Here is a 72089-nt window from a genome sequence, read left to right on the forward strand (position 1 = left end):
TGTGAGACTGAGAGTAAATGAATATTCTTTTTGTGTCTCTGGCTCCTAGTGGTTTTATAATCTCACACTAGTGTTTGCTTGGCCTTTAGCCATTTGTTTAACATTTTCCCTGAAATTTTTTACCTGAAAATTTGCTTGTATGTTGTTGCCTGCCTATTATTGGTAAATAAGTGCTTGTGCCCGCTCTTGGAGGTGCCAGTCTTTCTTTATATTTTGGGTAGGCTGGTTGCCCTACAACTTCAGCTCTCTCATGTAAAAAGAGATAAAAATTACTGGCCCATAGGACAAAGAAAGACACATTGGGGAAAATTAAAACAGTACAGTTTGATGTGTAGCCTGGGGTCGTTAGTGTGATCACAACGGAGTGGTCTGGTGGGTCAGGTAGAGAGGAATGTAAATCATTTCCCTTCAGAGATGTGATACTAAGCTCTCCAGGCCAGACATAGGGAGGTTAGGAGTAGGAAAAATTGCTCAAGCAACAGTGTGGATAATGGATAGAACAAAGGAAGAATAGAGGCAGAAGGCTTATTTGGGAAACTTTAATTCAGGTGAGGGCTTGACCTATTGTGGTGGCAGTATAGTTGAAGAAAATATGAGAGTTTTGAGAGAGATTTTGATAACAGAATGAAAATAATTTAGCAACCAACTGATTGTAGGAGAAACACATGAAATGAGTTTACAATAACTTACAGTTTCTGGCATATGTGATAGAGTAGATGTTGAAATCAAAGGAGATAAAAGAGAAGATTTTGAGGCAAAAGATCACAAGAGGGTCTGAATGTGGAATATAATAAATTCTCCTTGGATGTAGTATGTTTAAAACAAATATAGGATTCCCAGGTAGAGATATTCAAATGATACATGGTTCTAGAGTTTAAGAGGATTAAAATGAAGATACAGATTATGAAGTCAGCAGTATATTAATGCCTGGAAAAGAGCCAACAGAAGATGCCAGGCATAGGTACGTGCAATATAACAGTGGGAAGAAAGACCAGGTTCCTGCTCTGGAGAAGCTTATGTATTAAATAGCAATAATCAAATAGACAAATGTTAAGTAATGCAATTTCACACTATTATAAATAAGGAAAGAATAAAGGATGCTACGATTTAAGAGTTGGATGAACAACAAAAAAACTATTCGCAAAGAACCAAGGAGAAGTAGATGCAAATTACTGAAGGAAAATCAAGAGCAAGAGGCATCAGAGTGTCAAGGGAAAGTGTTCAAGAGGACCGATGCTAAAGGTAGTGAACAATCAGTAGATTTGCTCATTAATTTTGTTCAAGGGTCTATGGCTCTGCCTTTGCAATCAGAGTTGCCAGAGTGAGCATATGGAATGCTGGCTTTCCCGTTCTGATTGCTGATTTTAAAACAAATCTCATCATATTTCTGATCTCTCATTCTCATAATGTTCCCATGAGTAAAACTGAGTCATCTTTAGAATATTAGAATTTAGAATCCTTTAGAGGATTAAAAATCACATACTCTTTATCCAAGTTAATTATAGGTATCTCAGTTCTTAGGCAAGGAAAGCCTTGCTCCCTCAAGCCATACTGAAGAAAATGGGTACATTCTGATGTTCTCTTTGAATAAAGACAAACATTTTCAGGGCCTGGGTGGCTCAGTTGGTTAAGTGTCTGCCTTCAGCTCAGATCCTGGGATCAAGCCCCATGTCCCTGCTTCTCCTTCTCCCTCTGCAGCTCCTCCTGCTTGTGCTCTCTGTCTCTCTCTGTCAAATAAATAAATAAAATCTTTTAAAAATAAAAAACATTTTCAGTCATAATACTTAAGTATTATTCTCTTTGTAACTATTTTTTTTTTTTCCTGGAAAATAACATTGGTACACTTCCAATGATCTTAAAAGTAAACTAGATTATTTTCCATTCTTAGAATAAGTGCAGAAGTTCACAGTACCAAATTATTTTTATCTACAATGCAGTTTTTTGTCTTGGATGTTGAATATGAAACCTTGAAGATTCTTTGAGATACGTGGTTTTGTCCCTCAAATTCATTATTCATTATTCGGTTGCTTTTCTATGTTGCTTAGAATAGAATCTGTGAGAAGTTTTCAACTTGAATGTATTTCAGATATAATTATATTTTAAATTCTGTCAGGTTTTACTAGTACTGCTAATGCATTTAAGTGTGCATTAAAACCCAATCCTTTTTATCCATTTCATTTTCACAGGCAAGAATTGTAGTGTCAGGATAGTTATTTTCTGAATTAGCTGTAAGCCAGGCAGAAGCTTTTCTGTGGCATGCATTTTTTAGAAATGGCAGGAGAACAAATTTCACAGTGGGCAGCATCACTTTGAAAACAGGATTATTAATCTTTTTCTGAGCAAAAGTGCAAGAGATAAAGAAATTAGTTCAGCAGGAGGAGAGCCTAAATATTTTTGTATTTGTTGCAGGGTGTGAGATGGAAAATAAAATAGACGAAGTTACAGCCAAAATCCATTCTCCCGAAAAAGTTTTGAATGTAAACAATGGCAAATATATAATCATCTTTTCTGTTTTGTTTTTGAACTTGAGAGGGCACCAGTTCTTTGCCTTTGTCAAGTACAAGGAAAATGGCCTTTTGATGGGCTTGTATTGTACCAGGTTGAACTAGAGCATGGCCTCATCATTATTAACAAGTCTATTGTGATAAAACAATGAGTGAGTAGAAGAACTTTGTTATATCACTTTAAAGTCCTTTTTTTTTTTAAGATTTATTTATTTATTTTAGAGAGAGAGAGAGCATGAGCGGGGGGGTGGGGTGGGGTGGGGTGGGGAGTAGAGGGAGAGAATCCTCAAGCAGACTCCTTGCTGTGCATGGAGCCCAATGCAGGGCTCTATCCCAGGACTCAGATCATGACCTGAGCCGAAATCAAGAGTCAGATGCTTAACTGACTGAACCATCCAGGTGCCCCTTACTTCAAGTTTTCTACCCCCCCAAAGATTTATTTATTTATGAGAGAGAGAAAGAGAGAGAGCACAAGCATGCAAGTGGGGGGAGGGGCAGAGGGAGAGAGAATCCTCACGCAGACTCCATACTGAGCATGGAGCCCGAAGCAGGCTCTATCCCAGGACCCTGAAATCATGACCTGAGCCAAAATCAAGAGCCGACACTCAACTGACTGAGCCAACCAGGCACTCCTCAAAATCTTTCTAAAATCAAGATCTCACTGACACAGTAACTGCTATCTAGCAAAACTACAGCCCAAGAAAGGGCACAGACCATTCATACTTGCTCACTCTCATCATATTGGTTGTTAAGAATTATTTTTCCTTTTCTTCAAAACTGTCATTTCATGAAAGAGAAGACTTCATGACTTATAAGAAATAAAATGATAGTGTTTTAGTATTTTGCCAGGGGACATAGCAATATTTAGATCATATGAAGACATGAGAAACTACCATATCCAAAAGCCCTGAGGATCTATAAGGAACTTTCTATAATAAGGCAAAGTAACACTATTTTCTGCTGAGGCTTTGGCCCTAATCTTCAAAACCAGTCCCTACTGAGATTCTCAAACTCCACAGAGAGATTACCTACAAGGGGAAGTGTGGGTTACTGGAGTTTAAGTTTTGTCCTGGATACTTCCAGCACAAAGCCTACAACTGAATTTTAGATTGTTCCTCCACAATGTGAGAAAAGGGCACTGGTGCCAGGACAATCTGTCAGCAGTGTATGGTGGGAACTAGCCTGAGACCTCTGCTTTAGGCTCTTCTAGGTCAGGGGGATAGCTCCTGGCATCAGATGCCAGCTGAGAGGGAGAGAATGAAGTGAGTGAGAGAGAGAGAGAAAGAGAGAGAGAGAGTGTGTGTGTGTTAGAGAGACAGAGACACGAAGAGGGAGAGAGAGAGACAGAAAGAGTGAGAGAGAGTGAGAGAGCACCAGTGCACATGTGGGCTTACAATATTTTACTTTCATGTCATCAATTCTCTCACCATTAACCCCATAAACAATGTAATCTTCTTGGACCTAGTCAATCTACTGCACCCACCCTTCCTCCCCTCCTTCCTTCCTTTCCCTACACTTAGGGAAGAAAAGAGGGCCGTTCAGTAAAGAAGTTAGGTATGGAAAAAGCTTTGAGCTTTCCCAAGAGGATATTTTTCAACATACAGTTTTTCATAAGAATCTTTTGGTTGGGTTTGTCTTGGTTTCATTAGATAGGTGATTTAAGAGTTGATAAAATTCCACATATGACACATAACAGAATACAGTAAAATTTTTTTCATGAAATGGCCTTACTTATATTTACAGTCATCTTTTTTTTCATATTTGAAAACCAAGCTCCCATTTCTTTTCTGTTAAAAAAAATAGATCATTCTTCACTGTGAAATCCATGCCCTAGGCTTTGGGAAAAGACAAGATTTTATTCCTTTTGAATGTAATAGACCTGTTATTTCAATAATTTCTTTTTAACTGCACACTTGGATTCTATTATTTAATCCTTTGAAATTTTCCATCAGCTTTTACTCCATTTTTGTTCCACTACATATAGTTATACTTTTCTTTTCCTTCTTTCCACACTAGGGAAAAAAACAAAAAACAAAAACATCAGATTGTTCTATTGTAGACAGATCTCTGGTGCTGAGATTGCAGGATTAGCAATTTTAGCATTCTAAGCAAGTGTTCTTTTACTCTCTAAATTTCAATTGTTGCCAGAGTGGCAAAAATTCTTTTTCAAAACATACGCCAGAATTTGGGACAATAGTGGGCCCCTGTTGTAAAACAGAACAGAATCTGCAAGTTGATGCCAATTTGCCTTGGAGAGACTGGAGAAAGTCAAAGCTTTCTCTAAAACAATACCCAATTTCACTCTATTTTAATATAGCACCTAATGAGATATAATTTTAAAAACTTCTTAAAACACAACCACGTACAATAACTGTAATTGGTTGTGGTTGTATTTAATGTTTATGTATTTAATTACTACAAAAACATTAATAAAATGGCCTTAAGGATTGCATTCATTTCTGAATATACAGAAGTTTAATTATGGTCAGTAATAAAATATAAAAGGGAAGCTTTTGTGCTAGATGTAGGATCTCAACTTCTCCTAAGCCTTTGTTGGGAGGGGAGTGATCTTTAAAGAACAAAAGACTATTTCAGTTTTAAGGGATATCATGAGCTAACTGATTTAATGATTTTGTGACCCACTCACCTTGAAGGAAAAAAGTTACTTTTCATTGTAATCCCCTACCAAGATATCCTCAACCTTTGTCAGATATTTCCAGGCCTGTGTTGTCGTATTTTAAAGTAATGCCCTGGAAATTAACTTAACAAATCTATAATTCATACCCAGTGTGTCTCTTTTCTCCAAATTTCAAAGTTCAATAGTGAGAAAATGGGTCACAATACCCAAAAGTACAAAATACTATACATGGAAAAGCAATCCCCCAAACCTTGACTATGTTATGGGCCATACTAAGGAAATGGCCAGAGTTGTGATGACCATTTCCTACATGGGAGACTTTTTGTGCAATTATTTCCTTGATCTTGCAATGGGTTGGGGTCTGAGCAGGAAGCTGATGGCATATAGGAACTGAGTTCTTTGAAAAGTGTTTTAAAACAATCTATTTGAAAAGTTATGTGCAGGTAATAGAGAATGACAAGGGATCATAGAGCACCCTGTGAGCTAGTAAGGGAAAGATGACACTTCCCCTAAATAGGAGCAACAGGTGTATTTGCCAGAGCCTGGAAACAGAGAGATGTGTGTAGAGAGAGGGTGGCCTGATAGGAACAGACACCTTTGGTGATGAGACACAGCCAGGCCATGCCCTACCCCAAGAGAGCTCAGGATTGAATATGATGGCCTCACTCCTCTCCCCTCCTCTATTCTCCTGCTTGTGTTCTCCATTGGCTGGACCCAACCCAAAGTCCTGGCACAGTAGAGTGGAGAACTGATATGGAGGTACATGAAGAAGATACTCAGCACATATCCCAATCTAAAAATGCCACCATTCCTGTGATCTAGATTTTGACCAGAGATACGAAGTAAATGTGACTGAAGAATAATTAAGATTTAGGAATTCTTAGTTATGTCCTGTAATGCAAGATGAGCATAATGATTTTTAAGTCTCTTACCCTTCTCCTCTCACTCAGTCTGACACCCCCTTTATTCTTACCATTCTAGCTTTCAAATCAACTTTTCTAAAACTGCCTCATTCAGTGACATGGACTGAGCACACTCTATGATTGAGGGACTGTTAGGTCTGTGGCTGAGGAGCTGACTTGATCCAACCCTTGCCACTGCACAGTCGTGTAGATAAGATGAATACATAGAAGAAATTCCTGTTATGAGATAACAAGAAAGATATGGACAAAGATTCATAGGCCTATGTCTGCCGAGTGTCCACTTGGCACCCATATTTCATAGAATACAAAAATATTTGAGTCTGCCTGTAAGGCAATTTGTTTCTCCTCATTTCAATGAATAGAATGGCAAAGTGATTATGATGACACTTCTCCTGTGAGTCTGCATGCTAGAAATATAGACTGGCTATGGAGATTCAATTGTTTAAACTCCAGAAAATTTATTTTTCTTTTGATTTTGATTAACATGAGCCCATACTGGAAAGACAGACCTAAAGTTAATACGATATTTTGAGACTTCAAGACTGGGTAGGATCCTGGAACAGGGTGATTTCCCTAAGATATTTTAGGTCATTTTTAGGGGCCTCTTAGGAAAAAGTGTGCAAATGCTTTCCATGTAAGTGTTCATACTGTCCAACATTGCATTGTATTAATTTCTTATTCAGATTATTATACTATCAGCATAACATGAAAGCAGCATGGGAGAGTTATGAAATTATAAAGTGTGTGACTATGTGTATGTGAAAGAGAGAGAGAGAGAGAGACAGGGAGAGAGAGATATTAAGTACTAGCAATGTGATAGAATTGCCCAATTTTTTGAAATTATATCAATTGTGAATGTAAATCTATCAGTCAGAATTCAGTCTTTTTTGTAGCAATATGAAATTAAAATTATTCACAGAACAAAATTTTAAATAAAACAAAGAACGCTGTGAGCAACGGAAGGATTTAAGTGGGAAACACTAAATCCTAGGAGTTAAAAGAATGACCCCGCCAATGAAGACCATCAGACCCTGAAGGGTAACACGCATACCGTTAACTATCTCAGCTGTCTGTGTGACGTAGGATCAGGTTCTGTTTCTGATCCTATTTCTAATAATTTAATAGGCCTGTGCAAACTCTTTCCTCCAGAACCAAAAGGTTTCATCTGTAAGATAACAAAAATGGATTTTCAAACGTTTTCAGCCTGAACATTTTTTCTTTATTATCTTGTACAGAAGCCCACTATTGGGGTGATTGTTCTTGTTTGAATGATGGTGCAGGGAACTTATCTATTCTAACTACCTCCACTTCCCTGTTCCTGCCTCCAGGGCCTCTGACACACATCTGAAGAATACAGTTTGAAAATCACTGAACCAATCATCTAAGAGATTTTTTTCAGTTGTGTATCTTTGGGATTAAAGCATGAATAGCTTGATTGAATACTAAGTTTGCTTCCAGTCCTGATTAAAGGCACCCACCATCCTTTTTTGTGAAAAACAGTGTTGTAGTTTTGTAAATTACTACTCATATTTATAGGGAATATCTGAACCTACTACTTACAGAGAGCCAACCGTACTTAATTTGCTAAAGGATCATATGTGACTTACTCTGAGCTGGTTTGCTTCTGGGTCGGGTAGTTACTCTTGCAAAACACAAAGGATGGATTGTTTTTAACTTATCTGACTATACATATTTTTAACAGCTTGTAAATTTCTACCACTCCTTTTATACATTTCATTGCCATACACATAGCACATCAATTACTTGAATTAAAGTACCAGAGGCATAGGTCATATTTAAATTTTCTATTTAAAACAGATACTGCCCACCTTACCATTCCTTTTAGGTAGAACTTTTTTTTTTTTTTTTTCTGTCCCTTGAATGGACCTTATTTGAATGCTTTAAAACTAACACCAGTTTTCCACAAAGCAATGCCTTAACATAGGAATATGTCCAAAGTGCACATAGTATTTATATAGGACATTAATCTTTAAAGTACACATTTTCAAGGATGTGGCACAGAGCTGCAGCTCTTCCTGGAACATAGCTGATAGCCAAGACAGATGTGAATTCACACCAAATCATGACTATCTACAGGCACTCGTAAAAACAGTTTCAGTTAGTTATGCTTCCAAATTCTCCAAATTTTCTAAATTTTAATGTTTCAAAAGTTTACTCTTTAAGCAGCTATGAATTCGTTTTGATACGGTAGAGGATGGTAGGTGTTTTATTTTCCTTTAATGATTTTAGGTGGCAGTGGTTATCCTTTGAAAAACTACTTAATTACTTCTTTGTCTCATCCCCAGACTCCCTCTGAAAATAGAATCAATATAAGTTATAATGGAACTCAATGAGTGACTGGAATGATAATGAAGAATGCATTAGGAATCCTTATAAATGGGACATGAATGTTCTTTTCAATCTAGTGGAGACTTACCATGCTGTCCTTCAGATGTTTGAAGGCTTTATAATATTTAACATGGCCATTAAATATGGTTTATCTTTTAAAAGATGCTGCAGAAATTAATGCAGCCCACCAAATGGCTGAAGTAAATGACTATGATGATGTGCACTTTCACAAAATTGGTTCCAAACAGTAAAGGGGAGCTAAAAATATTGGGGCACGATGTGGATTTTCATTTTGAAAGGAAGGGATAATCCTTCTAACTACCATATTTGGGTAATTATTTTTATTACAGAAGTAAATTATATACCACAGTTCTATTTCACCAGCGTGTAGGTGCTCTGGTAGTAAATAATAGGGGGAAAAAAACCAGTTTTGGGCTGAGGCATTTCTTTTCTCCAAGTAGAGGCCAGAGATGTGGTAACTGAACTTGAGGATATATCTAGTGGTTGAGGTTGGGAGGGGCCCCCAAATAAGTCTGTCCAAAATGTGGTGGCTCATCACCTGATTTTAGAGACTGGCATAAACCTTGGGTCTCAATGGAAGGCACTTTTGCCCTTCTCAGCTGCCCACTCATGTCTTTGGGGTCATGATGAGAGTATGTATTATTTTTAATTTCCTCCTTATATTTCTGGTAAAATATTTTTAATGTTATCAACTAGCAAGACCAATAAAGTCAAGAAGAAATATGTTGAAACACTCTGATAATTTTAGCTGCCCCTTTGGAGTAAGTTCAGAGTTTTCAAAATGTTCCACACAGGATAGAGGAAAGCTTTCTGAAGTGTGAGGTTTTATTCACACTATCATTTTGTTACCAGAGTACCTAGACATTGTTCAGTGGAAAATGGCTACGATATTTTGGATTGTGGAAGGAAAAAAACATGTATTACTCATTATACATTTTTCCCACAATCTATGTACGACATGTATATACTATCTATATTTGAGATACATATTATGTAACTAGAATGCAAGCTAAGTAGTGATAAAGATAAAAAGAATAAAGTAACTTCTTTAATTTAGATAGAAGAATCTTGATATCCTTGCCCATTGAATCAAATTTCAGTGCTCATTCTCCCACTGATAATCTAAATTTTTGACCTTAGGAAAATCACTCAGTTTTCCATAGATTTTTAAAAATGTGGTTGTGAGAAAAAACAGTGTTTACTAACTTGTGAGCCATGTGTTCCTGAGGGTTGGAGAGTTATTTTTACAAGGTCTGAATTCCAAATAGGCACTAAGTTTTACTTATAGGTAGTCTAATGATTTACTCATCTAAGCATAATAAAGTGTATTTGATATAATAAAAATGTTCAAAAAGGCACTTATTTTATAGTAGCTATATGTAACAATGTAATTTCCCAATCAATTGAAACTATCAGCCCCTGCATATCCATAGGGGTTTTTGTTTGTTTTGATCTTAGAAAGGGGTCCTCGTATTTGAATAAATTTGGCAATCTCATGAAGATGTGACCTTTCAAGTCACTTCCAACATAGTATTCTATGATCTCAGGATACTTTCATCATGTTTATCATGGCTGGATTCAAATGAAAAGTAAATGGCAAAATGAGCTTCATTTTATGGAACAGTTTTGTAATACGTATTCTTTTTTTTTTTTTTTTAGATTTTTATTTATTTATTTGACAGAGAGACACAGCGAGAGAGGGAACACAGCAGGGGGAGTGGGAGAGGGAGAAGCAGGCTTCCCACTGAGCAGGGAGCCCGATGCGGGGCTCGATCCCAGAACCCTGGGATCATGACCTGAGCCGAAGGCAGACGCCCAATGACTGAGCCACCCAGGCGCCCCGTAATACGTATTCTTGAAACTTAAAATGTGAACCTTTTCTTGCCACTACTGGAATGGCCATGGTAGACAACCCCTTGATCTATTATATTTATAAGTTTGACATAAAAAAGACGGTGAAGCTTGTATCTAAAGTATAGGAGGGCTGGTCAAATGTATATAGAGTAGGCCTTTGTGAGTGACTTGGATACAAGTGGACCATGGCATGATTTCTTAGCTTGAATCTGATAGTCATTTCCTTCTTTAACCTTTTAATATCTGAATAATAGACTTTTCCAAAACTGGTATCAAATTTCTTTTTTGACTCATTATACTAAAAAGGAAAAATTTTAATGATCTTTCTACCTCTAGTGGGCCTTATATGTGGCACATATTTCTGAGGCACTGTCATTCTAGAACACACAAGAATGTCATGTTAATTAGTTTCAGTCTCAGACAACTTCAACAGAATGGCAAAACCTCCAATCCCTCCTCTCCTCCATAATTTTCTCCAAGCTGGTACTGGAAGAAACCAGTATAGGAAATATCTGTATGGTGGATATTCGTTGGAGTACCTGCACTCACAGTTAGATTTCCCCTCACAGGAATTTTTATTTGGGGGACTAGGATGCTGGTGCCTTAAGGCTCTGGAACTAAAAACTGATGTGAAACAGCAAGGTGGTAGTCATTTTCCACAATATTCTTGGTGAACTAGAAATGGGCAGTTTACAGAAAGAATGAAAAAGTATAGTATAAAACAGAGGAAAACTGCCTTCTGAAGTCTTTGATTTCCTTGATCTAGTAAATTAATGTTGGTGGCGCTTCCTCCAAGTTTCACGAGTTACCCTTACAGCTGCCAGTGCATCCCTCTTCTCCATTATGCTTGTCTGAATGGGTGTCTGCTGCTTGCAATGGAAAAAGACTCGATTGACCAACTCAGTCTCTCATGGGCTAGAGGAAAAGGCCATCCCAGCACACTGGTGGTATCCCCAGTACTGCTGTTTTGTTTCTGATTTTGGCATGTGGCTCATTCCTTCCAAGCTCCTTAGGTAACATTTCTACCTGTATACACAAGATCTTCTGCCTCTCTTCTATTCCAAAGAAGGATGTACTTTTAAATCTCTTATTGCTTACATTCTCTCACACTGAAGTGGAGAAAACCATCTCCCTTTTCATTTGATTAACAAGGTCACAAAACTCTGCTGCTCTTGTACTCCCAGTTTCCTGTAGATATTTTTGTGTGCTGGACCTTTCATTCTAGAATTCTCTCTCTCTCTCTTTCATTTCTTGTAACAGTCTCTTCTCAAAACTCTGAGTAATGAGTCACTGGAACTACCCTGAGGGCCAGCTTGAGTTGAGTGTATCATCAGTTTCAAAATTGGCCCTCTGCTTCAATCAGAAACCAATGAGAGTGAGTCAAATGTGTGTTTTGTACTCTCTTCCCTTTGGATAACTTATTTCCCGTAAGGTCCCTTGATTGTTTATGTCCACAGAGCTTTGGTGGGCCCACTTAAATAATTATTTAAAGCATGTTCAGACAAGTCTGAATCCACAGAGTCTACAGAATTTGAGCTCTCAGGTCATGATTCCCATTAAACCATTTGGATATCAACTCTTGATGACACAACAAGTTAGGCATTGTGTCTCTGAGCAGCCAGAATAGCTGTCACATCAACCAAAGTTGTCTATCTCCATTTCTGAATATTATTTCTTTGTTCCTAAGCTCTATATTCTGTCAACTTATTCTGACCACCCCGTGTTGGAACTCAGAGATACCAACCTCTGCCTTTAACTACCAATTGTCCTCTACTGGTTTCACCTGTGGCTACTTTGTTTTGACAGTTATACTAGAGGTCTAGTGCTTTCTGCTCTAGGTCAACTTCTAATTCTAAAAGCATGCCATGCTCTACTCATCTGGATCATTGAAAAAAAAATCTAATAATCCTTTGGACACAAATTAATAAACTTCAAAACTTGTCATGATTAGACTAATCATTGTCAACCTTTCTTAAGTTACAAAACAATTGGATAGGGGCGCCTGGGTGGCTCAGTCGTTAAGCGTTTGCCTTCGGCTCAGGTCATAATCCCGGGGTCCTGGGATCGAGCCCCGCATTGGGCTCCCTGCTCAGCGGGAAGCCTGCTTCTCCATCTCCCACTCCCCTTGCTTGTGTTCCCTCTCTCGCTGTGTCTCTCTCTGTCAAATAAATAAAATCTTAAAAACAAAAAACAAAAACAACTGGATAAATACATCAAAACATTGTTTACACACAAAACATGACTCATTTTGAAGTTGTCTGAAGATACACTAAGTCTACCAGAATCTGAAGAGACAGTTTATAAAAACTATGAATATTATATAATAATTGATCTTAGAAGAAATCAAGATCTGAAAATATGGAGAAAGTTTTTATTCCATTGTAAATCCACAGCAGTATGTGATAAGGTTCAGAATGGCTTGAGATTCACTTAGGGTCTCATCAGAACTGTTATGAAAATTCTTTAAATTATTTTTATTGCCATAAATCCTAAATTTATGATCTGTATGTCTAGGAACATCATTTATACGGTCTTTAAGAAAATCTAGGCAAATACTCCTAGCCTGCCATGTCTGGAAATTTAACTTCAGAAGTTTAGGTATCAGAATTATTCCCCCATCTCTTTCCCACTCCCACTATAGAATTGCCAATACTGCTGGGACCAAAAATTATTTGGTTTTATTTACAAAAGGGCTGTGGGACAGAGATTGAACTTCTTCCCTCTCCTTCCAGTTAAATCAATGCTGCCTGAAAGTCTTATGGTACAAGTGCAGTTTACATGTGGTAATAGGAACAGAACCCACTCAATTTAGATTCAAATGTCTTAGGCCTTTCTTGTGGGCTGGGTACTGTGTAAGCACTTCTGTGTTAAATGCCACTTCCAACCCTCCCAGGAACCTGGTAAGTTAGAACCCTCATGCTCTTTTCCAGATGAGGTCAGCAGCTAGTAAGTGGCAGATGCAGGTAAAACCCAGTGTCCTTGACATTTTATACAGTTCCTATTCAAGGGATCTTGGACAATAGGGGATAAACTGTATGAGGAACTAACCAAGGACTGTAGGAGACCTTAAAAGATCACTTTATAACCCTAGAACATTAGGCAGTTTCTTTCTGGCCACCTCCATCACACATTTTTGGGTTTCTTTCTTCAGGTACTTGCTGTGTTACTACCTCATCCTTTAAAAGACAGCAGGAATTCTATTCCTAAAATTGTGCTGCTTCAGGAATAAGCATGAAGATGAAATATAAACTTCTCTAGAAAATAATTTTTATAGCATAAAACAATTGTCCCCCTGGTGAGTGAGGGTTTATAGAACAGCTTGGAGGAAACAGTAGCAATAATCTGGTCAATTTAGAGATCTGGTAGGATAGCCTTTTCATTTTTCCCATGAGAAAACCAATGTCCAGAGAATAATAAACTTCCTGAAGGCTCTAGTTGGATATGGTAGTGCAAGGACTCAAACCCAGGTCTCTTGACTGCCCACTGAAACTTTGTCCTATATTTGTTACCCACACTGCTCTTATAAGTATGTCCCTAGGAGTGTGTTGGCTCTCCTATTTAAAACTGCATCTGTATTTTCAGACAATTATTTCTCAAAGCCTTTATGGAGACAAAAATATAGATTTGATAATAAAGCACTGGACATTTGGAGGAAAAATTAAACAGTAGCTTAAAAAATGGGTTAAAGGAAATCAAACAGGATTGTACAATTCTTGGTATAGGACAAATTTAGGATTAGATGTTTTGGCATAATCTTCAGCATTAATAAGTCGAAATTCTAAGTTTACTTTTTATATCAGCCACAGAATGATAGCTTTGAGTTTGTTTTCCGGATGACACTATCTTTTCCAACCTACCTCATTCTCAAGCTGAAAGCTGGAGTCCCTTTGAACAATAAAAGTCAATCGCACGTTATATTATATCAGCATTGTAGGCACATTGAACTCATTCTCCATCATCAAAGGGATAGTCCAGCAGAGGGCTTTGGGCAGCCTTGGCAAATACTTAAGCTTATGTGAGGCCAAGGATAATGTAATTCTGTTCCTGTGCAAGAAGAGATTTGTACTTCCCTCAGCAAATTAGCTTGAAAGGAACCACTGTGGTGTCCTCTAATAGGGCACATGATTTCTTCAGCAGCAATTCTGCATCTGTTGCTGTGCTTTCTGAATAGAAGCTTCTTCTAAATCTTGGTGAAGCAAATTCTTATAAAACTGCCCTTGGGAAACACTTGGAGAGCCATCTTTCCCTTTTCTGGTTCTCAATGTGGTGCCACTCTAGGATGCCTTTCATGGGGGTACAAATTAGTCCACTTTATCCGAAGAATGTTGTGAAGCAGTACAGTCCTTACTTTATTAATCTAATCTATTCAACAAATACTTATCAAGCCCAAACTATGTGTTAGGTGTCTCAGATATGACAGTAAATACGGCATGCTTGTTGACATCAGGAAACTCTCGACAGAAAATAAAATAAAAATACTAGTTTCCTTTGTCCAAGTACACACTGCCTATACCCAAATGATCTGAGGTCTGAGTTCAAGTGGAGTCTGATTCTGGAGTCCAAATGCGACCTACTGTGCTCTACTTCTTTTGTGACAGGTTAGTACTTTACCTTGCTCTCAAAGTCTTCCTAGCTCTTTTGTGAATTTGCCTATGGGTTGCTTTCTGGCATCTAAAGAATTTGCTTGGCCTGCTGAGCAGGAATTATTCAACACTGTAAATATAACAATTATTTGAAAGAAAAAAATGCTAATTGAAAACATACTTGCTCTTGTTTTATTTTATGTTAATGGAAAAATCAAAATAAATATTCTATATTTGTCTAGAAGCAATTAAATGACAAGAAGGATAATATTTTAAATTTCAGTGAGACTCCGTATACCATCTGCTTGGAAGGACAGGAGTTGTGAAATGGTCTATGGGGGAGGATGCTATCAAAGGCATGGTTTTATCCTAGGCTACTCTGGATATGAGCTTTCAGTGTGGCCACTCATAATTTGCTGTTTCAGACATCCCACAACTGATTTTTTAGAACTTACAACAACAGGTGATTAGGTCAAAACTGAAATTTGATATGTTTGAAGTTAATTTTCACCTAAGTGGAAAATTGTATAACATCTGATAGAAGCTAAAAGGAAACACTTATCACTTCACCCTTTCAAAGGGCTTAAAGCTATTATTTAATTCCCACCAAATCACTTTGAGGCTCAGAATTTTCATCTCCATTTCACAGATAAGTAGGAAAAGAAACCATGGGAGGTTCAACATCTGGCCACAGGCCATGTAAAAAATCAATATCAGAGTGGAGATCAGAACTCTGCAAACTTGGGTCCTTTTGACTTCTCTGCTTTGAGGACAATGAATCTTGCAAATTGACCCAGTCTTTGAAAAGTCAGACTCCTTGGTAAAGTCCCCGTGTCCTTTGCAAGTCAAAACTTTCTGACTTGTATTTCAGACTCTTTGGAAACTCCCTACTCTTCAAAAGACACAGGGGAAGAAAGGTATCAAATAAGCACGGTAGAAACTGAAGTGACACAAAGCACCATATATTTGATTCATCCATTAACTATGCCTGTGTAGCATCTTCAAAATCAACTTACTGCTTTATTTGGCCAAGTATGATACATCTTAAATTACCCCAGTAGTATTCTTGTGTACTTCTATTTGACCTTTGAGAAGACCCTATCCAGATTTAACTTTTCTTTGTCAGTCCCTTCCTCCGGAGAAGAGAAATCAGCAAATTAACTTTTCAGAGAAGGAGTAGTTTCTTAGATTTTTCTAACATAGCAATTCCAAAGCAGGAGTAAGCAAAAGTGAACTAACAAAACTAACAGAACTTTCATCATGGACATCTAAATGGTGACCTAATTCCCTTTTTTCCCTTTGGAGAGATATTCACGCTCCTCTCAACCTCATTTGGACCAAATTACAGATGATGTGTATACAACTCCATCATTTGACCCATATTCACATTTAGAGTTCCTGGAAAACAAAAAATCAAAGGACTAATTAGTTCAGAAAAGACTGCTTAGAACCACCAGGGGTTCAAAAGATAGGGGAAATGGATAGAAGGCAAGATAATAGAGAAGGCAGGAGTGGAAAGGCAAATAGCACTAATAGAGTATCAACTGGTACCTAGTGAATACCTGTGGAAAAGGAAATCTTTATAGCCATTTCTGTTCCTGTACACACTGCCCATTATGTTCCACTCCATACCTTCACCACAATTATACCTGCTTCCTTGAATTGTATATATTGTTATAAAATATTTCTTGAATTCCTCTTTATGACTATGTAACCATGTTTGCAATTTTTCTATAGAATACTGTTGTCTTTTTTCCCCCTGAAAAAAAAGTCAAACATCATACTATTTATATATACTATTTATCTGTTGCTGTGAATCAATTTACCCCCAAATGTATCAGCTTAAAAAGCACCCCTTTAGGGCGCCTGGGTGGCTCAGTTGGTTAAGCAACTGCCTTCAGCTCAGGTCATGATCCTGGAGTCCCGGGATCGAGTCCCACATCGGGCTCCCTGCTCAGCGGGGAGTCTGCTTCTCCCTCTGATCCTCCCCCTCTCATGCTCTCTGTCTCCCATTCTCTCTCTCAGATAAATAAATAAAATCTTTAAAAAAAAAAAAATAAAAAAATAAAAAGCACCCCTTTTTTATCTCATGATTTCGTGGGTCAAGAATATAAGCATAGCTTAGCGAACTCCTGTGCTTTAGGGTTTCTCACAGGTTGCAATCAAAGTGGGGCTATGGTCTCTTATCTGAATGCTCAGCTGGAGAAAGATCAGCTTCAAAGCCCACTCATTTGGGTCCCTGAGAGCTAGTGGACTGGTTCCTCACTGGCTGTTTCTTCCCTAAGTTTCTTGCCATGTAAGCTTCATCAGCGCAAACATATGAAAGAACCAGGGAGGGTGGTGGGAGGAGCAAAAGTTTACCATTGTTTGTAATCTGATCATGCAGGTGATACGTCATAACCTTTGCAGTACTCTGTTCATTAAAAAAAGAAAGCCACTAGGTCCAGCTCACACTCAAGGAAAGGGATTACACAGAGGTCTGAATGCCAGGAGGTAGGGAATCATTGGAGCTAGGAGAGAAGCTGCCTACCACAGTTTGAGTCTTAGATAGCAAGTATATTTTTCCATAAGATGTATTCTAAATCTGAGAGAAAAGTGTATTAGACAACTCAATTGTGTCAGAGGTTTTAAATTCTATAATTAGTCAAATTCTATCTTACAAAGTAATTTAAGACAGATGAATAGGAAATATACCCCTCCCTGACTCCTCTGACAGGGTCTTAGAGTGAAATATGTCTGCAAGAGGTGAGCCCTCATCTCTGATGAGGAAAGATCAGTAAGAGTGCAATCAGTCTTTGATGTTCAGGAATGTACATGTGTGGGGTGGAGTTGGGAGTGGTAGATGGTGGGAGACTGCTACTGAAGACCATGGTCCTCCTACTCTGCTATGAAATAAAATCCACCCTTTCACAATACGGCTCCTATAGACGCACAAAGCAATTAAATGGGGTCTAAGAGTGTTGGCTGTCATTGCACATAAAGCTGACCATACTCAGCCTGAGAAAAAAAGGACCCTTTTGAGCCTCCTACTTTATGATCAAGGGTGAAAGAAAAAAGGAATTGATGATATTATACTTTTACCTACTACATCTGATAAATAAGTTCTTAATCCCTTTTTGAAGTGTATGATATTAATACTTATTTCATTTTAACCACATAAGAAGATTAAGAAGGATTTAGATAAGCTAGTTCTTCATTTCTCAAACTACACTGTAAGTCATTTTGTAACAGCAGAAAACATATATTTATAACGATTTTCAACAAAGAGGAATAGCAGAGCAAAGAAATGGAGTGAACTTTGAAAATTAGGCCTTTATGTTATTGCCTAAGCAACTTCAATGAGATATCCTTATGTCACTTCATTAATTAGTATGTGTTTTTATGTGAATGGCACTATATGTACCCTTGGATTGCTGAATAATAAATAGACCAGTTCCTATTCTTTAGGAGCATATGCGGAACAAAAATAAATGTTAATTCATTAGTTAAATACATAGTTCTTGGAAGCTTATTTTATGAAAGCTATTTGTACTAATCACTGAGGATAAAATAGTGAAATATACTGACAAGTTTCTTCCCTTGTAGAGCATGTATTAAGGTCAGGAAAATGGATATAAACAAGTGGCAAATATATACTTAAGACACCTGCAGAGTGTAACAAAGAAAAATAAACTGTGTGGTACGATAGAGAATAACTAATTGTTAATTGGTTATGGAAGATCCCTCTGAAGAGGTGACTTTTAGGTGGAGCCATGGAGGATGACAAGCTATGTATGAACTACGGGAATGGTATTTTATGGACATGGGGCACTAAAGGTAAAGGCTTTGCATAGGCGACACTTGTTTTAGAAACTGAAAAGAAGGCCCATGTGGCCTTTGGATCCATAATTAGCAGGAAACTAGTGTTAGAGACAACTCTTCTGGTATCTTCCAGGTCACTGTAAAGATTGTGACTTTTACTCCAAATACAATGGGAAACCATAGAAGAGTTTTCAAATGAGGAGGGATATCTGACATATATTTTTAAAAGCTCGCTCCACTGTTTGTGTAGAGGATGAATTAAAAAGGGAACAAAAGCATGAGCATTATGAGGCAGGCCATTGAAGATATCTAGGCAAAAGATGGTAGTGGTTTAGAATAGGTGGTGATGTTGGCCATGGAAACAAGAGAAGAGACAGTTCCAAAACATATTTGGAAGTAGAGCTAATAGGACTTGCTGGTGTTTTGGATGAGGTAAAGGGAAGAGCCAGAAAAATGGTCCCCAGGTTTTATGCTTTAGTACCTGGGTATATGATGGCATCATTCATTAAGATGGAGGTATGTATATGGTAGAGGCATTTTAGGAGTTGAAATATGTCAATGATTTTACAATATAAGTATCACACACTGAATAAAATTATAAAAACACAATAATCATAGAAATATTTTGAGTTACATAGTGGTGATACATTTTAGATAACTGGCAAAGTTGAATTTGGTATGGTTTCTAAAGGAGGTAGTACTTAGCCATAGTCTAAAGAAGGAGATGGATGTAACATTTCTTGTATGAGACAATCTATTATTTGTATTTAAATTAGGTCAGTTCATTGGACAAGAAAGCATTTGCTCAGGAAGTAAACTGGTCCATTCTGGGATATGTGAATCTTCTCTCAGAGATGGTTCTAAGGAGAACATTGCTTGGCACTAAACCACTATTTGCCATAACTTGTACAAATACTTTGCATGCATTAAATGATAGGGCTTATATTGCGATACCTGGATAATATGAATTCCATTGTGGTGCTCCATGGAGAGCCAGGAGACTAGGAGGGGAAAAAAAAAAAAAAGTATGAGGCTGGATGGTAGGGCCATGCATTGTGAAGTTCTATCCTATTTGTGGGGCTGTCAGTCAATGATCAGCTGAGAAGGACCTAAGTCTTCCCAAAGCTAAAGCCCTTCTCTGAAATACATTAGAGATGCAGGGGAGCACATTCACTCTTCAGACCAGGAGAAGGCTCTTTAGTGAATAAAGAACTCAGGATGACTTAATGAAGTGTATGTTTCACTGAGGCTGTGAGGGCACTCGTGTGGATGACTGTTATTGAGCTTCCAGGTGTATTAGGCTCTGTGGAATTGAATCCCCAAGGATTAGGCCTTTGCATTACAGTTCCAATCTTCCCTAGGAAACAGACCAAAAACATACAAACACAGTATTTTCTTTTGTAATGAAAATGATAGTGTAAGTAGCATTAAAAATAGGCACTCTCTTTTCCTCCCATGAAAGGAACAGTCAAGTACTGAGCCACGACACACATAAAAGATGATATGGCCGAGAGATAAGACTCTCCAGTCCACTGATCCCAGAGCTGGGAATGTATCCCAGGGAGAAAATGTACCCCAATCCCTCATTTCTCTCTAAAACTCCACTTTTCTCTTTCTCCATTCCTTCTCTATGTATTTCCTCTCCCTCTTCATGCCAAGCAGCATGTTGTTGGTGGATATCATAAGTATGATGTTAGAATACATATAGCAATATGCAAAGAAGTCATGTGTACTTTTTCACTTAACACTTTTGCAGCAAGGTAATTTTAGCTTTTAATGGAATCTTACAGTACATAATAAACCAAATGTTATGGGGCCAACCTGGGGTCCCCGAAATGCACGGATAAAATATCTTTATACGGAAGTTTCTTTAGCTATAAGGCTTATTTCTTTAAAGTAATAAGACTTAGGGGCGCCTGGGTGGCTTAGTCGTTAAGCGTCTGCCTTCGGCTCAGGTCATGATCCCAGGGTCCTGGGATCGAGTCCCACATCGGGCTCCCTGCTCTGCGGGAAGCCTGCTTCTCCCTCTCCCACTCCCCCTGCTTGTGTTCCTGCTCTCGCTATGTCTCTCTCTGTCAAGAAAATAAATAAAATCTTAAAAAAAAAAAAAAAAAGTAATAAGACTTAGATTAAATTTAATGGTTAATTTAAATAATTATTTTCTCAGTAAAAATTAATGGTTTATCCCAGAGCATGTTTGCATACAATGATCAGGGTGGGGGGGTGATGTGAGCATAGTTCTCAAATGTTGGCACACATGACCTAGAGAGTCTGTTAAAACATTGCTAGGCCAAAACTCTAAAACATTTAGAGTTTCTGATTCAGTAGATTTGGGGTGAAGTCTGAGAATTTGTATTTTCTGACAAAACTCACAGGTAATTCTAATGCTCCTGGTTAGGGAACATAGAGAACCCTGGTCTAGGGATTTCTTTCTCTAAGCATGATCCCCAGAAAAATCAGGCCCCACTCCAGACTTACTGAATCAGAATGCACATTTTAACAAGATCCTTAAGTAATAATAATAATTATTGTTTTTTAGGAATAGCTTTACTGAGGTGTAATTCACATGCCATACAACCCACCCATTCAAAACATACAATTCTGTGGTTTTAGTATATTTACAAAAAAGTGCATGACCATCACCACTATCTAATTATAGGATACTTTTATCACACTCAAAAGAAACTTCATACCCATTAACAGTCACACACCATTCCCCCTCCCTTGTTCTTAGACCTTGGCAACCACAGATTTACTTTATTTCTATGAATTTGCCTATTCTAGGCATTTAGTATAAATCAAGTAAGACAATAGGGTATTTTGTGTCTGGTTTCTGTCTCTTGGTATCATGTTTTAAAGATTTATCCATGTTGTATCATGTATCAGTACTTCATTCTTTTTATTGCTACATAATATTCTATTGTATGGATATACCACATTTGTTTATTCATTCATCAGTTGATGGACATTAAGATTGTTTCCACCTTTTGGTTACTGTGAATAATGCTGTTATGAACATCGGTGTATAGTATTTTTGTCTGGACGTGTTTTCAATTTTCTTGGATATACACCTAGGAGTGGGATTGCTGGGTCATATGAAACCTCTATATTTAACATTTTGAGGACATCCAAAATAGTTTTTCAAAGTGGCTACACGAGCTAACAATCTCATCAGCAATTTATAAGTGTTTCAATTGCTCTACATCCTTGCCAACACTTATAATTTATGTCTGTCCTTTAATTTTAGCTATTCTAGAGCATGTGAAGTGGCATCTCATTTTGGTTTTAATTTGCATTTCCCTAGTTATTGATGACATTTTTTTCCATGTATTTTCTGGCCATTTGTATGTATTCTTTGGAGAAATGTCCATCCCAAACTCCAAGTAATTTTTTTAAGATTTTTAATTTTTTTAAGCAATATTTACAACTAATGTGGGGCTCCCTACAACCGAGGGAGTCCTAACTAGTGGATAGAAGCCAGAAATACTGGGGCGCCTGAGTGGCTCAGTTGGTTAAGCACCTGCCTTCAGCTCAGGTCACGATCCCGGAGTCCCAGGATCGAGTCCTGCATTGGGCTCCCAGCTCAGCAGGGAGTCTGCTTCTCCCTCTGACCCTCTCCCCTCTCATGCACGCTCTCCCTCTCAAATAAATAAAATCTTTAAAAAAAAAAAAAAAGCCAGAGATCCTACTCACCATCCTATAACACAGAGGACAGACTCTTACAACAAAGAACTATCCAGACCAAAATGTCAGTTGTGCTGACATTAAAAAACTGTGCTCTAGGGTAGCCAACCAGGCTTTTCCCTAGGGACTGAGGTGTTTGTTTGCCAGGATGTGGGATTTTCAGTGCTAAAAATGGGACTGTCCCTGGCAAACCAAGACGGCTGATCACCATTCGTCACTGGGCTGTGTGGATCCTACCCTTTCAGATTTTAACACTGCTGGATGAAAGAGGGCCCATAGTGTGAAAATAAAGGCTGAAGAGCCAGCAAGACAACTTCTCAGGGACTCACCTGCATTCGTCCCTGTGAGTTTCAGGGTGCTTCCTGCCAGTCTGGACCCCGCAGGAAATCCAAGCTTCCCAGCACACTTCAGCCTTTGCACCTCCATGCACGGTGAGACGGGGCCAGCTGCTAGAGGTTACTGACTTTGCATGAGCCGCATGACTGCTGCCCAGCATTTGAGGCTTGCTGATGCCTTTACTCCTCTCATTCCTTCTTTAAAAAGGGGTATAACAATAGGAACAATACAGCATGGGGTGGGCTTTGTGGAGTCTAGGGATAAAGGCACAAAAATCATCACAGCCTCTCTAGTTGGAAAGTGGTAGGATCACAGGCTATCAGAGGCAGAAATGAACCTGAAGTGTGCTTTCAGCCTCTCATTTTATGGAGCCTGTGAGGCTCAGTGCTTAAACAAAGAGTAGCACGCTGGATTCATGACCGTTTGGGGGTCATGTGAGAATAATGCCCTTTTAATTGTCAGGTGGAGAAAGAGAACCAAAACCTTCCCTTTGTAAACCCCACATGGCCCACTGGGAAGGTTTCGTCATGTTTAGAGGATGAAGTGTTGGTGACCCAGCTCGGCCAGGTTAAACAGTGACAGATGGTTATGTAATAGAACAGAGCAGAGCTTCTCAAACTTGGGCATGCAGCAGAAAGAGGCTTGTTCAAACACAGTGCTGCCCCCAAGGCTTTCTGATTTGGTAGGTCTAGGGTGAAAGCTGAGAATTGCATTTCTAGCAAATTTTCACCCCAGTAGAGTGAGAGACTATAGCCTTCCCTATCCTTGCTACTCAATGTGTTGTGCATGGGCCAACAGACTGGGTGTGACCTGGGAGCTGTGAGAAATGAAGAATCTCAGGCCCACTCAGGGCTGGCTGAATCAGAATCTGCTTGTTAATATCCCCAGCTGAGCTGTATGCACATGAACATTTGAGGAGTGCTAGCCAAGATTATGTAATGAAGGTGCCCATAATCTTGCTGATCCTCTAAACCAGAGCTTGATACACATTGAAATCATCTGAAAATCTTGCTGCCGAGGACATAACTCCAGTCAATTAAATCAGAACCTCTGCAAACAGGACTCAGTGTTTTTAAAGTCTCCAAGTGATCTCAATGTGGCCACATTTTGAATCCCTGTTTTCAATACAATCAGCCTCCCCAACACATTTAACGTAAGAGACCCTAGCAACACCAACGTGCTTTGACAGGAAAGCCTGCTCACCTGATCAACTTACTGTCTTACGATTGCCTCCAAATCTCCAACCACCTGCTTTGAACTTTAAGTTATATTTTCTGCCCTCCTCCTATTCCATGATCTGCTCTGGTTTCCCTACCTTGTCTACAAATTCTACACTTTTGGTTTTAAAGCAGGTGGAAAGTATCATCACCTTTAATATCCAAAATCAGTATTAATCCATCTGGAGGCTAGACTGTTTACTTCAGAATGACTTGTGATACCTGTTAAAAATGCACAATCCTGGTGCCACCCCAGGCTGACTGAAGAGAAACTTTTTGTTTTCAGGGATCCTCATTGTTTCACAAACAAAGCTGTTGGTTCTGATGCACATAAAAGTTAGGGCGCTGCTGATCTATACTTTCTGGTATCCCTTCATCACCTCCCCCAGCTTAGTTCAGTTCACTATCTAGAAAGTGTCCTGCTCAAGCACATATATCAAGAACTGCACATTAGTGAGTGTGTTCTCAGCTCACTTGGGAGAGGCTAGAACAGAGTTATCTGTGCCACCCAGACAAAAGCCATGGCCTGCCTCCAATATCCCATCTTCTTCTCTGCTGTTCAGCTTCTCCAGCAGATTTGCTGGACTCCATGTCCCTGCTGAATTTGTAGTTACCCATGGAAGTCAGGTTCACAGGGTTAAAACATTCACATTCTGTTTCTTCTTACAGTTCTGTTTTCCTTTTGATGGTTATCTTGTTTCTCCAGTAATACTGTAAGTTTTCTGGTTACAAATGTTTGGTGTTCTGGCACCAATGTATGTTCTCTTCTCAGGACAAGAGATTTTTTCCTTCTGAGTAAACTCATCTTTGGCAAATAATTTTCCAGCATGAAGGAATGAAACAGGCTATAAAAATACAAAATTTCTTTCATTGGGCTCGAACATCATCATAGGAGAGACTTTTTACCCTAGGCTTGGAGGCTGTAAATAGTTTCAAAACAAGCAAAGCAGCAAACAATAGCATCCAACTAATTTGCTCTATTAGATACAAGGGTGGCCAGCAGGAGTAACCTCACAGGCAGTCCTGCACGTTTTATCTGAGAGCTGGTCTGCTGTAGCTAAAATCTGGACTCTACTCTCATGAAAGAACCCTCCATGTGGGACTCAGGGGTAGTTTGTTCATGACTTGTCCCTGTTCTTCTAAATGTAAACAGAAGTATTTAGGTTTACTAAGGACACATTTCTTTTTCAAACAGAAACAATGATTTGAGAGTGTTTCTAGATTTGAAAATACTATGGAAGTGAGAAGCAAGTGTAAAGTCCTATGAAAACATCAGGCTGGTGCTAAGGAGAGTGAGCTGTGAACTGGGAGATGGAATCCAGCCATTGCAACGATCTCGTGAAAGCTGGCTCCATTTCCCTCATGCCACATGCTGGCATCAGCTTCCCTGTAAGCTGCAGCTTGAAGCATTTACTCTAGTTACTGTTTGAAAACAACCTTGCTGACAAACAGGAACAGTCCAGGTTGTCTTCATCCAACTTTGCCAATTGTTTCCCATAGACCAATTAGGTTTGGCTAGAGGCCCACTTAACTAGTGATACAATTTTCTGTTGAAGATTAAATTGTTCAAAAGAGAGTAGATGAAAGTGCAAAAAAACCTTTGAGTGAGTATCAGAGCTGGCCCCTGATAAAACTGTGACAGAGGATCAGTTTCTCTTTGATGCCTTCCTGGCAACACCACCGCCATCCTAAGTGAAAATAAACCCGCAGATCTCCAGAGTTGGCACTAACATGGGAACGTATGGGTGGGGAGAAGTAGCTGTTCTTTGAGTCTGAAACCTTCCCAGCCTTACCCTTGTGAACTCTTACTGATTGGCGCTTCTAATCCCCTCCCACTGGGGAGGATGTGGTACTTTCTTTAATGCTCTGACACAAAACGAAGTAAGGGAAGAAAATGGAAGTTCCATGAAGGTACAACTCAGGTAAGGCCAAAGCATTCAAACAACACATCACCAAAAACTAGAAGAAAAAAAAAAAAAAAAAAGGAATGAGGACCCTCTAGAGGACTCCCGGAAACTTCTTTTTTTTTAACTACTGATATTTCTCTGTGTAGTTGAAGCATTATGTAGGGGAATGGACATAGATTTTGGTCAGGCAGATTTGTCTAACCTTGAATGAGGTAGTTAATGTCATTGAACTGCTGTTCTCAGCCATTAAATTGTCATAATAACAACGTGTGCTATATTTTAGTTGTGGTTGATCACAGTCCTATTTGCCAAATATTCCACTTGGCATCCCATTTCATATCCAGTGCCATGAGCCATTTTTAAAGTCTGAAACTATGTATTTATTACCAGAGCAAAAAATATCCTATGGGACTAATAGAGAAATTTGTATGAGAACTTGGGGCCTGTTGTTAACAAAAATAAAAATGTTAAAATATAGATTCAGGACCTAATCAAGAACATTCCTCATCTTTAGATTAAGGCTCCCTCATAATATCTTCCCAGGGCAATTTTAAGCTTGCTGTGGGCCAGTTACTTTGACATGCATTATATTTTTCACCTTTTCCTATGGGAGGTGTTATCGCAGTTATTCTCTTTCTGTTCCACAACTGCATATTGAGTATATGAGGAAAGATAATATTGTTTTGTTCACAAGAGAAGCAACACTTAGGTCTATGGTGAGAAAGTTGTGCCCCACCTGGACACCCTGTATTTCAGCAAGAAGTGGTGACTGAATGGGATTTTCAGGTTGTCTCCTTAGGGAGAGAGGTGTGCTCTTCACGTAGGAGGGGAACAGAGTATTTAGTAGCCAGAGTGCATTATAGATTGTATTTCAGTTGGCTCTGTATTCCATGTTTCCTTTCTGTCCCTCTCTGCAGGAGGATTATGCTTTCCTTGTTTATAGAATTTAGGAGTGACTATCTGACTTATTTGTTCAGTGAAAATGGGCAGAAGCAGTGCGCACTGTGTCAGAGCAGAAGTTTAAGGGCCAACACATGATTTTCCATGTTTCTTTCTCCTCTGCAACTCTTCAGTGTTAGGATGAAGTGGCGGGTATAACTTTTAGCCCGCCATGAGGAAGTGTACGCCACATCATCCAGACTTCAAAGTCCAGCCCCAAAGAGGCTCAGTCCATTCTCCTACCTGCATGAGGCTCTCCTCATAATTCTAATGTCCTGTCTGAGGATATGTTGTGTCCTTGGCCATTAGTACTAGGAAAAATTTCAGTCTTCCAGCAATGCTTGGCTTCCTTTCCACAGTGGTACAAACATAGAAACCTCCACAGAAATGATAAAAATATAATAAGGCAGAATGACTATGTTAATTTACCATTTTAATACATCAGAGTCATGTATAAAATATCATATACAGTATAATGGAGTTAATATGTAATGATTTCTTTATACCTTTCCTGCCTGAAATATGCTTGTTTTTCTTTGAACCTTGGGAAGTATTGTGGGAATAATTAAGAAATTAGCTAAGAAAAAAATAATACCTTTCCACCAGCAACACAATTTTAAGGGATTTTGTGACCTTGGGCAAACCAAATAACCTCTCCAAGCCTCATTTTCTCCATCTATAAAACGGAAATAGGGGCGCCTGGGTGGCTCAGTCATTAAGCATCTGCCTTTGGCTCAGGTCATGATCCCAGAGTCCTGGGATCGAGCCCCGCATCGGGCTCCCTGTTCTGTGGGAAGCCTGCTTCCCCCTCTCCCACTCCCCCTACTTGTGTTCCCTCTCTCGCTGTGTCTCTCTCTGTCAAATAAATAAAAAAAAATCTTAAAAAAAACCCACAGAAATAAAAATATTTTCTTCAGAGAAATGTGAGGGTTAAGGGAAGTAATATATGCAAAAGGGCTAGGAGAGCATTTGGCATATAGTTGGTACTCAGTATAATCACAAATATTAAAAACCTAACTAAGTGAACTTCTAATAGTTAAATTGTAGGTGGTGGTGTTGCTTTGATTGGTTGTTGAACAGTTTTTGTTTGGTTTTCGAAGGTGCTGTTCTATACTCAACCATTAACCATTTTTGCCTGCTCTCTTTTAGGTATAATAACAAATTTTCCCTTATGACAGAATGTCCTGGATTTTTCCAACTAAAATTACCAACTCTAGAAAAATGAGAGCTAGTAAATGATTGGACAATGATCTGAAGCCCTGATGTGTATCTCAATTTCAGAAAAATTATTTCTCCTTTGTCCCCTGGGCTTTTGAAGCAAGAGCATTTGGACAACCTCCCTGAATTATAGCCCTTTTGGTGTAGTTTAAATCATCATCACTCAGAGAGGCAGAGACCATGACTTATAGGAGTAAGACATGGGCTAATAATATCCCAGCCTTGGAGCTTGAGATTTTTGCCTTTCTCAAGCTCTGTGACCCTGCATGTGTCACCTGACCTCCCTCTACTTGTATTTCCTTTGTTGAAAAATTATATTTTTCTCTTCTTGTATTTGTTGTTGTGGAAAACAGGGAAAATTGTGTAAAGTTTTTAGTAAATAATAACACTCTTAAGTATATTAAATAGTATGTTTTAGAAATAAAGATGACTTGGCTTTCTAAATAGACATTAGGTATAATCTTAAGGCACACAGACATGGTTGTAAGATGTTCATTTTACTGTCACCTTTATTGAACTTCATATACTCAATTTTCTTTTTACTGGTCCAGTTTTATTATTGGATTATCATTTAATTATTTTTTTAGGTCCTCCTCTGGGATAAAACCACATTTGCCCTTGAGTTTTACTTGAAGAATCTTGTTCAATTTAAATCTGCATATTACCTACTACACAAAATCTACCTTCATAGTTTCCTAATATCCTTGAGTTTTACAAGGATAGTTTCATCCATAGCAAATATTTTATTATTCTGATTAATTTGAAGTCCTTGTGTCATTGCAGAGTGAATTATGATTTCTAGGAATTCACTGAGAAAGACCAAGAATGTCTAGTTTAAATTAAATAAACTTTGTAAAAGTGATACAGTATATTGATGATGATGGTGATGATGCTCATGATAGCTAATATTTATTGACTACAAACTCAATTGACTACATATCAACACTGAGCTGGCTCTAAGTTTAAACATATATTATTTGTTTTCAATAAGAGGCTTCTAAGTTAGATACTGTTGCTATCCCAATTTTACAGATAAGGAAACTGAGGTTTAGAGCATTGTTCGCAGATCAAAAAAGTGGAGAAATCAGGCTCTTCAACAAATTAATAGATTAAAAATGTCCATGAGCCTACATTGTTCTTTGCCTAAAAGGTCCAAAACCAAATATCCATTAAAAACAAAACAAAACAAAAAACTTTGCTTTGATTCTATAGAGGATGAAGCATTCTTTGAAGTCTTACAAGAGTCAATTTGAAGAATGGGCCGATAGTCTATTGTGGATAGGAATAGTAAACAAGGAGACCTAGAGTCAATTGAATGAAAAAAAGCCTGGAACAATTAGGCTCTTCAGGCTGGAAGGAAAGTCAGGGGGAATTGTGTTTACCAAAGCTGACTCTTGCCCAGCCCAAGCCCCTCCCCAGCTATTTAATGGGTTGCCTTCTGCAACCAGCCCTATTCCTCCCTGAGATCCATGAGAGAGGCTGGCTCTCTTATTAACTCACTCTCCACTAACTAGTAGGTTTGGAGATTACATTTGTCCCAACATACTCAAAAGTCAGTATTGTGTTTATTGGAGATTCTTGGATATGCTGATAGTCCCTGGAGAAGTGTAGTTATTTACTATCCCACTTGTGGACAGGTCGATCAGGTACAGTTTGTTTCAGTACTGCTCATAATGTGAGGAGCACATGGCTGTGATGTGTAGGGGGATACCAGTTGTATATCATGCTGAGATTTGCTTTCCACAGTTCCTTTAAACCCCATTTGCCCAAGGTTTGACCCATTTTCTGCATGTTGCTCTCTTATCATAGATTGTTTTTTGAATGTACCTACCATTTCTACCTATGCTTTCTGATCCGTGGCCCCAGGGCAGAATTTACTTGATCTGACCTTGATCTTTTAGTGTCTTTTTCCCTCTGGCAAGCAGGATATCCAGCATGTGTTCCCAGGGATTGCCAGATATTCCAACTTACTTTCTGCTCATCTCCTGTATTTTCATCTTTGTTCCCAGTCTGAAACACTAGAAAAAAAGACCACAGAAGTGTCTGGAGCAGAGGTGTCTAGAGCAAAGAAGCATTACAGGGCATGTAGTAGAAAGAAAACATTTCTATCTAAAATAATGAAAACAACTTTTTCCATTTTCATATTCTAAGGAAGCTATAGAATTCACATCAGGAAGGCAATTACTCTTTTACTGAGGAAAATATTAATCTTTCTGGTCAAGAAACATAAAGGGAGCTAAACTGCTCTGCATAATAAAATAGTAACTGACCTAATAGGAAATGCCCTTGGAATTCTGAGGGCAGACCAAGAAGACCTGCCTTAAGGAAAAACTTAAGTCTAATAAGAAGCAAAGGTATTAAGGAGTTTTCGTAAGTTTTGAGGAAGGGAGCCTTAGCAAAACAGGGTCTTACAAAAGTGATAAAGTGAAGCTGATGGAATTTAGGACTAATGATGTCAGACATGCAACTATGCTACTATGTAATTTCCCTTCATTTTCCTCTGAACTGTCCAGCAATGATTTATTAATCATAAATAGTATCAGCTTTGGATTAGTACTTCCTTTAGGAATAAAAATAGTACTTTACTTTGGGGAAAACAGAGCAATAAGTCCTAGGAACCCTTTGGAGACATGGTACAAAGATGAAGAGAAGTGCATGAAGAGACACCAGGAGCTGGAGAAGACATGAGTGGCTGGAGCTCAGAGTATGAGTGCACAAACAGCCAGGACACATAGGGCCCCTTAGGAATTAGGAGACTAACTAGGAGGAAACTCAGTTTCCTGAGTAGGCCAGTTATTCGGGGACTGTGTCCATTTATTTCCTTTAAATATTAAAGAAAATCATGTTCTCAAGAGGCTGGAGGACTTGAGGTCACTTGCTTTTCATAGATTACAGAATCTGCTACAAAACAGAAAGAAAAATGGATTCAGATAGAGTTTAGATAAATACATGGATAAAGTAGATTCATTCAAAGAATGCCAATCAGAAGTTAGAAAAGGTTATTAAAAGTTACTGAAATGTATTAAAGGAAATTAATGAGCTTTTAGTAATATATCCTGAGTCTTCAAGACAGAGAACAAGAAATCCCCACAACTTCCCATTGATACTGTTGCTGAGAACAAATTGCCCATAGGATGATATCTACAGAGCAAGGCGTAGGAATTCTACATTCATGCCCATGCCCAATTATACACAGAACTAGGAGTGGTTAGCATCTAGCATTATTCTCTTTAATGACATATGTTTATTTCTTCTATTGTACTTTTCATGACATCCGGTTGCTGTGTTCATTTGCCTATTGCCTGAATCCCACCACTAATATTTAATATTCTTGAGGGCAAGATCTTGTCTAAATAGTTCACTGCTATATCTCTGGCAGATAGCACGTGCTCTATACAAATTCATTGACTTGAATGAATGAAGTTAAAAAGTTACAGAGGATACAGACCTTATGACATTTGTTATTTAAAGGAACAAAACAAAGTAATGTTACAAGTAACAAAGTGGAAACAACTGTACCACACAAAAGCATGATACAGATATCCGTAACCTGCCACCACCACTGTAATACAATGATTTATTCATTGAGCATAGAGACTATTTTCTTCAATGTATGGCTAATGCACTGTTGGTCCCTAAGGTCTGTGCCATCTGGCAAACAATTTTTCTTTTTTGAAATAGACATGTGTAACTTGGGCTTTAGAAATTGTGAGCCTGGAATATATTAAGAAACTGCACAAAAACAATTACAATTTTTGGAAAATTCAGAATGTATCCATGTAAATTGTTAGTCCATCAAAGCAGGCCACATTCAAATGATGTTACCATTTTTGAACATTTCTCTTTTGAACTGTTATAGTCACATAGAAAAATGCTCTTCAGTGTCTGTACCCTAGGTTTTTTTCCCCCAAGCATCACAACTTGAGTTGATAACCATTGTATTTACTCAAATATGCTTCAGAGGCTTTTGGCTACTTCCAAAGACTTGCTGTATTTGAGAATATTCAGAACAGTCTACAATATTTTATGAATATATCTCATATAATGTTTCAGGACATAGTAGCCTCACTATATACACTTGATTACACTGAAAGCCTCAACAGCCACTTAAAGCTTTTAGTTTTAATATGTTTGCCAAATGATCGATCTTAAAACTTTCCCACATGTAAGTTATAATCGTTCCATATGATCAGTAAGACCATTCATAAGTTTGCCTGTGTTAATGTTCCTGCTGTCAATCCACTGGTGGATTCATTTAATGGAGACCTAGGGTCTCCTTGGCTACAAACATTATAATAAAGGCTACTGAGAAAGGGAAACATCTTCATTCTTAATTTTTTTTAGCAATATTAGAGTATCAGGTTTTTAGAACATGATAGCCTGTAGATGAACTAAGATTTCGTGAAGACAATTATGCAAGTAAATCCCTAAGTGTATGAGCATATTCATTCATGATGGTAGAATATACAATTTTTTTGTATTGCTAGTAGACATCAACAGTTAATGTACATCACACATGTACACCAAGGAACTGGCCTTCTGTGCTTTCCTGCTGCTTAAAAACCCTTTGGGGCCTTTTAAATAATTGCAAATCATCCACTCTTAGCCAGGCTAGCTTAGAGTTTCATTTAAAATGTTTATTCTGTCTTTGGCCTAGGAGGGAAAGTAGTGGCAACAGAATTTCTTACTGCATTTATATTATTATAATATATAATATTATATATAATATATATATTCTCTCTCTATAATATATATATATGAAGAATAAATGTGATTTTCTTTTCCCCCCTCTGCTTAACAGATGTAAATTTAGCAGGAGAAATAAGATATCATTTTACTACCATCTGCGCACTCCATGAAGGCAAGAGGTTCTCATTCTGTCTGGATGCTGATTTGCTTGAGTTTATAAAGAACACATTCCACTAAACCTGACCTATTCACTCTTCCACTTCTTTTTCTACAAAATTAAGCCTATGTTAAACAAAAACTTGCTTGTCACTAGACATGGCTACTTAAGCCAGCCGTGAATGCTAATTCTATTTTTGTTCATTCCTTTTACATCTTTTGACTCACATGAAAATCATGGAGCAGAAGTGTCGAGAGGACTACTTTCCTGCTTAAATATTAGATCTATTTCTCAAAAGTGAGTGTCTAGGATTCTTGAATATGGTGCATTTTCCCCCACAATGGCCTCCAAAACACTCCTCAGAACGAAGTCCTTACTTTCTCGGATATCTTTTCAGATTTCTGCATATCTGTTGGGGAAAAATATAACCAAGAGTGAAAGGCATAGTGTAACTTTCCTTTATCATTGGTTAAGAGTGTGTTTATTAAATAAAAAGCCCATCTTACACTGCATTAAATGATGTATTGTGGCCAAGAAAGTGGAGACTGATAATGTTCTGTTGTGTAGTGGCAGGTTCAGTTTGAGCCTCACACTTGAAAACTGAAGTGATAATAGGAATATTATGGGACATAACGAATAATTCAAGGACTGAGAATGTTTTGCCTAGAGAGAGAAAACTCAAGGAGATTATAATTCTGAATACCTCATGGGAGGAAGAGAGAATAAACTTGTTCTGTAACATTTTTAGTGGATAAACTTAGGATATGTTACAGGTATGGGGTTATTGCGAGGGACAGGCTGAAGCAGGAAAGAGCTATTATCCCCAGTGACCTCACAGCTCTAGCTCTCTGGCTGCCCCAGTCCTTCACCTCCCATACTCTGGCACTGGTGCTCTCTCCTGACTTTCTGGAATACAATCAATTTCCCCATCGCACAAGCTAGAAAACACTGCCTTCTTTGAACAAGTCACAAGCACTGGAAAGTATGAAAAGACAGGTTTTGTTTGCTTGTTTTGTCATTTTTTGGTCAAAATCAAAGGTAAATCAAGCTCTAGCAAAGTTTATAGGTGGAAACAAAAAACAATACTAAAGAATATCTTTGCAATTAATAATTTTCCCAATTCATCTGCATATGAGACAAAGAATTCTAACCCTAAATTGATTTAAGCTGGCAGTGTTTCCCATACTTGGTGGGAACTTAATTCTGTTTTTCAGTCTTTTTCCCTAGGTTAAAACTATTCCCATTGTCACGCTATAATTCCGTATAAAAAAGCCACGCTATAATTCTGTAATCTATAGCTCACTTCAATTAAAATAAACAATCTATAAAGTGGAATGTTTACCTGCTGTTTTATTTCTCAGTACAAGGATTTCTCATGGTCAGATACAGTCCACTCAATTTTCATATTTATCTATATCAATACCTAAAGAGGAGTTCCTTAATGTGCTATTTTATAAACATAACAAAAATATTTCTCTGTTTATCTCTTGTTACATAACAGATACCTCAAAACCTAATGGCTTAAGACAACAAATATTTTAATATATCTCAAAATTTTGTAGATCAGGAATTTAGGCAGAGCTCAGCTGGGCAACTCTTTCCACATAGTGTCTACAGAGCTGCCTCCATGGTACCAACTGACAGATGGTTTGGTCTGAGGGATCCAAGATGGCTTTATTCACCTCTGCCACATTGGTGCAGAGGAATGGAAGATTGGGCTCCTCTGAGGCTATTGACCAGAGTACCTAAATGTGGCTTTTTCAGCGTGGCCATCTCAGGGTAAATTAGAATTTGCTTATGGCTCTTCTGGGATCTCAAAAGGTGTGTTCCAAGATATAGGAAGTAGATCTCTTCCAATCTCTTAAGGCCTGGGCCCAGAAATTGTATTCCATTGGTCAAGCAATCACAAAGCCCTCCACATTTCAAGTGGAAGTAACATGGAGCCCACTTTTTAATGGAAGGAAAGCCCAAGAATTTGCAACTATTTTTAATCTTCCATAGTACTAATTGTGGAAGTCTATGGGAATGTACACATAATATATGTACAATAAACTCTGCATTTACTCTCAGTTCTCTTCTCATAAAGAATTAACATTGGTCTGGCTGTTCTTGTGTCCTCGTCTTGCATTGTTAAATTATGCAAATTTTTCTGCCCCATGTGGTACTTGTTTCACACTTATTTGTTATGGGATGTCATTTTTGTATCACAGTGTCTTTGTTTCTTGCAGAAAATTATAATTATCTTTTACATGTGTTCAAGTTCACTTTACTTGCCACCTTCATTACTATAAACCGTAACTTTATTTCTTTCCAATATATTCTGTGAAGTTCTGGCTTCCAGCTTCAAATTCCTGGGAATGATGCCCTTACCTCTTTTTATTTGAGCTCTTTACTCTAAGTTATGTGCTTCCTACTTTGTTTTTTGTTTTTGTTTTAAGACTGTTTTTTAGAGCAGTTTTAGGTTTACAATAAAATTGAGAGCAAACTATAGAGATTTCCCATATACCTCCTGCTCCCACGCATGCATAGGCTCTCATATTATCAACATAACTCACCAGAATAGTACCTTTTTTTTTTTTTTTTATCAAGGATGAACCTACACTGACACATCGTAACCATTCAAAGTCCATAGTTTATCTTAGGATTCACTCTTGGTGTTGTGCATTCTGTGTGTTTGGACAAGTGCATAATGACATATATCCATCATTATAATATCATACAGAGTATTTTCACTGCCCTAAAAATCCTCTGTGCTCTGCCTATTCATCTCTCCCCTGCCAACCTCAGGTAATCACTGATCTTTTTATTGTCTCCATAGTTTTGTCTTTTCCAGAAAGTCACATCCCATTTTATTTTGTTGGTGCTTTGCCAGATACATCTGTGGAGATGAGACACACTAAATGCTTCTCACTCTACCAAAGGCTTTCTCAGTCTGGACATTATTGACATTTTGGGACAGATAAGATTTTTGTGGAGTACTGTCCAGTGTATTATAAGTGTTTAGCTGCATTCCTGGCCTCTACCCACTACATGTGAATGGCACTCCCCTCTCCCATTATGCCAGTTGTGTCTAGACATTGCCAAATGTGCCCAGGGAGCACAATTTCCCCTGGTTTAGAACCATTGCTTTAACAGGGATAGTAACTCCTTGAATAGAACTCAAGTTGAAAAAAAAGTAATTCCACCAACTGAATGGAAATATAGAACTCATGTAACCCCAGACACAGGAAAGCAAAAGCTTCACTGTTTAACTTATCAAGACTGGAGTCCTGTGGGCTTTGTACCCAACCTCATTCCCAGAGTCCTCTTCCTGGCCCATGGTCCTAGAATAAGATTATATATAATCTCTCATTCATAGCTGTTCTTTTTAGTGTCCTCTTAATGCCTCAGAGACTGGGTAATGACTCTTAGATCCTGATTGCATCCCATTTATCCCCATTTCCATCAAATTGTCATTCCAGAGATGGAAGATACCAATCTTTAGTTAGGCATGAATTAACACAGATGGCTGGAATTCCATGAATCAAATGAATTTTCTCCTCCTCCTCTTTCTCCTCCTCTAATGATCAATCACAAAGGTTTTTAGATAAAGATCTCCATTTAATTCTCAACAATTCACAGGCAGAGAGATGACTGATTTATTAAAATATTATCATAAAATTTGGTTTTGGAATACCACTGGTCTCCAGTTCTGACAAAGCTTGACTTAGGCCATAAGTGCACTTCCCTTGCTGATTACAACTAAAATTCTATAGAAAAGAAAAACAATTACCTGAGTACACTAAAGAAGAGATAGAACAGGGAGATTGTACATCAGAGCCAAGACCTGGGGAAATGACCTGTTTTTGGTGAGTTTTCCATTGTATTATCTCTTTGGGCTTGAACTTAATGGAAAGCCCCAGTCATGGATCGGTATGGAAACAAAAACTCTGGTAGAAATCCTACCTTTCTGTTCAGATGAACTGGGCAAAAGGACTGCTATAGTCCAAAGAGTTGGAAAGAAACCATGATTATTTTTTTTCCCTCCTTTTTTCCTCCTAGCTCTACACTGTAGACAGGACCCAGTCGTAAAGCTTCATGGAAGTGGCAGCCTGGGAAGCTAAAGCTCTGAGTGAAACTCTGTCTGGTCAAAAGAACTAGGTAGATGGATATCTGCAGGCCAGAGAATATTGGGAGAATTCTAATAAGGAGTAAGGTTGAAAAAAAAGAACAACTAATTCTGTACGTGAACCTGTACAGGTCCTGGGCTCACCACCTAAGTATATATGCACAAGACAGTCCAAAATTAGCATTGCACAGACTCTAAGATTTAAGTTACCATCCAAGTTTCAGATTGGGCCCTGAGTGGAATATAAGTGGTAAGATCAAGACAACAGAGCAAAGGATTTAAAAACTGAACTGAGATTAGAATGACTGCCCCTAAAGGATGAGGTATAACTTGCTGTTTGAACCTAAAATAAAACAACAACAACACAAAAAATAAAAAACAAAAACAAAATGCATTCTTTGGAAGATTTTAGCAGGACTTATAATCTATATAACATTATATTTAAAATTACCAAAATGTAATCCAAAATCATTTGGCATACTGAAATAACAGGAAAATGTGACTTAATTTCAAGGAACAAACATTTATTAGATGTCAACTCTGTAATGAGCCATGTATTAGAATCACCACACAAAAACTTTGAAGTGCCTATTACAAATATGCTCAGTAAGGGGAAGATAAACACACTTAAAGTGAATAGAAAGACAGTTTTCAGCAGATAAATTAAAACTACAAAAAGAACTGAATAAGAATTTTAAAACTGAAAAATATAATAGAAATTTTAAAAATTCATCTGATTAGCTCAATAGAGAATGGAAATAAAAATAAGTTAACCTGCAGATCAATATAAATTATGCACCCTGAAAAACAGAGAAAAAAGGCTGAGTAAAAATGAACAGACTCAGAGACCTATAAAACAATAACAAAAGGTCTAATAATCAGGCAATTGGAGTTCCAGAGGGAGAGGGGAAAGAAATGGGTGCAGAAATTTTTTTGATGAAATAATAGCTGAAGATTGCTCAAATTGGATGAAAGACACAAATTTACAGATTCAAGAAGCTCAGTGAACTCCAAATAGGTGAAAATTAAAGAAAACCATGCTCAGAAATGTTATAATCAGTATTTAAAAACCAAAACTAAGGAGAAAAGAAAAACCTTGAAAGCAGGCAAACAAAAATGACACATTATCTGTAGGGGAAGAACAATTCTGATTACTGTAAATTTCTTATCAAATAACATGAAGGCCCGAAGACAGTGAAACAATATTTTTGTAGTGCTGAAAGGAAAGAACCATTAATCCAGAATTAGATATGCAGAAGAAATATCATTCAGGAATGAAGGTGAAATACATATTACCAATAACTTTAAACTTTCATGAACATCAATTTCTATAAGGGGAAAAGAGCTTCTCACAATAGGTAGGGAAAAGGAGAAATGAAAGATCACCTAAGATAAATTTTCCCAATTATGGTTTATGCTGTTCTTAAATCTGTGGCCTCTGATCTTTAGACTTTAAACCCCCCTCTAATGCCAACTTCTATTTTCTTTTCCTCTCAGAAGTTGTAACAGTGGAGGGTTTGGTTTTAGTTAATGAGATAATCATAAGGTGAAAGATGTATGGACTTAATATCATAACATCTTAAATTTCCTAGTTACATTTGATATTGACTGGCCTTTTCCTGGATGGTTAATACAGTAAAATTCATAATAAGTTAGTTAAAGTTTCATAACAAAGTATTTTTTCTCTAAGAAAAACTTAAGCAACCTGGAATTGTCTATAAGAGTATGGATGACTTGGACTGTGAGAGATCTGGAAATGTCACATAAGTAATGGATGGAAGGACTGGAGCAGTTTGGAGAACAACAGCAAAAACAAAAGTGCTTCTTTTCAAATCAGTTAAATTGATCTCCTATTCTCCTTGGACATCTTATTTTACTTGGTATTGCCTCTGGAATAACAATATATGGAGTGAATATATAGTCAAATGCAGTATCCTTAAGGCCTCTTGAAATGTTTTCAGTGTGAGTCTGAGTTTTGCTATTTGATGTTTGTGTACTTTGAGGATTTCTGCCCTGGAAGCACCCTGCTCTATTTAAGATAGATAGCAGGGTGATTTGTTGCTGAATGATTAGTCTGGATGTCACATTAGGAAATTTAACAGAAAATTAGATGAGTGTGAGCTGATTGGGAAAGGAGAATATTGATGATTTCACCCAAGGCAAACCTTAGGTTCTAGTGGAGACACCAAAGTGAGACACATACGAATACAATGTTTGATCCTGCAGCATATGGCGTGAAAACAATGTCTATAGTATCACAAGCCATCATGGTATTAGCCACATGTCTGAGGAAAAAAAGAAAAAAAAAAAAAAAAAGAAACTAAAACCCTCATGGTTAATTGTCCTAAAAGCTCACCAGCCCTATTACACTTGGGGCTCAAGTCATTATCATAGAATATCAAGGTTGTTTTCTTTTTTTTTTTTTTTTATAATCCTTTGTCTTTTTAAAAGAATTTTCTTTTCACAGCCTATCCCAAAATTTCCTTGAATCTCTGCACTTCCATAACAATTTGGCCTTCACTTCCCTCCAATGTTCCTACCATTTGTAACTCCCATCAATTGTGGAAAAAAGTTGGCTTATTTTTGCCCATGATATTTAGCCATATCTCCTTCTTTGCTTTCTGACACTGCATCTAGGAACACTTTATATCTGACAAGTACTCAGTAGCTTTTAAGAAACTATTGCCTCTCAAATTCTTCTACACAGGTATTCCTGGAGGTAAAAGAGAGCAAATCTATCCTCTTTACGGAAATTGATGGAGTAGAGGAGGGATGGCATAGCTTTAAAGGATGCTGACTGGTAAAAATCCCATTGATATCTCATTTCATTTTAAGATTAATTTAATATTTACATGAATCTGTCCCAAAGATATTTATGTTTATGTGATATAAAATGCTACTCTAAGTTACTAGTTCGAATGTGTAAGGACACCACAACATCCCCAAATCCTTATTTATACTGACATCTTATGGGGCACATGTGACATTTGACCTGAATATGACCCTTGAGTGGCAGTCAACAGAATATTATTATCTTTGTTAAATAGATGAGAGGTCTGAGGCTCAGAGAGGGTGAAAAGCCTTTCAAGATCAAACTTGTTAACCAAAATTATGTTGACATGATTTGAATGCTTATTATATCTCAAAGGCTTTACTTCATTAGCATATTTAATGCTAGGTACTATTATGTCCCCATTTTACTTATGAGAAAACAGACTGGGAGAGGTTAAGCAACTTCTCCAAGCTTAGTATGTAATCATTGTTAGAATCAGGACATAAACTTCTGTTTGAACTCAAAGCTATACCTTTAACTTGTTAACTGTGTGATAGAGTCTAGAATGCAGATATTTTCTCTCTGTTCAGGCAGTTCAGTATGCTTTTAGTCTATATGATGATTTCATGTTTTATTAAGTGTCTGATGTTATTCTGGTCTTTCCCACAGACTTTTCCTAAGAATTTTACATACTTACAATTGAGTAAGTTGGTTGACCAACTGTTTTCAGGTTCAGCTACATTTGGTTCATACTTTGAGTCCCTGGTCCATGATAGTTTGATTGAGCAAGGAAAAATACAGGTGACTATGAAAGCAGGGCAGGAAGTAAATTTACTAGAATCATGCTCTTTACATTTCTTTGAATTCTTGGCTCTTGCTGTCTCTTGTCTGTCTTTTGAGGCATTGACTTAGCAGTTTTCCAGGACCTTGAGTCACACTTTAGGCTGGGCACTAGGCCAGCAAGGAATTGGAAACTGAGAAGTGTTCTTGGGATGCCAATGCCAAGAGCATAAACCAAGGTAAGGGCAATTTCAGCACCAGGCTGGGGAGCATCCATAAATATGAAGAAAGCTAAAAAGCCAAGTCAGAGTTCATGATTGAAGCTACAATATGCTGGAGATATAAAGGCCAAGAGGGAAAGGAATAATAATAATAATAGTAAGAAAAACTTATCCAAAATTTAAAAATAATGCAAAAGACATGGGCATGTCCTTCTAGTATCATACTGGGGCACTATGTAATAGGCTACCCAAGATTACTTATTTATTAGAGAATATAACTGTGTTTAGCTTGGCTAGTTACTATATGATCAAAGTCCTCACTGAAAAGTTATATGTTAACGTTGATTTTTGTCTGCTAGAGATGCAAATGATTTAATTTTTGCTAGAATAAATAACCCCAAGGCTATGAATTTATTGTCCTATAGAACATTAACAAGTTTTATAACTAACTTTACATTCTTATTTAAACTTTATTCTCTGCCTTCCCCCACCCCACTTTCCCCAATTATTAACATTTTACATTAATGTGGTACATTTGTTATAGTTGCTGAGTTACTACTGATACATTATTATTAACTAACCTCATTATTTTTAATGACTATATACAACCAATCTTCAAATGCTTTTTTGAACTAACATTGCCATCTTACTGATACACTCATTTATGAGCTAAATAATTTTTCTATTGGTATGATATGCTTCTTAAATATCATTCTTTGAAATAGGAAACTGACTTTTTGATAGATAATATAGATTACTGAAGGTCACACAGCTGGTAGGTAACATAAGCAGGCAGAAATCAAAGAACAAAAGGATGAAAGTGAGTCTGGGTCTAGAGAAGAATTGGTAAAGAGAGTGCTTCTCTCATGGCATGGAGCTCCTTAAACATAAGTACCAGTCTGCCTCTGTATGCCTTCCTATTCCTTAAAGGAGTGAGGGCTGAAGCTTATTCAGAGAATGGTGTCTAAGTCTCTTGCCCAGGGTAATATGCCTAATTGTACTAATTGTGCCATCAATGACTTGTGGCTTAATAAAAACTCTAAGGTACATAAGTATATATACATATATATATATTAAAGATTTTATTTATTTATTTTAGAGAGAGAGAGAGAAGTGGGGGGAGGGGCAGAGGGAGAGGGAGAGAGAATCTCAAGCAGAATCCCTGCTGAGTGTGGAGCGCAGCATGGGGCTTGATCCCAGGACCCTGAGATCATGACCCGAGCCGAAATCAAGAGTCAGCCGCTTAACTGACTAAACCACCCAGGCACCCCTAAATCTCTTACATATATTAATATTATTAATTGGTCAGTATAACCTGTTCAGTATGAATGCATACTTTATACATACTGTATAGGTCCAGGGAACAATAAGATCCATCCATTATTACTTCAGGCAGTAACTTCTGGGTACCAACATGCTAGCAAAACCTCACATCATAGATTTATTTATAGCTCATTAAGCAATGTCATTCATGGCTTTTACACCAAAATCAAAGGCAATATGCCTTATTTAGTCCTCACAACATGTTAAAGAGGGCAGAGAGCAGGTCTTCTGTTCCTATTTATGGGGAAAGGCACTGAAGCTGAGAGCCTAAGTGGCTGGTCCAAAGTCAAATATTTGTTTGATCTGTCAATGATGTCTTTCTTTCTTTTTCCTTTTCTTTCATTTTTTTGATCTATTTGATGCCTTGGTCAGGGCACACTTCACAACACAATGTATCTGGTAGGTAGAATTCAATATGCATGCATACATACAACATCCAGTTCCTGCCAAAAGGAGCTTTCATTCTCAGAGATAAGACCCACAGTTATGAAACAATTCAGAGTAGAAATCACTAAACTGGTGTTTAATAAGTGTAGTGTATAAGTTGAAGGGAGAGGGACATTAAGCTGGGCTGGAGTATTCAGAGAAGACTTCATTCTGATGATGGAGCTCAAACTGAACTTTGAAAGACAGACAGCATTTCAATAGGGAGAGGAAAGAGAATAGAGAATTCTAGGAAACAAATTTTCAGTGAATCTTTAAGCGTGTCCCAATAAACTCTTTGAACCATTTGCTAATTCGGTCCACTACTAAACACTTAGCACTTGTGCTAGGGCATTTTACAACCCTTTCTTATATTGTTTTAACTGCTTTAATCAACTACGCAAAGCTCCAACCTTTTGAAGAAGAAACTGTATTTCCCTTTTACTTCCTTATTTATAATCTGACAAAGGCTTTGCTTCCAGTTGTGGTGATGTTTTTATTCATAGTCTGGACTGAGATAAGAACTTCTGTCTTTAGCATGAAATCCAAATCCTAAGCTTATTTAGAAATTTAGTACCAAGATTTACTTTAATTTTCCCCAAACACCAAGCTGCAGTTGAAAATATTTTTAAAACTACAAGTTAATATCCCTCAAGTTCCCTTCCAGTTTCTTATGCTGTCCAACATAGTGAAAATATTTTATAATTTTGAGTATAAAGATCCTAGAATATTTGCAGCATAAGCTTTGTAGTGATGGAAAGAAAATATGTGTAGAAAAATGTGATTTTGGCCAGAGTTCCATACCGGGGCATCATCAAAGGCTCCTATCAGAACTAGTTTACCTGTATGCCATGAGATCATTTAGTGTGTTGTTTTAGAGATATGGGGAGAAAATCCTATAAGAATTCATATTTTCAGGATAAACTAGTTCAGTTTTTTAAGTGATCTGTGAATAAAGGGCTGAGGTGAGGTGAAGGGGAATAGAATTGCTTAAAAAATTTCCCTGGGAATGAGGTATGAGATTGTCTCTATTCTGTAAACTTCTCCCCATCTCTTATTTCTATAAAGCTGTGCTCTCACAGGACTATGAAATGTATCTTCAACTATTAATCCAGGTGGTTGCAGACAAGGATTAATCCCCTCCAGACCTAAGTGAATTTTTATATTAAGCTTAAAGAACGCAAAAACCTGTGTTTTGAATGAATGAGTATATAATGATTGAAATTACATGTGGTGGGGTTGACATTTTGGAGAACGTGGTTTTGTTCAGTGCCCCATCAAATCAAATGATTTACATGGACACATACCTTGTTGATATCTACAGTCAATCATGCTGCAGCAACATTAACATGTTAAAGTCACAATAAACAGTTGCCTTATGTTTGGAAAAGATTAAAACTTTAGAGCAAGACTTTGAAATAGCTTAGAATTTAGATTTGGAAAAGGATGCTAAATCACTGTTTAGGAAAGGAAATGCTCCTAACTTGGAAACATTCTCTCCTATTGGTCGAAAAGAAAAAAATAAATAAATAAAGGAAAGAAGAAAAGAGGCAGACCAGGAGATACATATCCTTGCTCTTGATGTGAAGGAAAATGACTAAGAAACTAGAGGACAGGGAATGTCAATGTATAGAAGAACGTATCTTAATGAAATACAAACTAGTCCCGGGAAGAGTGCTAAAAGAATTCAGGAGAGTTGCTTATTGAAGAGTCTCATTAGTAGCTGCCTGTAGCTTTTAGTGATTTACTTGCAATATTTATCTAATTTCAGTGATGAGACACTTATAATTCTTGCAGATAAAATAAGATTGAGGTTTGAGAACATTTACAAAAGACAGGCAAGCAAATCTTATTTCAACATGTATTTCCAAGGAATGATAAATATAACTCCCCAATTATAATAGTGATAAATCATATTTACTTGAAGATATGGAGATTTTACCTGCAAAAGGGAAGAATGGATAGACCTATGAAGTTACTGATGGTGAGGACTGTATTTGATTCTCCCCTGGAAACAGAAAATCTTTTAGCATAGTTCTTCCCGATACTAGGCTTATGTTCAAACATAACAGAATCACAAGACAATCTCCTGAGAACCATTTCTTCAATAAGGAGCCAACTAGTTAGTTGGCTTCTACTTTCCTAAATAGTATCCCTTAAGATGCTAATTAAATTTAAGTGACATAAGGATGAAATTTTCCATCTCCTTATTCCCAAAAGTATGTTCCTGAACATGTTAATTAGGTGTTTAATGAAATAAGTATTTCAAGGTCAAATCAGTTTGCCAAATGAGGATTGAAACTAAGTTGCATGACTTATCTACTGTTGTGTAACAAACTTCCCCAAAATTTAGTGGCATTAAACAACAGATTTTTATTTGCTCACAATAAAAATGAGCCAATAATTAGGGCTGGATCAGCCAGGCAGTTCTTCTGCTGGTCTTGTCTATTTTTTTTTTTTTTAAAGATTTTATTTATTTATTTGAGAGAGAGAGAATGAGAGACAGAGAGCATGAGAGGGAGGAGGGTCAGAGGGAGAAGCAGACTCCCTGCCGAGCACGGAGCCCGATGCGGGACTCGATCCAGGGACTCCAGGATCATGACCTGAGCCGAAGGCAGTCGCTTAACCAACTGAGCCACCCAGGCGCCCTGGTCTTGTCTATTGTCACTAATGTGGTACAGTCATCTGTAGCTTGACTGAGGTTGGATGACCTCATTCACATGTCTGGTGGTTGGTGCTGGCTAGCAGCCGAGCCACTCTCCACACCATCTCTCACCTTCAGGGGGACTATCCCAGCTTCTTCACCTGGTGCCAAGAGGGCCCAAGAGGGGAAGCTAAAGATCTCATGGGTTCTGGCTCAAATGTTGCACAAAATCATTTCCATTATATCTTATTGTCAAAAGCAAGTTATAAGGTCTGCCAAGATTCAGGGTCCTACTCTTGATGGGAGAATCTGTAGAGAATTTGTGACCATTTTTAGGCCACTATATATTTAAAACAATTTTCTATATTATATAATCTCACAGAATTATAAAGAATCATTATATCCATGTGGAATATAGTATATACTGCTGTGAATGTGTATATGTGCATGTGATAATTCATTGACATAGTGTCCCCAACAATACATTGGGGAAACTCTACTTTGGTCCATTAATCTTTCTCTTTTGATTCTCAGGCTCACTTTTCATAATTCTTAAGTATAAGAAATTTCTGAGGTTCATTCTCAATTCCCCTACCATTTCCTAGAAGCTGGGGCTCATTAATAGTCATGATTATAGTCTCAGATTATAACTCATGGATGGAAGAAACCTAGTCAATTGACTTCACTTTTATTATATGCTAAACGGAGGGTTGAGAGAGGGAATAATTTTTCAAGAATATCTCCAAATGCAGCAAACCACATGTATTAACCATATTAGCTGTTTTTCTAAATTTTACTTAATTAAAATTTAGTTGTATTCATTGTCAATTTTATGGGCTCTTGAAAGACACAGGCCTGAGTTCAAATATTGGCTCTGACACTTTTTAGTTGAGACAAATTAACAGCTTTTATCCCTAGGTTCCTCATGTGTAAAATGTAATTAATAAAACCTATTCCAAAGTGTTAATGATTCAATGACATATGCTCAAAGAATGATTGGCCTCAAGTGACCACTCATAAATGGAAGCTACTACCATTACAACTAATGCTCATTTGACCCTGTAAGTGTGACCTTAATCTTTTCCGTCCTTTTCATGCCATTCTTCTGGAGTAGGTGACCCATACCCACTTCCTCTAATCCCTTTAACCATTCAACTCCCCTTCTCAGCTCACTCTTTGTGTTCTCAACCTCATTATGAAAATCACTTCAAGTTCACGGGATATGTCAAAGACCCATGCTGTAATGCTGAACTTGGAGTATAGAGGGAAAAAAATGCAAATTTCAGAATTTCAAGTCATGTATACTGTAACCTTAATGGAAGAAGATAGGAGGGATTCTCTGAGCCAGGCAGAGATGCCAGGTTAGGGAGTAGGAATAATCCACTGACAGCACACAGAATTGATTAGTCCTGTGTCAGAGAAGCTGATCACTTGTGATGACAGTCTATAAGATCAAGATCAAAACACCCAAAACATGAGGCCAGGAGTTAGTGCAGAAAGAAAAAAGATGGAGCAGAGTGCTGGTAGATCAAAATAGGTTCCTGAATACTACATTTTGTAAACAAAGCTCTTCACACACACAGTTTGGCAAATTCCTATTAGGCTGGGAATATTTCCTTAAGGCAGAAAAACTGAGATGGACACAGCCCTTTGACTCTTCTGTTGGGTGAGGTAATGCTATAGCTTTTTGATTTAGCTTAGAGGAGAGCTGTCTCTTAATCTGGGATGAGCCTAGAGAGGTCTTTGCCTGGTTTATGCCTTAGACCCAGAATCTTCCTATCTCATGATGGGCTGAGTTGAGAAATGTCTGTTCTGCTCTTGTTATTATTTTGGAGGAAGTTACCATGTGGAGGGTGACATCATGACAGGTTACTTTAGGATAGACAAGTGAAATATTGTGTTATGTGTGTTGGAGCATATGAGAATGTGCATGTAGTATGTACATTTTTGTGTGTGAAGTTGTGTATAGTGAAAGAAAAATTACCAGAGAAGATCAATGACTTCTTACCTTAGTTCTTGGGATTAACCAAAAACCTACCCTCCAGAATGTGGTTAGTGGGCAGACTCATTTTGCCACCTACCAGAATCATCTCCCACAAGTGTGTCACTTATAATCTCTGGCTGTAAAATGGGATCAAATTAAAATAATCATGTAGCTTTTTAATGAAAAATTTGAGCACTTAGAGTATTGAGTTGTTTTTCAAAGTTGGCATTTTTATCTCCAGTAATATAATTTCTTGTATAGGGCCATGTTTTCAATGTGGCTGTACATCAGGGTTCCTACTAGTTTTACCCTCTTGATTATCCTCTGGAGCTGAAGACTGGGACAGAATAAATAGATGAGTGCAGGATTGAACTGAAGACACTGACTACTCTAAGTGCAGGATATATGAGATGGTATAATACAAAAGAAGGTCCTGGAAAGAAATGTAAGACTTTGCAGATCATAGTATCTATCCAGCTGAAACTATGGTGGTAAGGGGAGGTCAGAGAGATGGAGCATGAGGCTGGTGATATATAAACAACAATGGAAAAATGTACTGGGGTATGGGTAGAGTACAGATTCTAGAGAAAGCATTCAGGCACTAAGTTATGACAACGAGTGTCTCCTCTGTTTGGAATGGCAGAAAGGCTGGTATGTGACATTTCCTCCAGGCTGAGGATTTTCCCTCAATCATATCTTTTCTGCAACATTAACTCAAAGATTTCACAGGAATATAACAGATTTAAAATAAATGAGAACATAATCAAGGTTATTATGCAATGGCACCTTTACCTCATTGTCAGCATGGTTTAGTGAGTAATCAGCAACTGGTATTGATGATATCCAGCTGCCCTAGAGACTATGTGGTAATAGGATGCCTTTGAGGAAAGTATATGACTAGCATGGTAGAAAAGCTGGAAAGACCCAAGAATTTACATCTTCCTAGAATAAGGCAATCCACAGCTATTTCAGCCTTTTCTCTCATGCCCATGTCCTGAGCGTGGGAGGATTTTTAGACATTGGAAATTGTACTTTTGAGTCATGTTGAGTTGCTCATACTTTGTTCATTATGGTCTGACGTGTGATTTCCTAAAACGAAGTAAGTTGGCTCGAGGCGTAGCCTTCTTTTGTCTTGTGAGTTTGATTGTTATTCTGTACTCCAAGCCACTGTTGGCATGATTCTTTTTGACTAGAAATTGTAACTAAAGCCTTGGGCCTCTGTGCAATATCAATGACCTTGCAATACCCTTGTCAGCTCTAGTTTGCATTCATCTTGATATCTCTGTGGCGTTTTGATCTTGACCGCCCTTCTTCTTTTGGTCTCTTTCCTCCTTAAAATCTATGACTTTGTCCTTGATCTTCTTTTACAAAGATGACACCAACTGTGATGAGTATGCCTCCTCTTTTAAACGTGAGTATTCTTCTGAGGTGTAGTCTTCTGTTCCTGTCTTCCTGCCTACTGGCCCCCTCAGGTAGGTGACCCATCCATGATGCTTGTATTAGTTTTCTATTGCTGTGTAATAAATTACCACAAACTTAGCAGCTTAAAACAACCCCCATTTATTATCATGGTTTCCACTGATCAAGATTTTGGGCACAGCACAGATGGGTCATCTGCCTAGGGTCTCACAAAGTTAAGATCAAATTGTCAGCCAGGGCTGTGTTCTCATCTGACTCATGGCATTCTCTTCCAGGTGCCATTCTCTCTCAGTTTGTTGACAGGATCCATTTTCTTGGGGCTACAGGACTCATGGCACTTTGGAGCCAGCAGGAAATCTTCTAAGATTAGAGAGTCTCTAATCTATAGACTTTTTTTATAAAAGGGCTCAACTGATTAAGGCAGGCCCACATAGGATAATCAAGGGGATAATCTTAGAATTCTGTATACCACAATACTGAAAGTACTCTCTCTGTGATGATTCCAAAATTGGCATCTCTAGTAAGGTCAAGGACTACTTTTTCTAATACAGATTCTAGTTGATTCTCTCAACTTTCTGTAGAAGTGCATATACATAAAATGCATAATTTTTTTTTTAAAAAGCTGACAATAACATATCTCAAATCTTAAAATAATAGTAATGAAAGAATTCAAGAACTTCCTGAAAGTTCAAGACTGTTAAAGTTGGTTTGCTGAATATAAATGCCAATATTCACTTGACCTGGGGGGACAGAAAAAGAGTATATTTGCTGGCCTGGAAAAAGCTAGAAGATACTTTGATCATCGCCCTATCCATATATCCATATCTTCGCTATGGATCCAAAATTATAACAAAGTACTTGGTGACTATCCTTAAACATCTGAGTTCTGCTTTTGATGTTGCCAATACACATTGATATACTTTTCCTAAATTTATTCAGAAAAACAGAACAAGAGACTTTTGATGGCACATTATATCCTGAAAGCAACTGTGCGTAAATAGAATTCTTCAGAAAGAGGAGGAAAGAGCAAGAATCCTAGTAGCAGTGCAGAGTGGCGGTGGTGGCTCCGATTTAGTATCAGCAAACCAGGAATGTGGTAGAAGAAGATCCCACCTTAATCTGGTAAGATAAATGCATGCTGGACATTGGGAAATGGGCTTAAATAATGTCTATAGCCTTGTCTTAATGTTGTAGATCTCAGAAGAGGCTGTACATAGCCAAAGTCTAGCCCTGTATTTCTCCCTAAATGTGAGGAGCAAAGGGACAACCCTAAGAGTACATTGTATCACAGGCTAAAAGATCCATCATCCTAGAGACTTTAAGAAACAATTTACCTAGAAAACATTGTTGCATAGGAACCATAATATTTAGAAGGTTGTTTTGTTTCATCACATGGAATTGAGAAGACATGTTATATGTATATATGTAACACATATAATGTATATATGACTTACTTTGGAAGCTATATAGTTTCACATTCCTGGTTTAATATCCTTTAACTATTGGGTATCTCACTCAGCTTTCTTTTCATCTGTACTCCTACTTTTGCTTTTTATCTAGAAGTCATTTTATTTTATTTTATTTTTTTTAAATATTTATTTATTTATTTATTTTTAAAGATTTTATTTATTTATTTGACAGAGAGAGAGACAGCGAGAGAGGGAACACAAACAGGGGGAGTGGGAGAGGGAGAAGCAGGCTTCCCGTGGAGCAGGGAGCCCGATGCGGGGCTCGATCCCAGGACCCTGAGATCATGACCTGAGCCGAAGGCAGTCGCTTAACCAACTGAGCCACCCAGGCGCCCCGAAGTCATTTTATTTTAGTTCATTTTCTTTTTATAGTCATCTTTATCAACAGAACAACAAATTCAACAATCTAAAGTTTATGAAGTTCTCCATTTGCCTAGTTTCAAAAGTATGCTTTTAAAAATACATATTGTGTTTTTATTTCCTTCAAGGTGTTGTACCAGTACCCCAAATGCAGTATGTATAAAACAAAATGATCTTTTTCACTCAAATCATCTCAGCAAGCCAATTTCTCTATCATTGTAAAGAGTGCCAACTCTTTCCCCAGTTACTTTAAAACTCACAAGATTAGAACCTCAGAATTTTCTTTGATTAAGCCTTATATCATTCACTTGATTTATTTCCTAATTATTATTAAGTCACTATAAAAATAATTATTTCTACGCCCATATCTTTTGGATACTTCATGAATAAGCAGCTGAGTCTTTCATACTCCTCATGGTATCACGTCATTAGAATCATAGTGTAAGTTCTCTTTTTTGAAATTTTTTCTTTTTCTTTTTCATCTCTACACCATACTCTGGTTTTCCTACTCTACTTACTCCAAATGGTTTGATATATGTTTTTTTAATATGCATGTATCCTTATAAAATATGCAGTGCTCTCTATATATGTTTAATGTATGTAAATTCTATAAGCTATGTAACTTGTTTTGCTTTCTTTTTTGATTCAATACTATTTTTAAGACTTATGGATGAACACTAAGGATAGTTTTTCTGCTTCCGACTGCAGCAAAGAGGATATATTATAGATCTACCTCATTGTCCTTATTCCCTAGGAATAGGCACTGATACTGCTTCTACCACCTTGAAAGAAAACAAGTATCTTTCCATAGAGCTCCATACAGACCTAGTTCATTATAAGGAGTCACATACACACACAGCACCATGCAGTGCAGATATAATATGAAGTTCATCTGGCAACCCTTATAAGTATAGAACTAGAAAGTACACAATCCCTTGGGCTCTCAATGCCCCACAACTTGGTCTTGCACAGGTAGTCTTTATGTAACATGGCCACTGTTCCAGAGAGAGGTCCACCTCTGTAATGTTCTATATATTTATGGAGTAGAGGATAAGTAACATCTAAGAGTAATGTCTTGTAGGAGAGGCAGAACTTCTAGAGTCCAGCATTTGAATTTCACTCTTTATTATAGTACTCAGAGCTGCTGAACCAGTTAAGGGATGGAGCATCCAGGACCATGACTATTTGAATTCAAGATTCAATGTCTGCAGGTTAACCTCTCCATCTCATTGTATTAGTTTTTTTTTCCTGGGACCATGACTATTTATATCTCATCAGCCTGCATAAGAATTTCTCTAGTATCTACAACCAGGTATATGAGTGCCGGGACACAGATATTCTTAATTTCACTTAGCGTTGCTAACTGCTTTTGGCAAAAGTTGGGCTAGTTTACACTTTCACCAACACTGCATGAAGGTCTTTACTTCTTCACATTTCCACCCAAATTTGCCGTTATCCCACTTTAAAATTTCTATTAATCTGTTGGCTCTAAACTGATATCTTGTTTTAATTTTCTTCTCCCCCCAATTTCCACTGAGATTGAGCATATATTCAAATCCTGCTAGCTAGGTAGAATCCTCCATCTATGAACTGCTTGTTTTGAGTTTCTAGCCTCTTACTGATTTGCAGGAGTTTTTGGTATATTCTAGATTATTCTGTTCAACAGAACTTTCTATGATAATGGATATGTTCTACCACTGTACTGTTAAATACAGTAGCCACTAGGCTCATGTGGCTAGGGAGCACTTAAAATGTGGTTAGTGCAACTAAGGAAATGTAATGCTATTTAATTGATTTAAATCCAAATTTTTAAATAGCCATATATGGCTAGTGACTATGTATTAGACAGTATGGTTCTAGATAACACTCTTTTGTCAGTTTTAGAAACTGTAAATATCTTCTTCCAGTCTGCATATTTCTATTAATTTTGTCTATAGTTGTAATATGTTAGTAGAAGCATAAAATTTTACCTTCTAGTTTTGTTCTTGTTATGAAGACATTTCTCACCCCTACATCCAATATTTTTTCTATTAATTTTACTTTTACATTTAGATATTTTATGTATGTTATGTTCTGTGAGGTGGTTTTCTAAACCCATCTACTAAATAATCTGCCTATTCTCTATGGATTTGTGATGCCAACATTATCATATTCCATTTCTAAATTCACCCAGGTCAATTTCTGGATTCTTTATTCTCTTCTATTGTTCTGTTTGCCTGTTCTTGGATAAATAGCATTTGGTCACTGTTATTATAACTTTATAATATGTCTTAATATGGGGCGCCTGGGTGGCTCAGTCGGTTAAGCGGCTGCCTTCGGCTCAGGTCATGATCCCGGCGTCCTGGGATCGAGCCCCACATCGGACTTCCTGCTCAGCGGGGAGCCTGCTTCTCCCTCTCCCTCTGCCTGCCACTCTGCCTACTTGTGCTCTCTATCTCTCTGTCAAATAAAAATAAAATAAAATCTTTAAAAAAAAATAATATGTCTTAATATGCAGCAGCATTAGTTTTTTTCCTTTGCTATTTTTAAATCTTATATTTTTCCATATAAATTTTAGAATAAAAATTTCAAATTTCTCACAATATCCAGCTAGAATATTAATTACAATTGCATTTGAGTTATAATTTGATTGAGGGGTAAACTGAGAACTTTAGAAGATTGTCATCTCATCCATTAACATGGTATAATCCTCCATTTATTCATATCTTCTTTTTATATTTATCAGTTTTTGCTGGAATGATCTCATGCATTAAGTCAATTACTATATGTTTATTTTTTTCTATGATAGTTTTTAGAGTAGAGAACACTATGTTTATAAGTTAAGTTTGTATCGACAAACTTGGAGAACAATTGTTAGGTCTGATGGTATGTCTAATTCCTCTCTGCAAATGATTATACCATTGACAAATAATGATAATTTTTCTCTTTCCTATACTCTTGTTTCTCTTGTTGTCTCTTTCTCTTTCCTTTTTTGTTTTTCTGTTTTATGTTATTTCATTTTTTTTTTTAAAGATTTTATTTATTTATTTGACAGAGAGAGAGACAGCGAGAGCAGGAACTCAAGCAGGGGGAGTGGGAGAGGGAGAAGCAGGCCTCCCGCTGAGCAGGGAGCCCGATGCGGGGCTCGATCCCAGGACCCTGGGATCATGACCTGAGCCGAAGGCAGATGCTTAATGACTGAGCCACCCAGGCGCCCCAATGTTATTTCATTTTTAAAGATATATTTATTTGTATTTTAAAGAGAGAAAGTGCAAGTGGGGGGAGGGAGAGAGAGAATCTTGAGCAGACTCCCCACTGAGTGTGGAGCCTGACACAAGGCCCAATCTTATGACTCTGAGGTCATGACCTGAGTCAAAACCAAGAGTTGGATGCTCAATCGACTGAACCACGCAGGTGTCCCTGGTTTTATGATCCCAACCTTTTGTACAATGTTAAATGCTAGCAATGATAGTCCACATAGTGAGCATCATTACCTTTTTCCTGATTTTAGTGGATGTGCATTGTTTCTCTTCTAAGTATGATGTTTGCTCTAGATTTTACATATAATTATTTACCAAGTTAAGGAATTATTATCATTTTCTAAAAATCTCATAATTAAAAAAACATAAATAGGTATTGAACTTCATAAAATTATTTTCTTGAGATAATCATGTGATTTTTCTTTTTTATGCATTAATTTGGTAAATTTGATAAATGTGCTTATGTCAAACCATCCTTATATTTCTGGAATACACCCTACATGATTAGTATTATCAGTGCAGTACTCTAGAATGTAAAAACTGAGCAAAGATTAAAGTGCTAACAATTTATTTAGAAGATGCCAGTTCAGGACTGGGGTGGGGGTGGTTGGTGAAAAGGAAATTGAGGTCAGGGAAGACACAGTTCATTTCAGTGTGATGCATTATAGCACTGGCTACTGCCTCGTGATGAACTCTGAATAAGAAAGACTAGTTGGGTTCTCAGTTGGCCTCTTAATTTAACATGTATATCTTCTGGCAGTGCTATAAAGAGAAATCACATCTCTGAGAGGTCACATTAGAGAGAAAAGAGGAAGAATTTACCTGCTCAGCTCTTTCTGATTCCCCATTTCTCATTGGTTAAGTTTTATTCCATGGAGTTCTAATGCCCCCACACTTCTTTATTGTGTTATCTGGGCTTTATAGGCTGCTTAGCAAGGTAGATCTTGTAACCCAGAGTGTGGGGTTTCATCCATATCTGAAAGTGGAATAGTGTCCCATCCTTTACCTTAGAATGATAGCATAGGATGATGTGAGACCACAAGACCTCCACAAATTTCCGTGATAAGGCAGTACTCTGAGTATTTCTGGCTATTTTTCTCCTACTCCCAAGACACATGTGTCTAGTAGGAAATCTAACATATATATCAGTTACTACTCACTTGGTTCATAATTGCATGGCGTCATCAGTATAGTAAACCCAGTAATGTTCTTTGGAATATCAAAACAATCAAGGACCCTAAGAACTAGATTATGACTGAGGCCAGATAAGTTAATATAACTCTGAGGCACAAAGGAGAGATTTAAAGAGGAAAACTTAATGGGTATGTGAGACGAACTATCAGACGAACTATCAAACTATCTTTTAAATTTTTTACAAAGACACTAATCTCTGTAATTCCTCCAGAAGAAGCAGAATGTAGAAAAAGCATGTTTTATGGTAAGTGGTTCACATAAACTGTAGCTGCTATGGGGAGTCAAGGTAACTTAGGAAAAGGCATAGAGACAAATCACAGCTCACCCATATCCTATTGTGACAATTTCTCAATGTCACAGGCTGCTTGTTTCCCAAATCTTCTATACAATTATAGCAACTGCAGCTCAGCTTTACTCTTGCCTGCCTCTTTTCCCTTATCCATATTTCCATTACATATCAAAGAGAATTATAAAGTATATCTTTCTACAGTTAATTTGGATCAACAACAGGGATTTAGAGCCAAGAGAACTTCAAGTTGAAGCATTCTGGTTCTTTAGTTAGCTCATGAGGCATTGCATATGTACACATCCATCTATTTATTCATTTATTGATCCATTTGTTCCACAAATTCTTGTTGAATAAAAACATATGGCATTCTGGACCTAGACCTCAAGGGATATAAGGGAATGAGAAGTAGATACTTGAGTGTCAATTGCATAGAATAAACAAGGAAGACTGGAGGATGCTCTGCAGTAAAGAAGGAAAATAAAAAGGTATAAAGGATGAGTCTTGGGGAATGCTCAGATTTAGTAGGAAAAGAAAAAAAAAAACTATGATTAAAAATGGAAACTCATGTGGTTGATAAGGGATATTGCTTGTGAAAGATACACCCTGCAGAGTTGAGAACATTTCATCTCTTCAGAGAATATTGATATTCTCAAAATGTGATCACCAGGCCAGCATTACAAAGTCTCACCCTAGCCTACAGAATTAGAAATCTGGAGAGAAGGTCCAGAAATATGTTTCTTAACAAGCCCTCCAGGTGATTCTGATGCACAAGCTTGAGGATCACTTCTACAACCAACTATTTCCCTTGGCCTATAGAGATAACTATCTGTGGGGATTCTTAAGTCATGGACACTAACATGTTGATAAGGGATGAGATAATTTTTCCCTTCCAACTCAATGGTTTGTTGTGAATGTACACTTTCCTTATTAATTAATGGGAAAGCTATCAACCCAAAGTCAGAATTCATCCAGGCAGAAATTAGATATAATATTTATTATTGTTCTTACCAATTATTGCACCAGCATGGCCTTTAGACATATGAAGAATTCCTTAAATACCTGCTGAATTAGTTCAAATGAGAAAAAGTCCATTTTGAGGTTTTAACTAGAAGTAAAATTCAATAATTTTGTATTAGATTGGAAATATTCAAACTTAATTTTATGTATCCATGATCTCCTTTTCCAATGTATAACAATGAAAAATGAAGCTCAAATGAATGTCCCTAGAGTCCTGTGAGAATACTCAATGATAAAAGACAAATTAAGCTATACACTGAACCTACCTAAGGCAGAAAAACACCTCAGATATTTTAGAATTATGTTAAATAATACAACAAAACAACATACAATAAATTTTTATCTGGTTAAACCAGGAATTTGTGCATACATACACCAATTCTAGAAAACAGAAAACAAATAAATTGTATTAGGGTATATTGTAAATATGAAGCGTAATAACTCTGGTTAAGTTAATGACTATGATTAGGTGACTATGGTTATAGTGAGTACTATATGCTGAGCCTTGTTTTAAGACTATTACTTATGTTATCACATTGAAATATGTTATGTAGGTGTTACCAATTTTACAATGGGGAACTTGAGAATTAGGGAGAATAAGGGCTTACTCAAAGCCATCAGGTGGTAAGGAGCGTAGAGTCAAGTCTCTACCTAATCACACTTTAAATAAAGGCCAATGTAATTTACTGTTGGATTACACTGCCAAAGATCTAGAGACTTCAGAACTTCCAGTTTCTAATATTTTTATCTTTGGTATGAATACATGATATGAAGTTTAGGTACCGAAACAGAGCAAACCTCTGACTCTATCTTACCAAACCTCCTGTGAAAACACATTTCTAAGTCCTTCAGATAGCTACACTATAACCCTTCCAGAAATTATGGAATTTCCCCTCTTTATACCACTTTATCATTATTAATCACATAGTTGGAGATAGATGATGGACTCTTCTCTGAATGCATGGAAAGTCTTATTAATAGGGTACATTTGGGAATGTAAATAGAAGCATGAAGATGTATGGATCTGAATTTTCATAGGATGTCAAGGCATCATTGGAAAAATCTTCTTTTCTGTATGTTATCTCTGGTATTTCAAGTGTAAAAATTAATATTATTTCTACAAAGGCAGGCCTTGGAAAAGAAGACAGAGAAAAGTACACAGGACCATAACATTCTGGTGGCCTTGGTTACCACTCTGTAATTGGGAGTTACTAATAGTACCTGTCTTAAAGAGAGGTTGTGAGTATTACCCTAGGCAGTGCAGTAATACTTTTAGAACTATGTCTATCACAGAAGCAAGGGTCAATAAATGTTAGTGATCACTGTTGTCATTTTCATGTTCATCATGAGGATTTCTGTGAAAACACATACAGCCTTCACAGAGGCCCACAGTAACCTCACTCATTCACAGGGCCAGTTTCACTTTACTGAAATAAGTGGTAGTGTCTATTTGCACTGGGGTTTAATCCTAAGCACCTGTAAACAAGGCCCAAGGGTCTTGTTTGGCCTCTGTGCTTAGACATTTGATAGATTGTGTAAGTGGCCAGTCTTTTGCCAACGGGGCAGGATATGTGTGCTCTTGGGTGTCACTGTGCTTTAGAAAGTGATGTCCTACAGGGTCAGAAGGGTATTAGTGAGAGTGAGGTGAGGGAACTGATTTGCCAATCTGTGCCTTTGAAAAGAGGCTATATTTGATCTTGGTGTGATGCATGAACTCTACCTCTATCAGGTTTATTTTCCTAAACCAATGCAATCTCAAGATACTTTTCAAAGTGCTCATTTCTTTTTCACCCTTTTACGTGGTATATTTTTGATATAAGTTTCTGCCACTTAGTCACTATTCAATCAATGGACATTATCTATTTTATTACTGAAATAAACTTGGTTTTAAGAGTTTACTCTTAGGGGTACCTGGGTGGCTTAGTTGGTTAAAGCGTCTGCCTTCGGCTCAGGGAATGATCCCAGGGTCCTGGGATGGAGCCCTGCATTGGGCTTCCTGCTCAGCGGAGAGCATGTTTCTCCCTCTCCCACTGCCTCTCCCCCTGCTTGTGCTCTCTCTTTCTCTTTCTCTCTGTCAGATAAATAAATAAAATCTTTTTTTTAAAAAAGAGCTGACTCTTAGAAGGGTCTCATTATTTTATACCCCTGATGCAGAATACAGGGTAACCAGCTGTGTTGCCAGGAGTAGTTCCTATGCCAAAGGTGCCTTTCAGGTCACAGTGAATGAGATAGAAGACAGTGGCTGCCAGAGAGAAATGAAAACAAAAACAGAAACAAACATGTCTGAAGTCTGGCCCTGAGTGCACACATCATGCATAGAAAGGTTTATTTCTTCACCTGAACTCCCCATTGATGAGTGAAGGTGGTTGCTCAACCCCCATGTTAACCATGAGTGCAGAGCTGTGTGCCTGCATCTAGCAACCACAATGGAAAGTGGCACTAGGATAATAGGATTTCTGTCAGCAATTAAACTAAATGACACAGGTCAGTTGTTCCTCTTTGTTAGAACTGGGGCCAGGAGGAGCCGAATGACCCTGACCAGGGAAGGTGGCCCCAGGGAGTCTAGGTAGTCCTGCAGGATTGGGCAGAAACCAGGGAACTAAAGGGGAAAAGCATGACATGGGAGGTGATCCTGCAGGAAGCAGACTTTTTGGTCATTTAAACCTATTTCTAATATAAAACAACCAATCCTATAGCTGGGGGCTGGGAGGGAGAATAGGTAGGTATAGGCTGAGTTCTAGTAGCAAAGGAAAACTACAAGGTGTGTCCATGCTCTAGGTCATCACTTCCAGCTCACTGAGCTTGTTCTATGTGCCAATGCTTTACATAAACTATCAAACTGAATCCATTTAATAGCACTCAGAGGTAAGATTTATTATCATCCCCATTCTATAGATGAGGAAACTGAGGTTTAGAGGAATTGAATATTTAACAAAAAGTTACCCCACAAATAAGAGGCAAATTAAGGATTCGAAGCCAGATCTTTCTGTTGTCATAGGTGATATTCTCAAGAACTCAGGTGAGCCTCCAAGTACTCAGCAGGTCAGAGCAGGATGGCAGAGCTCTGTCAATGGCCAGATGAAGAACTCTCCCAGGCTGGAGGCAATGCTAATCACACAGCTGTTGGCCTCAGTGGCTCAGAAAATAGTGAAAAAGTTTGCAACATCTCTTATGTGGGATTGGCATCAGGTCATCATAAGAAGCAAGGACTGCTAGTTTGCACTGGGGAGTTGTAGAGGCATAGTCTCATGCCCCACTGCCTCATGAAAGGTGGGAGACACAACCTCACCCATCATCCCTCCTTAGAGCCCTTCTGGGTCATCTTATGATGAAGCAGAGCAACTAAGATCACCAATCTTGAGCCAGAGACTCACTAGCAACTTACAGATCTCCATCAGATAATGATGTCTTCAAAAGCAAATAAAAATATCCCAATACAGTGTGGAGATGCTTATACATTGTGCAATAAAACAAATATTTGTCTTAGTGGTTTATGGGGAGACAACAAAGCATAGTGCTCATGTGCAGGTGCTGGAATCAGATTGTTGGGGACTGAAATCCTGGCTCTACTACTCTACAACCCTTAGCAAGTTATTACTCTAACACTAAGTTTCCTCATCTGTGAAACAGATACTAATAGTACCCACTTCATCGGTTTGTTAAATATCTTTAGAGTTGAATGAAAAAATCCATTGTAAAAATTCACCAGCTGTTAGCAGAGGTGATAATCGTGATACTTGGTAGAGATTCCTATAGCACCTGAAGAAAGGCAACCAGGCCAGAAGAAGGGAAGAGCATTGGTGTGTTCTCAAATGGGGATCAGGGCCCTACTTGTTCCCACTCTTTGCTCTTCTATGTCCCTCTCCTACTATTTTTGTCATTGGTTTCCCCTCTGGACCCCTCCTTAGGAACTTTTTAAAATTGTTTCTATTGATGAATTAATCAGTTAACTCATTCATACATTCTTCATTTATTCATTAAACAAAGTTGTTGAAAATCAGTCCTCTTGGAGGATGCAGGTTTAGTAGGATGATATTTCCACTTCTAAAGACACAAGTACAACTTCTGCACCAACATCTATGGTTTTGGAAAATCTGTTACATACCTTGTCAAGTTTGGATGCCATAAGAATCTGGGACGGTATCGTTCCTATTTGTGTATAAGAGAATTAAGGCTGGTTACCACATAACTATTAACAAGAATTCCTTGGGCAAGGACTTACTTTTACTCCATGAATAATGTCCAAGTGTTTCTCAAGTAGCAGCCATATTAACCTATGTGTGACACGTGTTATAAGAAAACTATAGCAATGACATAGATGGAGCTAGAGAGTAAAATGCTAAGTGAAATGTGTCAGTCACAGACAGACAGATACCATATGATTTCACTCATAAGTGGAATTTAAGAAACTAAACAAATGACAAAGGAAAAAAAAAGAGAGTGAGAGAGAGGCAAAACAAGAAATTCATTCATTTATTCATTCATTCATTCATTCAGAAAGTGCAAGCGGGGAGGGGCAGAGGGAGAGAGAGAATCTTAAGCAGGCTCCATGCCCAGCCATGTGGAGCCCAACATGGGGTTCAATCTCATGATCCTGAGATCACAACTTGAGCTGAAATCAAGAGTTGGACACTTAACCAATTAGCCACCTAGGTGCCCAAGAAATTCTTAACTATAGAGAACAAATTGAGGGTTACCAGAAGGGAGGTGGGTGGGAGGATGGGTGAAATAGGTGATGGGGATTAAGGAAGGCACTTGTCTTGATGAGCACTGGGTGATGTATGGAAGTGCTGAATCACTATATTGTACACCTGAAACTAATGTAACACTGTATGTTAACTATACTGGAATTAAAAAAAGAAAACTATAAACTTGGTATTGACTTTAAGGTAGAGAAAAAAAATTCTCATCAGGATGAAATAATCACTGAAAGCTTAATTGAGAAGATGGGATTAAAACTATAATTTGAAGGAAGAGAAGAACAATTTTTGTTTCTCTGATCTGAAAAACATAAATCCCGTAAGTCTGGTACCTGAAGTAAATTTAAATGACATAAAAAATTAGGTGATTGTTCATTGTGCCAGAGAGATCATGTGTCCAATTGCTGATAAATAGATGAAATTCAATATAATTATCAGCCAGGCTCTGTTGAGTTGCTTATTTATTGCTATTTAAGCAATCAAGTCTTAAATAAAACATGGAAAGAGAAATGCCAAGTACTGCCAAAAGAAATAAATCAAATTTAATTAGTTTCCCAGTATACACCTCTTATTTAGCTCCCCCGCAGCCCCGCTGGCTTTCTCTCTTGCCCCTGTCAATGTGAAGAATGGGGAATGACCAAGTTAACACAGATACTCAGAGGGCAAAGACAAACAGGTGTACTTCCCAGAGTTGAGAGAAAAAAAAAAATAGCTTTGCTGATAGTTTATAAAATTAGACTTTTATACATTTTAAGGGAGTGGGTGCAGTTTCCTATAATGCTTATTCTGAAGTAATCAGGAAAATAATTAGCTACTTTACATAATTATTATCAGTTGATGATATAATTGTGTAGTAATAGAAAGCATGCCATTGATTACTACCCCATGAATGAAAAACACATTTTTTCTCTAAATTAGCTTCATTCAAAGCAGAAGAAAACACAAAACACATAGCTGAAATGTGACATAATGTTAGAAACATTTTAATTCATGTCACTCTTTCTTTGATGTTTAAAAATCTCAAACCAGCTCATTCACATTGTATAAGTTATGATAGCAGACCAAGAGCATCTTCCTCATTTTGTGTGCGCCTGATACACAAAAATATGGGAGAAAACAAATCTTCTATTGAATAAATTTACCCTTGCTTCTTTATGAAACTGAAGATGACAAGAATTCACCTTTAACAAAATATATACTTACTGGGCATAAATATGTTTTTAATTCATAAAATGTGCAAAAGTCTCTCTTTTATCTTGTTTGTTTCTAAACATTGCTTAGTGCTGCATATTTTCCCCCAGGTTTTTTATCTGCGAAATGCAGTGGCTCATTCGCATATTTCTAGTCTCATGAAAATTTAAGGTTACAGGACCTAAGTGAGTAATATTCTATTTAACTTGACATTCAGGCTGCAAACAGCCCCTGGATCTATCAAATTTTTGGTTTATTTTCCTATCTTTTTTAGTTATATGAGGGACTAAAATTTTATATCCAATTGGAAAGCTTTGTAGCAAGTCAGATAATTAAGATAAATAAGGTAGACCATAACGGTGATTTTTTAAAACAAAATATGCACTTTTGTTTGTATTATTTTGGTATTAATATGTTCTCTCAAATTCTTCTTTAAAATAGAACGATTTTGGGGCGCCTGGGTGGCTCAGTCGTTAAGCGTCTGCCTTCGGCTCAGGTCATGATCCCAGGGTCCTGGGATCGAGCCCCGCATCGGGCTCCCTGCTTGGTGGGAAGCCTGCTTCTCCCTCTCCCACTCCCCCTGCTTGTGTTCCCTCTCTCTCTGTGTCTCTCTCTGTCAAATAAATAAATAAAATCTTTAAAAAATAAAAATAAAAAAAATAAAATAGAACGATTTTAAGACACTTCTATCTGCGTAATAACCTGGAGAACTTCCAAGTAAAAGTTTATTCTTTTAATTCTGGGCTTCCCATGTTTTGTGCACTACATAACCACAAACTATAAACAAGGTTAAATGTGGTGTCCAGCCTGGCTGGATCCTAGGTAGATTAATTATGATTAAATAGAGCTGAATTTTTATTTTGCAGGAAAAAATATTCTAATGATGAAATCCAGAAAAAAAAAAAAGGATAGTTGATGAGGTATTTATAAGTTCGTGATTAGAGGTGAGGACGGGACAGCAAAGGAAAGAGGGGACAGGAAGAACAAAAGGGGAGCCATGTTCTAGGATCCAAATGTGAGTTGGTGAGATCAGGAAATGAAGTAGTTGTCAGTAGTTGTCATTGCATCTTTGCAAATAGACCAGAGCCCAACAACGAGGGCTGGGAGGACAGGGCTACGAGCACCTCAAATGAAGACACTGGACACCACTGTGCAATGAGATTATACACAGTTCCACTGACATGACTGTAAGAAAAGATGCATTATAAAACTCTACACCTGTGCTTGTATTTGAAACCTTGTTTTATATTCATCCTTTTTTAAAATCTATAAATAACTTCAAAAAATGAAGGATGGAGATAGTTAATAATGTTATCAAGTATTTCTGGTTCTATACCTTCTGAGTAAGTTCTGGATTCCTTGGGTGAGGTCAAGTAACTAGCCCTGGCCAATAAGTCATAAACAGGAGAGTCATGTATACATGTATACATAGGCTGGGCCATTAATTGCTGATTCAAGACCTTTCGGGAGTCTCCCTTCCCTCTGCAACAGGGACCTGCTCTACTAGCCTTGGTTCCTGAGACAGCAAGGTCACCAGCCTCCCTCCAATATGCAGTGGATATGTAATGTGAATTATAAATAAATCTTTGCTATTTTAAGCTACTGAAATCTTGGGGTTTTTTCTTAGCAGCATAACCTTGGTTATCCAACAGAAATATGCCCCCTAATTATGTTTTTGGATTTTCCAGTTTCTAGGCCAGTTTTGATTGAGTTAGCACATTATTTTAATAGCCTTATTCTCCCCTATAAAAGAGTAAGATATTAAGTTCTGCTTCAAGTTGCAAAATCTGATGGCTTATCACCTAAAATTGTCCATTCCATACAGCTCTCTGGTTACAATAGGTTCTTACGTTCTCTCTCTCTCCCTCTCACATACCTGGTTTTGGCTACTTCTATAGGTTTTCCTATCATTAGTTCTCAATGGTTATTCTACCAGTCTGGCTCTTTCCTAGGACCAGAGCCTCCCTGGAAAGTCTACTTTAATGTCAGGAAGCCCCACTGCCTTTATTCACCACAGCCAGTCTAGAATTCTGCCCCCCTTGTCAGTCCAGGTTTTTAAAGTTCTGCTTTCTTTGGACAGAGTTTCCAAACATATCACTAGCAGCCAGTCTGATTCCTGGCTGAATGATATGCCTAGCTGAAAGCAGCAGCGCCAACCAACGCTAAAACAGGGACCGTGAGCACAGTGCTCTCTTGAACTTGGTGCTTTGCCCATGTAGTTGTGCCCCAAGAGCCCAGCATGAAATCTAGATCCATTTTCCAAACGTTGACTTCACCATGGTGCTCAGTTCTGGGCTAGATCTTGGCTGTTTCTTCTTTCATGCTGGTTCCATATGGTAAATGTGACCCCTGACAACTTAGAAGCAAGTTCAGAATGGGGAAGATAATTCCTGATGACTGAACCTGGAGGTAGAGAGCTTATTAAATAGCCCAACAAACAGCATTAATAGCAAGGTCAGAGGAGAGAAAAAGAGAAAGAATCTCAGGTTCTGAATGCTCAGAATCAAGAAGTAGGCTGGCCAAAGCCCAGGCTCAGAGCCCAGCAAGTTAATACAAGACAGGTGGCTGCACTTAGAATACAGTGACTTGGGACACTGGGCCAGGAACTCAGAAAAAGATCTTAGCTCTTCAGATCTCAAGGGAACTTAGAGAGATCCGCAAGATAAAAGCACGCTGAATTATTTTGAAAGGAAAAGTAAAACAGCAACAGTCGATAAGGGAGCATGTGATAGTACAGCAACTGCATTATTGGCTCTAGCATCTTCTTAGACCAATGTTTCTTAAAGTGACGACCATATATCAGTTACCTCACTATTGCTGGGAGAGAGGGGCTGACAATATGAATAAATGGATCTACTAAATAATAATGCCTAGATAATCCAGATGAACACGAGAAGATTCTATTTCCCACTAAGAAAGGCATGACACCCTTTGTCCAAGCGTCTAAAACTGAATTGGGCAGAAAGAAGTACAATGAATTATTAAATAAGTTATTCATCTAACAGTTATTGGACATTTGGATTGTTTTCACTTTCAGGCTGCTATGAATAATGCTGCCTTTATCCAGGTTTCTCTCAAATAAATTTCTTCTTAATGCCTCTGGAGTAGATGCATTTCATGCAATGGAATACCACTTAGTGAAAAGAACAAAAGTACTGATATATGTTACAACATGGATTACTTCAAACATTAGTGAACAAACATTAGGGAAAAAAAGCCAGATGCCAAGCACATATTACATGATTGCATTATATGAAATATCCAAAAAAAGCAAATCTATATAATCCAGAGAGAAAGGAAATTAATAGTTGTCTATGGCTGTGGGTTAGAACCAGGATTAACTACAAGCAGACACAAGGGATTTGGGGGGAAATGTTCAAAAACTGGATTATGGTGACTGATGCACACACATCTCTGTAAACTTACCCAAAAAATCACTGGATTGTGCGCTGAAAATGGTGTATGACATGTAGATTTTAACCTCAAAAAACAGTTTAAAAACTACCCTGTATATTCACAGCACTGCAGCTCAGAGGGAGCCTGCGAAAACACCCCAAACTGAAGCACAGAAGTGCCGCCACCACCACGTTGCCCTAGACACTCTCGCAGCATTAGCACCGGGCCTCTCCCTGATACCTGGGCTGCTCCAGATAGGCCTCTCTTACTCGCCTCTCCAAAACCCTAACGCAGAGTCTAGGGTGGGTGTGGCACTCGGCAGCGCCGAGGTGGCAGTGAGGGAGGCTGGGAACATGAGTGTCTGACATTGGCCACTTCCGTACTGGCACGCAGTGTCTATGTCCCAGCAAAGCTCATCTGTAGAAAATCTCTAATCCTAGCGAGGATTCTTAGAAGTGAGGCAACCGAACTCATCGTGCGATTCTGACAGCCAGCCAGCTTTAGGGACCACTATACCGTACCGTAAGTTCCTCTGGAGGTATATTTTCTGATATTTGGTTTTTTACCCAAGGAGCTGATGTGGCTGGAACATAGCTAGAAGAGGGGGCATTAGGGAAAAGGTAAAGTGCATGTAGGGGCAACTCCAAAGGGAGAGGGCAAGCTTCATAAGTGGTGAAGTAGCCAATAAGTAGGATGCCTCTGGTTTCTCTTAATAGCACCTGCTTAACATTTATGAAAGAATGGCATACACTTCCAGAGGACAAGGCCCCCAAACCCAACACACTAGACGCTCAAGTTTTCTGAAACCCTCCATCTATGGAAGACTATAAGTCAGAAAGATTGAAATGTGACAAATTTCAGAAAGGAAAATGACAAAATCATAGTAAAAAAAAAAACACATTGTAAATAGGTAACAGAAATTCCATACATGTGTGAATAAATGCTATTTTATATGAACATCCATAACTTTATCTGATGAACATTTAACTATAAATGTACCTAAGACTCAAGAAATGTGATCATCTTTGTAGATTTACCACTGTAATTCTTCTTAATAACAATGGCTTTATCATGTGACTTTTATGTGACACTGAACCACATTTATGACACAAAACTACATTCACGTCAACTATTTTGGTCTTCTCTTTAAAAAGTAATGAGATTAGTAATCATAGAGATGGGGACTTGAGTACTGCTGGACCTGAGATAGGGTAGAATTTTGACAAGGAAAAGTAGAGAAGAGAGGATTCTGAGCAATGGAGTTCGTTCACACAAATGCACCAGGAGGAGCAGGGCAAGTGAAGAAATAGCAAATAGCCTTGCAGTCACATTTTCTCTCCCTTTTAAAGGTATCAAAGTAGTTTCTTCTAAGTTGTCTTGAGTACCTAACATCCTAAGTGCCTCTGAATGCATCTATTGTTTATATTTATTCCACTTATTGCATATCAGAGCTACTCTGACACCTACATTTCTTATAACCTTTATTTCAAAGCATTTGACATCGTAGTTGGTATCGAATACTTGAAATAACATGCATTATTCTAGAATGCGGTGGAGAGAGAAGAAATATGCATTTGAATTACCAGGGAAAGTATATAATATGCTTTGCTCGTACAGCCTGGAAATGAAAACCAAATTTTCCTGACTACAAATGTGAAAGCACTAGAAGATTCAGTAGTTACTTTTAAGACTGAGAAAAGAGATGTTTAAAGCTGGAAATGATGAAAGGCTTTTTAATTAAAGCAGCACGAAAGATGGCTCTGCAATTTACTCTATTTTCATCATACACTCCTTCCTAACTTCAGTAAATCCTGGGGAGGTTGTGAAGCCAAGTGCTCCATTCCCTGTGCCAATCTTGGTTGCTAACTGTTTCCCATTCATTATAATGCATCGTCTGTAAGAGTCGTCCAATTTCTCTATGTCCTTTCTACTCTTTGGACTGCAGTGATTGTGAATGGGCCTGGATAATAGTGCCTACTTTCCCCTCTCCCTCTCTGTCCTACTTTCAAAGATAACAGTTGCTTGTTACCGTCATAAACAGGGATGGCACGCAAACACAAGAGAGCTTCTCGATGTGCCATTTATTGCATCCAGAAGGGTAGACAGCCCCCACGCACCCCCATTTCAGCAAAGGACGAGGTGTTTGATTGACAAGAAACTGCTTTTCAAATCACACAGAATTCAGGAGATGGGTCCCAACCCCAGATTGGGTATGATGCTGTGATGGCTGCAGAAATCCAGTTATTTACACTGCATATTAAAGCCTGCGGCAGCACTTATGCTCTGGTGTCAAAACAGCAGGGAGGATGGATATGTTAATTATCTTGATCTCAGTAATCATTCCATGGTGTGTGTGTGTGTGTGTGTGATTTGATATATCTATATCATCACATTGTACATTTTAAATAAATAAAACTGTATTTGTCAATTATTCCTTAACAAGGTAAAAAAAAAAATAGCAGGGGCCAAAGTAGCTCAGGAATGTTTTCTTTTGTAATCATTTGTTTATGTACCATGTTTTGTGATGGGAAATTAGGCAGTAAAAATGTACTCCTGCAAACATCTTCTTACTGCCTTCAGTCTCTTACACCAACCTCCCCTTAGAGCATGCATATTCTAATTTCTGCATAGAAGTTCATGCTCCCTCTTTCTCATCTTTTATCCCTACAATAATTCTCCCTATATTTAAATTTTATCCATTCTTTAAGGTCCATCCTAAAACCCAACCTCTCCAATCAATTTTGTTCCTTACTTCCACAGATCTTATAGAATGTGCAGATATCATCAATTTGACATATGCATGTGCTTTATCTTAGTTATGTCATTATCTAAGAATTTTAAGTGAATTATCCTTATCTCCTAAACATTAATGAATATTCTGTCCAGAAAAGAACTCTGTCTTCTACTGCTTTTATTCCCATAGCTAGACTTACCAAAGGAGATTCACAAATATTTGTTGATGCTTTGATATCTCACTTTTCAAAACAGAAAAACTCATCGAATTCTAGCATATTAGAGCTAGGAAGTTAAGTGCAATTTCTCATTTAAAGTGTTATTTCTCTTTTCATCTCTGTGACATCTCAGACAGGTGGTCCTTCCAGACTCTGCTTAAACATTTCCAATGAAAACAAGTTTATTAAACTTCAGGATAGTTCATTTCATTTTTGGACAGCTTTAAATGTTATAAAATTCTTTCTAATTATGGCCTAAGGTCCTCTTCAGTAACTTCTATTCATTGGCCTAATTCTGCTTTGAGAAATTATATAAGTTCAATTCTCCTTTTTGTAACATTCTTACATAGTTGAAAGCAAACAAGCATACACTGCGAGGAATTTAATCAGAATGGAACCTACCAGCAGAGGAAGAAGCAATTATCTCTGCTACTGGCAACTCGAACTCATCACTTCCACCAAAGAGAAACTTCAGCTCAAACCAAAAGATGCTTGCTGAGCAGCCTATTATGACCCAGAGGGCTTTGAGCCCTGGATGGTCCCCTGTTTAGAGTCACAGAGAAGTCACATACTTGCTGGAGACTCAAAACATAAAGGAACCTTAGTATTTCTCAACTGAAGTTTGAACTTCTTTTATAGAATGTCTCCAATGTAGTTCTTTTCTGCTTGACTTAGAAATCTTTACTGATGCATAAGCAGCAACAGCATTGACTTAACAAGCAGGTAATGCAATGAAGCCATGGTATTAAATGGTTAGATGCAGCCCAAGTGCATTTGGTCAACTGAATCAAATCCATGAAGAAGCAAAGACATCAATGAAGACTGAAAATTAAAATACGACTTATATCAAAGGTAAAACTTTGTTTTCATTGACTAAGGGCATGTTGAGGTGTGTTGAAAGAACACTGGCCTGACATCTATGAGATTTGGTCTCTAGGTTTAGTTTTGTTCATTAATTTACACAACCCATGATTAGGTACATGGATTTCAGTTTCTTCAATTATAAATTGAGGAAGCTGGAATGGGTGAACACCAAGGCTGCTTGAAACTCGAACTTACCCTGTTGTTAAGCACTCTTTTGAATTCTGTGTTCTCAGGTTTCTTGGAAAATTCTTCAACATCTTACTGAAAAAAAATAAAGCAAAATATTGATCAGTATTTTCATTGATATTATCAATCTGTCTTTGAAAAATTCTATGAAAGCCAAATAAAATCATTTATAGTGATCAACTATCTTCCATGCTTGTTTTCCCCAAATTCTAGAATTTCAAATTCTTATAATTTCCCAAATTACTAATGGCCCCCCAATTTGGCCTGATACCTGTGCCAGCCTTTATACAGTATATTTCACATATAATTTGAACTCACAGGGATTTTAAAGATTGAACTCCCTTATCTTATAGTTCAGGTATACTGAGTTCTAGTTCAGTGTCTTCCACTATCCCATCACTCAATAACGCAATTTACACAAAATAGTGAATTCTTTTATAATATTAAAAACTGCCTTCTAATTTACCTGTTTTATATACTAGATAATTCTTACTGTGGAGAACCAACACCATATCTCTGAAGCCATGTCTAATTGCAATTATCTAGGTGTGATAAGCCTTTAAAATCCTGCTTTTTCTATAGTTGCTTGCTTAATTGAAGGGAAGGAAAAATAAAAACCCCTGATGGAAGGGTAATCAAAGCTTGAAATATGCATTTAAACTGCCTGGGGTAACTGAATTCACAAACTAATTACTGGTTCATCATATGGTCTGTGCTGTATGATTCCGGATTGGAAGGAGCTGCCACATATGATTGTATCTCTTCGGGCCCAAGTTGGTGTGACAGGCAAATGTGTACCAAGACCACAACATTTTCCGTTTTCATAAAGTGGAAGAGGCACAGGCTTACGAGGCAGAGTAATGCTTCTGCCTTCAGGGTTATCATGGTGAAACCTCTTGTCCCTAAACAACCTGAGACAACTTGCTCATTCTCAGTCATGACAAACAGAAAATAACATAAATTTCTCAGCCCTACTGCAATTTTATTCCCTGCAATACCGTTTCTCTAAACGAGACTCTCAGGCACAAGTGCCTGGGAGGGACTTTATAATACTTTCACTCTATATCATTTTACAACAAAATTTCTGTCCAGTTCTGAGATTATGAGGAGTTGTTCAGGAATTTCCCTGTGGTGAGAACAAAGTGATGTAATAAAATTGCAGCAGCACGTATTTATAAACAACATTAATGGAACTCTATCAATTGTGAAAATTAAAGGACACTCGGGTGCTGGGGGATCCATGAAGCTGGAGATTTTGAGGACCAGTATAGATAAATTATAGGATTGAGTTGATCTTTACTTTGGATGTTGAGTTGGGAATGGGACTGAAGGAAGCTATCTGCTTCCTTTCTCAGATCCATCTTTTTTCTCCCCCGCCTTTTCTCATTTCCAGAAAGATAACATGAATAAAAGGCAAAAAGGCAAAAAAAAAAAAAAAAAAAAAAAGAAAAATTAAAATCTGGGATGGTGAATCCTGTGACAGGAAGAACACTTTCTGTAAATCAAAAACTTTAGTATTTGTGTATGTGTGATTCAGCCATTCCACTGCAAGGTGGAATTTGTGCAAGCAAATTATTTGTAGAAGGATCTTAACCACAATGGTATTATTCAATTCAATTCAACAAATACGTTAGGAAACCCACTCTGTGTCTGTTAGTAACTTGTTAGGTATTGGAATTTTTTTTAAGTCAGCTAACTAGACATAGGTGTATAGAAGCAAGGAATAGGTATTTACATAGTCTAAGTGTTATAAGAGAGGCCCTTTAGGTGCTATGGCACTTAGAGAATGGGCAAAGACCAAGGGGATGAGTGTACAGTAGAGATTTAGTGATACTGTGATTTATAATGAGAAATATATATTTGGTCTTCATCCTCTTTTCTGGCTCAGTGCTCCTATAACCTTTGGAATTTCCTAAGTGATGAGAGCCATAAAAATATCTTTTGCTATGTTAATGAGGTGACTTTTGGAAAGCACCTAAGGATGGGGGCTGGTTGCCAGAGGATCCAATCTAGCAGATAGAAAGACACTCTGAGGAGCTGTACAAAATGAAAGACCTTTATTTTCAGAAGGGAGAGGTGTTAAAAAACAAAATTCAACTGAGTAAATTTAAAGATCTAATTGGCTTTCTTCAGTGATTCCTAAATTAGGCAGCATCCTATCTAGCAAATAAAAGGGAGCCCTGAGGAGCTGTACAAAATGGAAGATTTTTAAAGGCAGAAAGTGGGTAAGACAAGAAAGTCATAAGATTATTTCAGGCAAGGAGACCTCCTTTGGGGGAAGGGTGGGGTCTATCATGCAGATTACCGCACTGGTGTTGATCAGATAATTCCAGATGGACTGGTAAAAGGTTATAGTCCACCTGGGAGTAGCTGAAACTGTAATTAAGTCTTTTTTTGTTGTCTTGGGAACAAGTAACTCCATTTTGGGCCTGTTCTGTTTTAACAATGGGAACAAGGAGGTTATACAAGGCAAAAAAGTGGGTCAGTTATTGCAAAGTTACTTCTTTTTAGGGGATGGCAGCGGTTCACCAGCCAGACCTAACTAGTGCTGATTGGGAGATTGCTGATTGACTGGTTTAAGATTCCATTTCTGAGAGAGTAAAAACTGTAATAAGTCTGGTGACATGGGACTTAGCATAAGTGATTCCATTTTGAGCAGTTGTCATGTTTTGTTTTGTTCTGTTTGTTTTATTTTTTTTTAACAATCCTTTTATAATAAATTGATGATCTAGTAAGCA

This window comes from Phoca vitulina, unplaced genomic scaffold (assembly GCF_004348235.1).
Source record: "Phoca vitulina isolate PV1807 unplaced genomic scaffold, GSC_HSeal_1.0 scaffold12, whole genome shotgun sequence".
NCBI classification, from domain to species: Eukaryota; Metazoa; Chordata; class Mammalia; order Carnivora; family Phocidae; genus Phoca; species Phoca vitulina.